At 44.4% G+C, this 71,333-nt stretch overlaps 1 protein-coding gene across 1 annotated transcript; it reads left to right on the top strand.

Annotated features, from left to right (window-relative positions):
• Positions 1-28,785: 28,785 nt before the first annotated feature.
• On the top strand, positions 28,786-69,318 carry slc1a1 (solute carrier family 1 member 1; the record flags this gene model as incomplete). Its single annotated transcript, XM_084335928.1, has 12 exons — positions 28,786-28,885; positions 41,152-41,292; positions 41,836-41,928; positions 56,576-56,690; positions 58,925-58,967; positions 60,067-60,162; positions 60,844-61,028; positions 61,546-61,653; positions 64,816-64,938; positions 65,645-65,839; positions 66,558-66,692; positions 69,078-69,318. 12 exons carry the CDS (start codon positions 28,786-28,788, stop codon positions 69,316-69,318), a joined length of 1,575 nt encoding a protein of 524 aa, XP_084192054.1.
• Between the last annotated feature and the right edge of the window lie 2,015 nt (positions 69,319-71,333).

Here is a 71,333-nt window from a genome sequence, read left to right as displayed (position 1 = left end):
TAGTCCCTCGCCAACACGATAGCAAGAGCCGTCAGTCCATAATTCCAGATCTGGACTGCTAAATGGAAACGCCTGCAAGTCTGCTCTGAGTTTAGAGTACCTCTCGACTTCGACTAAACAGTCGTGGGGTTCTCCATCCTCAGGCGTAGGGATGTCAGCTGCCGGGTTCGTTATGGAACACCTGACCAGCGTCACGTCTTCCTGTTCCAAAAGTCTGTAGTAGTGTTTAATGCGAGGCATCGTTAGTGCATATTTACCGGACTCCAACAGACTCTTTAAGTCATGCCTCACCATGATATCCACTGGATATCCCATCATAATACTTGCGGCTTTTTCGTACATCTTATACACTCCAGCCATTTCTCGGTAGCATGGAGCCATCCCCATCTCTACTTCCGAGTAGGCAATTGAGTAGTACGCCATCGGCTGCGGTCGCGCCCCCACCCCTGTGTTCTGGGCCAACACCGCACACGCCTGCTTCTGATCTGGAGAAGAAGAGACGTAGAGTATGAATTTCTTGGTATAGTTAGGCAAAGCCAGGGCCGGCGCCTCTAACAGTCGGGACTTGATTGTTTCGAATGCCCGTGAGCCATCTTCGGTCCATACCACTTTACTGCTCAGTTTATCAACGCCCGTTTCTTTCATCATCTCTCTCAATGGTTTCACTATTTCCGTATAGTTCTCGACCCAGGGAGAGCTGTACCCCATTATACCCAGAAATCCCATTAGCTGTCGTACCGTCACAGGCTTGGGCGCCGTCCTTATGGCCACCAAATGTTCTTCTGAAATAGCCCGATGGCCCTGTGAAATTGTTTGTCCTAAATAGATCACTTTAGGTTTACAATATTGCAACTTTTTCAACGACACTTTATGGCCGTTTTCCGCCAACAGTTGCAACAGTTTCACGGAATCGCGATGACATGTTTCCTGATCGTCCGCGCACAGTATCAGATCATCCATGTACTGAATGACCCTAGAGGTCACGACTTTATCCAACCCCTCTAAATCCTCCCTTAGGATTTTGTTGAATATGTGTGGCGAATGCTTTAGTCCCTGCGGGATCCTAGTATACTCATAATATTCATCCTTATAAGTAAAACCAAACAAATGCTGGCACTCCTCGCTCAAGGGCACACTAAAATATGCACTACACAAATCTATAACCGTAAAGTATTTAGCTTTCGACGGGATAAATGTCAATAGCACATGGGGGTCGGGGACATCTGATGGATAGTCAAGTAACACCTCGTTGATAGCTCTTAGATCATGCACCAGCCGGTAAGAGGTATCAGGCTTCTCCACGGGTAGCAACGGCGTGTTGCTCCGGGGATCAGTTGTTTTCCGTAAGACTCCTGCGGCTAAAAGTCCTTTAATTTGTGGCTCGATTCCAGCCACCGCTTTCTCCTTCAATGGATACTGGTTCTTCCAAGGCAGGGTGGCCCCAGGTCTAAGCTCCACCTTCACAGGTTGAGCGGACTTGATTAGTCCAATGTCAGTGCTGTTCTTTGCCCACAGCGTCTCAGGCACCGCCTCCATCATGTCCTCTTGGAGGCTTGATGCATTAGGATTAGGGAGTTCTCCCAGTGTCTCTTGGGATAATTGCACAGTTTGGGGACGACCCATCCCTGTGCCTTGAACCATGATCTTAATAAACCTTTTATCAGGGCTTATCCAGATCCGTTTGTTTTCTTTCATCTGTTCAAATTCTATCCCTTCAGCTTTTTTCATCATTTCGCCTATGTGTTGTTGATCACATGAGCTGATTACCTTCAAAGTCACATGGGGAACACTATCCATAATGCCGTGTTCTTTAAGCAGATAGTCGCTCCGTGCAATACGTAACGCTGCTCCCTGTGGCCCCAATATGATATTGGTAGCATTCAGCTGTACTTTGTCAGGTTGCACCCTCAGCCACTCCTTAGTCTGTGACGAGTTTGCATCTCTATGATACTGCAGAGTGCAATGATAGGGGGTCTTTGGATCCCTTGCTTCAGGCATATTGGCAGTGATACATTTCTCCCATTGTAAGGCGGGGCCAAGTAGCTCTTGGTCCAGTCCCCCTAAACAATAGATTGACTGTCAATTCGTTGTACCATCTGATAGTACTGGTCTTCTCGTTCGGCTATCACGCAACCCTCCGCAGTACATTTAATGTCCATCCCCAGTAACCCCAGCCCATCTCGGCCGAGTAAGTTAATAGGTGTGCTTTCCGAGACCAGCACAGGGAGAGTCGCTTCCCTGCCTTGATATCTCAGAGTCACAGGTTCGGTAACAGCCGTCAGCTGGTTTACTCCCTCAAATCCAATTGTCCGTACATATCGACCGGACATGGTTAGGTGCGTCGCGTCTTGGGGTTGTACTACCGTGTAGGCCGCGCCGGTGTCTGCCATCATCTTGACAGATTTGTCATTCACCGTTACGCACACAATAGGCTCCTCCCTTAAAGACGACACTGACAGCTGACACCTCCCCATTGGACTCTCTGGGCCTCTTCATAGTGGTTCATCTGGCCCTCTTGCTGGATTTACCGGGCCATTGTTCGCATTCTGGTCTTGGACTCGGGGTTGACCTTGGTCTTGCCAAGTTCTTTCCTGGTCTCCCCCTCTGGGTTGACAAGCCTGTCCACATTCCCGTGCGATATGACCAGACTCCCCACACGTCCAACACACCACCTTCCGCACCGGGAATCCATCCGGATTCCGGCCTCTGCCTCCACCTCTTCCTCGTGGTTGCCACCCGATTGCTCCTCTCGACCTCTGTTGTTGGTCTGGCGCATAACCCCCTTGTGTTCCCACTTGAGCCCGTCTCTGTCCCTGTGGTTCCCCTTCGTAGCCTGTCCCACCTCTTGGTTGTGGGGCCTGGACTAAGGCTTGAAGGTATTCCACTACCTTCACTGCATCGGTTGGCTGTTGATACATGATCTTACGTTGTTGCTCCGTATCCTTCTCCTTTGCTCTTTGCTCTTTTTTCCGATACAGTTCAACGTAATGCTCTACTTGATCAATATATAAGTCCAGCGCCATCCTTGACAATGACACCACCTCGGCCAATCTCTGTCTTACCTCTAGGGGGAGGCCGTTTTCAATCTTGGCTCTTAACGAGGCTTCATGCATAGGGTCAAGTCCCGCCTCCTGACCAGTTGTGTTCTTCCACGCGGCATAGGCTTGTCGTACGTACAGCCTGGGGTGCACTGTTGTCTCCAAAGTACCAATCTGAATTTGGTCTGCGTGCAGTCTCGTTGGATAGGCTTCTCGTAGGGCCGCCCACATTACTCCCCTGTACGCTGTGAACAGGTCCGCATCATGCGCTCCAGTCCCCACATGGCCATGCAGGCGAGCCATCTCCAGTATCCTTTCCATGCCGTCTTTTCCCATCATGTTTGTCAATATTTTCTTGACATCCCCCATTGCCATTTCTGTGCCGACCATCAACTCCTCCAGTTGGGCAATCCAAGGGTTGGCCCCATTCTGGAGGGGCGGCAATTTCTCAGTCACCTGTGTCATGTCCGACGCCTTCAGGGGGTGATATTCCAGGTCCTGTCCTCTTATTATTATAGGAGCCATGCGGATAGGGGTTTGCTTGTTTTTCGTCTGTGATCTGGTCTGCGTTCTCTCCCTTACAGGCTCTTGTACTTTCTGGAGGGCCTCTTGCTTCTCTCCTTTTTTGTCTTGCAGGGCAATTTGCTTTCCCTCAATGCCAGCCCGCACCCTCATGAACTCCTGATATTCCTCTCCCTCCTCTTCCATGCTTGTAGGGTCGGGAACTTGCCCTGCTAGGACCACGTGGTCCCTGTCCAAAGCCATGAGCGCCTGTTCTATCTCTGTCAGATCCTCTTGTATCCGTGTCATCTGCCCCCCAAGTGCGAGGTCGATAGCCTCCGGCTTCTCACCTACTGCATCTATCTTCGCCCACTGTGGTATCGTGAGACCAATCTTGTGACTGCCAGGGGCTACCCCCCTGCGGGGCTGGGGTTGGGGGGAAGCAAAATGCTGGGGGGGAATAAGATCTCGATATATAGAGTGGGGCGCCGGAGCTGGGGGGCTTTGGGGGTACTCCAGCTGGCGGACAGACTCTCTCTGGTGGTCATACTCTCTCTGGTGGTCATAAACTCTCTGAGGCTGGCCGTAGGTCTCCTTCACCCTTTCCCACTCTTTCTCTTTTAACATTGCCTCATAGCCTTCCTTTCCCTTTCTTTCAGCTGCTTGTATCACTCTAGTTCGCTCTGACGTCTCTTCTATCCTTTCCCTTGGTCGTGAGGTGGCCGCATACTCTCTGACTGACCCAGTCTGGGCTGACCTGTCTGGTAGCCGTGAGGCGGCCACACCCTCTCTGTCTGACCAAGTCCAGGCTGACCTATCTGGTTGCCTAGCTGTCAGCTGAATAGATGTCTTTGCTTGTCCCTTCTCTTTGTTCCCCAGATCATCTGTCAACTGGTAAGGGCTTATCATCTCTAATAAAGGTAGGATGGGGTATATTGTCTCCCCATTCCTACTGGCATATGGCGGGGGTGCTAAAGCTCCCTCAATTCTTTCCTGTTGGGCCATAAGATAGGAGGCTGGGGTGGGTGAGGCTAACTGCACTGCACTTTGGGCGGTGACAGGTGTTGTGTCAGGGGCCAGGGGAGTTATGGTGACCTGGACTACCCCCTCTACTGGTTTGTCTGCATCATTGCCATTTGCAATGGCCTTCTTTTCACTATCTCTCCTCTCAGCTTCCCGTGCATAAGCTGCTAAAAAGCTTGTTTCTTGCAACCTTTTCTTTGCTCTTTCCTCCTCGTTCCCTTGATATCTGTATGCCTTAATTAGTGTTCCCATAATAGCTATTAACTCCAAATCAAAAGAACCCTCGACTGGCCAACGTTTCTCAAGCTCCCATCTTTTATTCCATCTTTTTGATATATAAATTGCTTTTTTCAAATAATATCCATTACCTTTTGTCGTGTCGTGTTCATTGGCAATAATTTGTACTGGACTTTCTTCCATCCACCCAATTACGGTCGACTTACCTGCGTCGGTTGTGTCTTTTATTTTCTTATATGCGCTTTTTCGCCCCATTTTTTCTCTTGTCTTTTTTATCTTGTAACAATGGCAACAGGCAGAACAATAGCTTGTGTAATCCCTATCTAAGTGTAGGTGTCTATGCTTCTTGTGACTAACTCCTACTCGGACAGCCAATAGTGGCACTGTGGGCCCTTCCTATTCTCTTCTGTCCCTTGTTCAGTTGAAATTCCTATTCTTACCTGATTTGTGGTGTTCCGCGTGTCCAATCGAACTGCTGGAGATCAGAGCACACAATGACAACAGTTCTTGTTAATTTATCAACCGGACTTGTACTTTACTCTGTCTTTATAATCAAATTCCTGAGAGGTTCCTTTCATTCACTGTATGAGTATCTTTTTACTTTCCTCATACACTCTTAAACATGAGACAATTGTAATTGATACATGTGTGTGATACCACCCGTTTCTACTCCCTGTTTTTCTTCTCGTTCGATCTCTGTCAACACACTGGGTTCCTATTTTTTGTCGAATTTCCGCTCTCCTTTACTTCCGCTTGATCCTGCTCCAATTCTGATACTCCTCGGAAAACAAAAACATCTTGATTAATATAGTTACATTCATTTTTCACATTCTTTTTCATTATTCAGTACCACACCCCCCAAGGGACACCTGTCACCCAGACACGTGTCCCCCAGAGGTAATCTAAAGAATGCCACGGACGCCGCGCCACGCACGCCGTGAGGTGTCAACCCTGTTTACTGAAGAGACCCTGACAGCCCCTCCACAGCGGTCTAAACCCACCTCACCACAGGTACAAAGCAGTCAGCATCCCGGCAACTTCTCCCGTCCTCCAGGCCAGTATCCCCAGAGTCCAGTGCCCTGCCGGACGGCCATGCATAGCCGACCAGACCCAACACCGAACCCCGGGTACACCGCCCCACATCATACAGTCAATCCAAACGTACCTACTATGGGAAAAAAAAACAAATTGCATACACAACCCTATCTCGCCAACGGCAACGCACGGTCATCCAGGAACGTCCCCCGCCTCACACCCACACGCACGCCCCGGCCCTCCCACTCCCCAACCCTGAATGTCCACCACCCAGATCAGAGAATAGTTGCCAGCGCGGACGCCGGGCACCTCGGCTCTATTGGAACGCCCACACCTACCCTGCCACCCTCCGCGCCATCCCTTATCACCATCATCGCACACGCAGGCGCAACCGAGCGGTGTGGGTCCCCAGACGCAGAACCAACCACGCCGAGAGTCCTGAACACGTACGTCACACACACCCTGATAACATTCACACAAACCACTATAACCGCAAACATCACCACAGCACACAGCAAATACTTAGCAATCATCCATCCTATGTAGCCCATCCAACCTTGACCCCAGCCCTCCCACAAGTCCTCCCGTGCGGGCTGCATCTCCCTAGTAATATTCTTCAAATGTTCTATAACCTCTGGCATCCCTACTTCATCATTTTCGGGCACATACGTGCAGCACTCCTGGCCTATTAACGCACACGTACCCCCTGAAGCTGCCAACAAAAAATCCATAGCCGCCCTTGTCTGCATCTCCATTAACCTTAATGCCCGCATTTCCTCATTTTCTAGGCTAAATCCCTTTGTCGTTGTGATCGTCATCTCCTCAAACAATGCAGCTAAATGATCAATCTCCTGCTCATTAGCATATGTCCCATACGCAGGATATGCCATCTTAAAAAAAGTATCTGGTCTCACAGCTCGCGCCTTCCTAGCCCCACGGTGCGTCGGCAAAACATCAGTTATCCTCATTGCCGGCACCAGATACCCCAACGCACACCTTCCTTTCCAACCCGCCGGTAACGCCGCATACGCATTCACACCACAAATCCAATATGTACCTTGGGGAGCCCGTGCAGCCATCTTTGCAGCCCCCAGGCTCACCCCCCCTACACAATTCCCCAGCGTGCCCACATATACACCATTCTCGCCGTCCTCACATCTCGTAAATTCCTCTGGCCTAACTGCCACCGGAATAGGCGTAACATCCAACTTAGCCTGCTCCGCCACCGCCCCTAGCAAACCCTTTGTTTTATGATACACCTCTTGCCTCTCCTCACTCACTCCCTTACATAGGAAAGGCAGATTAAAACCCTTCAGCACAGAGTTATGACACTCAGTGACTGGGTGGGCTATAAGCGGTAAACCGGCTGCAGAAGATTCTGGCGCTAGGCCGCACACATAACAATCAGTCTTATTCGCACTTTTCGCCACCTCCCTCGCAATTTTTATAAACACATTCGTGTGAGGCTCACGCAATTCCCGCTTGTCCACATCTATATTTATAAGCTCCGGTGTCTGGTCCCAAAAATACCACATAACCCCTGCCGTACACAATATGACAGCTGTTACCAGAGCGCACGTCACCAAAGCGCACTCCGCATTTCTAGACAAACCCAACATCCTTGGACCGGCCTGCCCTACTCCTTGTTATCCCTGCTTCTCTCCTCCCGCTGCGCGTTTCCTACTCTCCCTGCAACGCCCCACAGACAACAACCAACAACATCCCTTATTACAAATTGTTCACCATACAACATATAACCCCGTTCTATTCCCCTCCTAACCAACCCTCCAATACATCCCTAATAGGAGAGTGGAAGAGAGGGGGTGGGAAGGCGCCCCCGGGCCGGGGAGGGGGACACACACTGGGAAAGGCCCGGGAGGGAGGGAGCACACCCAAATCCCCCAGAGGAGAGGAGACCAGGCAAGACCAGAGTACGTCATACTAGACAGGAAGGGAGGGAACGTCCCGCGAGGGAGTATACCACTAGGGAGGGAGCGACGTACCTAAGAAAGGAGCTAGGACAGGAGGGGAGGGAGCGTCCCGTGAGGGAGTACACCACTAGGGAAGGAGTGACGTACCTAGGAAAGGAGCTAGGACAGGAGGGGAGGGAGCATCCCGTGAGGGAGTACACCACTAGGGAAGGAGTGACGTACCTAGGAAAGGAGCTAGGACAGGAGGGGAGGGAGCGTCCCGTGAGGGAGTACACCACTAGGGAAGGAGTGACGTACCTAGGAAAGGAGCTAGGACAGGAGGGGAGGGAGCATCCCGTGAGGGAGTATACCACTAGGGAAGGAGTGACGTACCTAGGAAAGGAGCTAGGACAGGAGGGGAGGGAGGACTCGACGAGGGGGGGGGGGGCCGAAACAACAATACCACCTTACACCACAACACTACAACACAACCTATCCCTAACCGCCGGTTGGCGGTGTCTCCTAACCTTCCGATTTTGGTGGAGACCGCCAGCCAAATCTATCATGGGTCTTCACCAGTGTTTTAAAGGCCGCCTCCGCTTCTTTTTGACTCAAAGACACCCCCTCTGCTCCCTCTCCCCCCTTAACCATGCGACTCTGACCCATCACCAGGCTAGTAGCAAACTGCCTCACGACAGCCTCCATGGTGTACGCACTAGACCAACCACTTGGTGTCAACAATTCCATACATATAACCCCACCTTTACTCACATAACCACGTTCTAATGGCGGGGAGAGTACCCGCATGAACGGCGGAGAGAACGGGAAATCCTGAGGGAAGGAGACACCCAGCAATATAAACTCCGTCTTAGTCTCCTTCATATCCTGCCACAACAAGGAGTCCACATCCAACTGAAACAACCTAATCTCCCAGCTGAACAGATTATCCCCAACCAACTCCACTGTAATAAAACCGCCGCCCTGTCGTCTGATCTCCTGAAGTTCCCTCATAAGCCTTTTTGACCGGACCAGGGCACCCCGAGTCATTGGTGATGATGCAGATGGCGTACTGGTTCCCCTCATTCTTGCGATCGTCCTTGCGAACCAGCCCTGTGGTGCAGACTGCCGTTCCACCGTCTGGCCTTTCACCATCTTTCACTAGTCAGATTAGTCAAGCATTAGTCAACCTCAATTGCTCAATTAATCCCCACATACAACACCCATACCCGTTAGTACCCTAGACCCTGCCTACAATGTCTCAGACCCCAGACCGGATCTCCCAAAAGGGACCCAGAATTTAGGAAAGAAAGCCAGGGCAGAAATCAGCGCGTGGGGGGGGGGGGGGGGGGGGTTTCGAAGGAAAACCAGGAGAGGGGAGGGGGGGGCACACAGTCCCATACAGACCTGTTCCAAACCATAAAACACATTACACAATATGCCATACTTTGCAACTGCCCAAACGCCTCCTATGGAGGAGGAGGAAGAGAGAGAGAGAGAAAAGAAAGAAAGTTACAGAAGAGATAAAAAGAGAGAGGGGGAGAGAGAGAGAGAGAGAGGGGGCCAAAGAAAGAGGGGAAGAGAGAGAGAGAAGGAGAGAGGGAGGGAGGGAAAGAGAGAGAGAGAGAGGGAGGGGAGAGAGAGAGAGGGGAAAGAAGGAGTGCGGGAAGAGAGAAAGGGAGGGAGAGAGGGGAGAGAAAGGAGGGGAAGGAAGAAGTGCGGGAAGTTAGAAAGGGAGGGAGAGAGGGGAGAGAGAGGAGGGGAAGGAGAAAGAGGGGGAGAGAGAGAGAAAGGGAAAGGGGGAGAGAGAGAGAGAGGGAGAGAGAGAGAGAGGGAGAAAGAGAGAGAGGGAGAGCGGGAGAGGGGGAGAGAAGGGAGAGAGAGGAAGAGGGGGAGAAAGGGGAAGAGAGAGAGAGAGGGAGAGAGAACTCAGTGTGTGAAAGAGAGAGAGGGAGAGAGGAAGAGAGCGGGAGAAGGGGAGAGAAGGGAGAGAGAGGAAGAGGGGGAGAAAGGGGGAGAGAGAGAGAGAGGGAGAGAGAGAGAGAGGGAGAAAGAGAGAGAGGGAGAGAGGAAGAGAGCGGGAGAGGGGGAGGAAGAGAGCGAGAGGAAGAGGGGGAGAAAGGGGGAGAGGGAGGGAGAATAGAGAGAGGGAGAGAGGAAGAGAGCGGGAGAGGGGGAGAGAAGGGAGAGAGAGGAAGAGAGCGGGAGAGGGGGAGAGAAGGGAGAGAGAGGAAGAGGGGGAGAGAAGGGAGAGAGAGGAAGAGGGGAAGAAAGGGGGAGAGAGAGAGAGAGGGAGAGAGAGAGAGAGGGAGAACTCAGTGTGTGAGAGGAAGAGAGCGGGAGAGGGGGAGAGAAGGAAGAGAGAGGAAGAGGGGGAGAAAGGGGAAGAGAGAGAGAGAGGGAGAGAGAACTCAGTGTGTGAACGAGAGAGAGAGGGAGAGAGGAAGAGAGCGGGAGAAGGGGAGAGAAGGGAGAGAGAGGAAGAGGGGGAGAAAGGGGGAGAGAGAGAGAGAGGGAGAGAGAGAGAGAGGGAGAAAGAGAGAGAGGGAGAGAGGAAGAGAGCGGGAGAGGGGGAGAGAAGGGAGAGAGAGGAAGAGGGGGAGAAAGGGGGAGAGGGAGGGAGAATAGAGAGAGAGAGAGAGGGAGAACTCAGTGTGTGAAATAGAGAGAGGGAGAGAGGAAGAGAGCGGGAGAAGGGGAGAGAAGGGAGAGAGAGGAAGAGGGGAAGAAAGGGGGAGAGAGAGAGAGAGGGAGAGAGAGAGAGGGAGGGAGGGACATTACGTACACCTAACCATATACCACAACACTACCTCAGGACGGGAGTCAAAAATGCCTCTACCGCCCCCTAGCGTAGCACCAATACCCTCACAACGGTCACCTCCACACACCTCCAAAAACCGGTCTCGTGCCCCAGGTTGACTCTAACGCCACCCAGTGCACTTCCAACCACATCACAATCACTTAAAACGGCCGCGTTGCCCAGGTTGACTCTGGCGCCACCTAGTGCACTTTCAACCACATCATAATTAATTTCAGTCACTCCGCCTCACACACAATGTCTTTTCTCACAAGTGCGCGCACACTAAGGCGGCCCACTCATTCACCGTGCTTCCTGCACACGTTTAAACTTCCAGCCAATATTTTGTAAACATTAGCCCATTCCTCATAAAAGACAATACAGTTATACTGCAATCCCACCGCTTCCACAACATACAGTACTGAACATCCCATGCGAGCCACGACGAGCTATTTGTTCATAGCACATAGCTTTGAGCTAGCCGGTCATAGCATGTAGCTTTAGCCTAGCCTCGCGCCATGACACGCACGAGTCCTGACGAGAACGCGCTCTGTCCAGCACGAGCACCGACGAGCATGCACGCGCTGCACTTTTACCAACAGTTGGGTGGCTCAATGGACGAGGCGCTCGTCCCTATGTACCATATCCAATATTAAAAAAACGTTCTCAGTCATATTTTAAGTGCCAATTTACAGATTTAATCCATACTATATCACACAACGTACAACATAACCATAAGTCCTTCCACTCATACACAAATAATGCCTAACCATAGCTGCAACACCATTCATAACCAACCTATTCTAGTCCCTGACGCCCGCGGTAGATTCCCACATCCCGTCAACAACCACCGCGCAACTTCCTAAATGCAACATCAGGCATATTTACCCTCCGTACTATAGACAGTGTTTAAGTTTACTATATTGCTTTCTATAGCCTTTTAATCGACTTTTCATTAAGTACTTATTTTGTTACAGCCTAACGCAGTTAATTAACACGCCTGCTGCGCTCAAAGTCAAACAAGACCCTTGCAGTCTGCCCGGCATGGTCCTAACACGCACACGTACCTTCGTTTAACTCTGAGCACGAACCAGACCCCGCTTTTATTAAAAAGCCACGTATCTGGGTGTACTTCAGTTCCCCCGTAGAACTATTCCCCGTACTCTGTAACCTCACACGCCACTCCCCGGTCCCGAAGGTTCCCCTCATGCTTACCACACTTAACTCGCATGTTCTGAATGGTAACAGCGCTCTGTCCTCTTCCCATATTCTCTGTACTTCAGCTCCATTGTGGAACTATTCCCCGCACCCAATTACACAGAGCTTCCCCTTCCATTCAGAACACCCAAATCATTCCTTATTAACCGCGCTTCATGTCTCGAGTATTACCTCCTAGGGTTCTAGTAATCCCTCGAGAAGCGCACCCTATCGCACGCAAAACGGACCACCGTGGCTTCCTGGCCAGAAAAACCGTAGTCAGTCGCAATACGACGCTTATAACCTGTCTCGCAAACCAGTTCTGGCGGCGCACACTCATCTTTACCATATCTGACTTGCATGTTCTGAATAGTAACAGAGTTCTGTACACTTCCCCATATTCTCTGTACAACAGTTCTCCAGTGGAACTTCCCTGCACCCAATTACACAGCGCTTCTCCTCCCATTCAGAACACCCAACTCATCACTCATTACTTCATGTTTACATGAGGTTAAGTCTTTAGCAAACCCCCCCTTGGTTCGAATTGAACACCCGTACACTCCATAACACTCACCTTTGGTAACTCTCCGGCTACGCGAAGACGATTTGTTGTTGTTCTTGTTGATCGAGGTGAAGAAAGAGGGAAAAAAAATTCTCTTTTGTTCTCGTTCAAAACGGACGTTTCTATTCAAGGGCCACAGCACCAAAAATGTAGTAACTTCCTAGCTTAATCTTCGTACTCTGCGTTGTGTTTAAACCTTAAAAAGCTCTTTGAAGTACTACTGAGCTACAAATGCAGATAACCATGTATGTGATGGTTTCTGCTAGTCAATCTTCAGAGAACACGGCGCGGCGGTTGAAGAAATCGAGTTCCGAGCAGTTTGAAGAGAATCTGTTTTTAATGAAAAAGGATTTCAACAGATGTTACAAAAGAAATATGTGCAATGAACCTACGAGATGCATCCAATATGCCGGAGGATCGTAGAATTCAGACTAAATTCTCAATAAAAAAGCTTGTCTATAAACATTCTCGCGTCTCGGCTTCTTCAAGATGGTAGATTTTGCTGCCGTCTCTCTGCTGCGTGGTTTCCTCAGTCTCTAGTGGAGAAAAAGAGTGTGTATTCTGCTGTTGTTTCCTGGTCTGGTCTCGTGGGGGTTGTGTTCTCCTCTCCCATCGAGGAGTTTGTCATATTCAAATCTAGGCTCCGCCTCTAATGTTACGACAAGCGGGCGTATCCAAAAACCATCATCGAGCTTTCTAATTGGAGAAACACTTGTTTTAGCTCTCAATAGGCTAAGCCCTACAGTGACGTTTAGGACTGAATTTATTACTGGGCGTTTTCCCGCAGTTCAAGATACCCTATTAGGTCACAGAGTGGACTCAAACGGTCCCTCTTTGATCTCTGCTACATCTGCTGTCCTTTGTTTTAGAAGAGACAGCAGCCCCCCCCTTAGTGGGGCTTGTCTGGCGCCTTATAAGGCCGTTTCTTTAGTATCTTGTATATTCAATCTGTCTGACCAGATGGTTCTCTAGTCGCTTGGTTGATCTCAGAGCTGTAAAACCACACATTTGTTGACTTTCCCAGGAGATCAAACAGCCACTGTCTCTCACTTAATCAGCGCCTGCATATCTCATCTTCCCCCATGAGGAGATCTGAGACAGGCAGCTGCCTGTACCAAGTGAGAGGTGTGTGTCTATGCCTCTTGTGTTACAGAGAGAGGGGAGAGGGGGGGAGAAATTTGTGAATGTATATTACCTCTTCTTGTTGCCATTCTGTAATCGTTGGTTGTGTTGTACAAAATAATATATACACAGTTTGCTTTGACTGAAAACTACCACAGTATCCATAGCTATAATATAGAATATATAGCCCTGCAAACACCGCCACTTATTCCTATATTTTAGAGCGTTGGCATGGTAGGAACTAAGATGCTCTAGGCCTCCGGCGCTGAATGAGTTAACGGTGCTATAGACTAAAAAAATAGATATACATATATATATTATCTAATAATAATAATGATACAAAATAATAATACATCCACAGAGCTTTCAGAGGTGCAGAATAAAAGTATTGCCTTTCCCCACAATTATTTTTAAAATGTATTTAAAAAGATGTACAGTATCCCCTTCCTATACTTCCCATTTCCCAATGTGGAATGCACCTGAGTGGATAAATTATTTTATATTTTAATCACCTGTACATTGTATATTACTGTTGCACTTTACTGTTACATTTACACTCTGGTTGGATACCAAACTTATTTTTGTTGTACTGTACTTGTGCTGTATAATGACAATACATTTGAATCTAATCTAAAATGACATGCTGGTGCTCTAGTGTGACATCTAGTTGCTGAATGTTATCTATACCACCTTTAATGGTATTTTACAAACAGCTCACATGCTCTTATTTGCAGTTGAAGTTATTCATTTTACGGTGTAAAATTCTCCATAACAGTAAAGAAGATGTTGCTACAGTACTTGATCTCTAATGTAACTACATAAATATTACATTAAGATTCCATCCTTGTTTCTTTCACAAAAACAACAGCTATAATATCAATCTTGTATTTATACTGTCGATCATGGTGTCTTGTGCGTTGTGCCAGCGTTTAATGGACGTTGGTTTGTCAGACAATGCAGTTGGCTGGTTTACTAATTATCTCTCCAATCACAAGCAATGTGTTCAGTTCAATGGTCTCTCCTCTAGATTTCAGAATATCACAAATGGCGTGCCTCAAGGCTCTGTCCTAGGTCCTACCCTATTTACTATTCATATCAATGATGTGTCTCGTGATATAAATGCTTCAGTACATCTTTATGCTGATGACACTGTTTTATATTGTTGCGCACACACAGTTGTCTCCGCTTTTGAATGTCTGCAGTCTGCTTTCAATGCCATTCAGTCTAACCTGCTTCGTCTTAGACTGGTGTTGAATGCAGACAAAACCAAGGTCATGTTCTTTTCGAACAAAAAGAAGGTCTCAGCAGTTCTTCCTGGCATTTCATTGGACCAAGGGACTTCTATCGAAGTTGTGTCCACCTATATACATACTTAGGCCTTTTGATGACAACCTTTCTCTTAAGTCCCATATTGACCATATTGGGATTGCAATAAGAAGATTTTGGATCTGTTTACCGTGCACAGGACCTACCAAAATGAACTGATTAAGACACTTGGACACTATGGACTAATGCATTCAGTCATTTGGACGGAGTTGTTAAAACTCACTCCACTCAAATCAATAGAGTTAAAATTCACTCTACTCAAAATCAAATTTAAATCGACGTGACTGGGGAAGTCAGTCAGCCAAAACAAATTCCTGGACGACTCCAAGGTCGAACTGAGAGCTGCTGGAGTCGAAGGCCCTCTTGGAGATAAGAGTGGCATGCAGACCCCCACCCCCAGCCCCCTCCCCCCATCCCCCCTCCTACGTGTATGCCCTGCGCCTCACGTTGCCAAAGTGACTGTCTCATCGCCAAGACCACCCCCCTATGATGGCAACTGTAGTCATCTATTCCATCCCCACCCCCTCCGGTCCTGCAACTGTGATTCCGGAAAAGCTCTCTTCCCCCCCCCCCCCCCCCCCCCCCCCCACCGCCCCTCCCCTCAGGGTGCTCCGAGATACACAGACTCAAGGCTAGTTTAACCTGTTCCACCCGTGGAATATTTTCGCCTAAAATATATACCTAGGTAAATGGAATATTGCTCCACTTCTACAAGGTCGATTTGCATATTCTTGGTATCTAGGTACATCTATGGACCTCAGGGAATGTATTCACAGTGTCACAAATATTGTGTCTATTACTAGGCTTGCTTATATTGTGATGAAACAAAGGAGAATATGAATTATGATTTGTCTTTGAATCTTTGACAGTGAATAACACCATGATAATAATGACCAAAAAACTGCCACTGATCTTGTTCAGTACCTTCTTGAGATCATGTGTACAAAAATTATAAGGAAATTAATAAAGGGAAGATGATTAAACAGAAGGTTCTGTAGATACAGTACTGAATTCTCCCATCCGGACCAATGCAATTTGAAATATTATTATAGAATATAGATTATGATGCTTATAAATTACCTTATTATAGCCAATTCGCACATTTATATATATATATACATATATTATCTTTCAAATGCCCGAGTTCAATTCGGATTTAGTATCACCAGGCGTGCATAAGAACAGATAATGATATCTACTGTAATTTACTGTACCTTTTTATTTTCACCACAGTGCAACCATTTAAAAAAAATATATAAATAAAATTGTATCTCTCTTTCTCAGATTTTTCTCTGTTTTCTCCCCGTCCCAATTTAGTCATTGTGCCAATTTTATTTGTCAAAAACGTTACCTTTTGTGGCTTATCCACAATAATAACAGTTATTGAAATAATTCATTCAGAACGCTGAACTTTGAACCCCCACAGTATCTGCCAGGAAGTGTAGTTCAGAATAATTCCAACGCTGATCCACAGCTATGCATGCCCTCGACAAAATGGCCGCAAAAAACTACAATTCCCATGATTCAAATTTTCCAAAATGGTCGCCGTCTTGCAATAGACTTCAGCAAATCGAGAAGTTAAAACTATCTAATGGATGAATGAATGAATGAAAACTTTATTTAACAGATTGCAGAATGGGTACAATACAGTACGGCTCAATACACACAATTGTTAAGGGGATGCAGACCAGAGAAAGACGTTTGTCTTGTTTATATCAGGGTCCCCCATTTTCAATTCATAGTGACATTTATGACATACACAACATACATGACATTATGGCATAGGGACATATATGACATACAGGTATTTAGTACTGTTACATTTGTGACATATATGATATTCAAATATACTGTTACCCATAGATCCTGACAGAGTATATACATACGGTGGGGAGGAGACTGTACATTTGGAGGGGGTGGGTGGGTGGGTGAGGGGGAAATATACATACGGCGGGGAGAGAATATATACTGGGGAGGAGACTGCTATTAGGAGGGGGTGGGGGGGGGTTTGGACATTTACGGTGGCCAGTTTCGAATTGCAGCCTCCCGTAGGTGCTCTTTAAGAGCGGTTTTGAATGTGGGTAGGCATTCACATTCCTTTACAGCTTTGGGTAGGGCGTTCCACATTGATGTGGCATAATTGCGAAACGTGTTTAGTCCCTTGTTTGAGCCGAATCTGGGTTTAACATGATTTGTGGAGCTCCCTCTGGTGTTGTGATCGTGGTATTCACTGACCTTTGGGAAGTATTTTGACATGTACATGGGTACCTTAGTCTGACCAGTTTGTTTTGTGATGTTTGTAATCTTGTTTTTAGCGCCTTTGAGGTGCTTTGGTACCATGAGGTGCAAGCATAGTCGTAGTACCCTTGAATGAGTGCTCCTGCCAGAGTCTTCAGGGTATTCTTGTTTACCAGAGAGGAGATCCGGTACAAGAATCTAGTTTGTTGGTTGACTTTTTTTTATTACCTTGGATGCCATTTTGTCACAGGAAATATTTGCCTCTAGGATGGAACCTAGGTATGTAATTTCATCTTTTCTTGTGACAATATTGTCACCCACTGTAACTGAGAAGCCGTCGGTCTTGCTGAGTTTGTTATTTGACCCGAAGAGAATTGACTCTGTTTTACCCAGGTGTAATGATAGTTTGTTATCAGCGAGCCAGGTGCAGATTCTGCCAGGGTCAGAGCTGAGGGTTTTTTCAACCTGTAACTTGTTCTTGTCAGAGACCAGCAGGGCTGAGTCGTCCGCGAACAAGAACAAGTTGCAGTCACAAGCTGACGACATGTCATTTGCATAAATTAGGAACAGTAGCGGTCCTAGTATGCTTCCTTGTGGAACACCACAGCTCACTGTGAGGGGGGGGGGATAGAGTACCATTTACCTCCACCATCTGTTCTTTCCCCTCCAGGTAGGATTGCATCCAGCTCACTGATAAACTATCAAAACCAATTGCTATTAGATTCAGATTCAGATTCAGAGTATTTATTTGCCACATGGAATCATACATACATATTAGCTTGTCAATCAGAATGGAGTGATTGACAGTGGCGAACGCCTTTTGTAGGTCCAGCATGACCATGCCGCAGTATTTGCCCGCGTCCACCTCTTGTTTGATGTGGTCGTTCAAATAGAGAAGGCATGCGTCAGTGGAGTGGGATGTTCTGAAGCCTGATTGGAATTCGTAGATTCGATTTTCTTTCCGCCTGGTACTTTTCGACCTGTTCGTAGACTATTTTCTCTGTGACTTTCGAGATGGAGGTAAGAATAGAAACAGGGCGGTAGTTGCCTGGGTCTAATTTGCTGCCCTTTTTGTGCAGAGGGGTCACTCAGGCAATTTTGAAGTCCTTGGGGACGTGTTCCTGTTTTATGGAGATGTTTATTATGTGTGTGATGACTGGGGTGATGGCGGCTGCTGAGTCTCTGAGGAATTTGGAGGGGATGTTGTCATGGCCAGTGGCCTTGTTAGGTTGGAGGGCGCTCAGTTTTTTTAGTACCTCATCGGTTGTTACTGTAACGGGGAAGCCCGTGGGTATGTCCACAGTCACGGAAACAGGGGTGTTGACGAGTGACTGTGGCATTGCGGGCTGGTAAGTTAAACTCACTTCCTCATAACAGGGTTAACAGACGCATAGGTACGGTAGTTAGGAGTGAATTCACTTCTTAGTGCAGCGTTCTATGTCGTTGCCCGCGGAGCGGGAGCTCCCCTGTTCGACTCCCCCTCGGGACATCAGCATTTAACAACAATGCAGAGTGAACCAATACGATCCGTCACAGTGGTGCCCAGTGACCCAGATGTCCTGAGGGGCGTGAGTTTAGGAAGGTGAGTGTAACGGGGAAGCCTGTGGGTATGTCCACAGTCACGGAAACATGGGTGTTGACGAGTGACTGTGGCATTGCGGGCTGGTAAGTTAAACTCACTTCCTCATAACAGGGTTAACAGATGCATAGGTACGGTAGTTAGGAGTGAATTCACTTCTTAGTGCAGCGGCCTGTGTCGTCGCCCGCGGCGCGGGAGCCCCCTGTTCGACTCCCCCTCGGGACATTAACATTTAACATCAACACAACGCAGACCATATGATCCGTCACATTACCATTTCTAGTTTGAAGTCGTCTTTGCGGACCCCTAGGTTTTTGTAGTATGCTACTATATGTTCTACCCCATAATGCCCTAAGTGGGAGGGTAATTTGTTTACCAGTGTTGTGGGTTGTGGCTATGTTTGTGAAGAAGATGTTTAAGTAATTGGCTATATCCAGCTTGTCTGTGATGAGCGTGTTGTCCGTCTTTATGTTTATGTTTGAGAATCTGGTTTTAAGTTTTTTACTGCAGCCTAGTTGATTATTGAGTAATTTCCAAAGTTCACGTGGTTTGTTTTAGTTTTCCTCAGTTTTGTCATTGATGAATTTTCTTTTTGCGGTTTTGATCATGGTGTTTATGTCATTTCTTAGTCTGTTTCTTTGAATTTTTTGTTCAACCACATGGGCTTGGAGTTCACTGTTTGAGCTTTTGGAAAGCTTTGTCTGACTTTTATGAAGTTCAGAGCATTTTTTGTCTCTGGTTTTCATAGCGGCTAGTATTTCAGTGTGCATCCATGGCTTAGCGCGATTTTTAACCCTGGTGGTTCTTAGGGGTGCCATGTTGTTGAGTATTGTTGTGAATTCGGTTTTGAATCCAAGCCATGTTTCTTCAACCTGTGTACCACTGAGTTCATCTGACCAGTCCATGCTCTCCAGTTCTTGGTTAAAGGCCTCTCTAGAGTAGGTTTTGAGGTCCCTAGACCCGGCCTTTTGTTTTAGCTTTTTGCGGGTACAGAAAATCATATAATGATCACCCCTTTATTGGAGATCATGGACTTGTCAGAGGTCAAAATGAGGTCAATGGTGGTTTGTGTTGAATCACATACCCTTGTGGGTTGGGTGATTAGCTGGCTGAAACCGTGCAGATCAGAAAACCTACTGAAGGCCTTGAAGACGGGTGCTGCTTTACGTAGCATATCCGTGTTCCAGTCCCCAATAAGAATTTTTTCTACACCCTCCACCCCAGCTAAACACCCATCCAGTGTGTCATAGAAGCCACTCTGTTCTGGCGGTCTATAGATTGTGCCTACTAGTACTGATTTCGCCCTATCGAATAAGATTTCAATCCAAACAGTTTCAATTTCGTCATGGTTAAGGTCAGTACGGTTGATGAATTTGGTATCTTTGTGAATATACACACAGACGCCACCTACATATTGATTCCTATCCCTCCTGACTATTGAATAGTTTTCGATTTCAATCTCTGGATCCTGTACAGATGAGTCTAGCTTTGTTTCTGTGAAACACAATATGTTTGCCTTACCGTTTAAAAACAATTGTCAGCCAGTTTAGGTCTCAGGCTGTTAGTGTTAAGGTGGAATATGTGTAGTCCATTTGTGTTCGTTATTTGGTTTATGTCGTTGAGTTCAAGGTGTTGATTGTCTGTGGTGTCTGGTTGCCCGGGTGGCGGTAGGTGGGGAGGGGGGGATGGGGTCCTATGTCCATTGTTGTTAGCCCCGTTAGCTTTCTGGGTCCTTTGTCCATTGATGTTAGCCCCGTTAGCTCGCCGGCTAGCTCGCCGGCCATCGGGCGATGCCTCGCTGTTTTGGTCCCGCGACGTGCTGGGCGCCTCGATTGTGAACCCCGGTTCATTCCTTCTCGCTGTGGCCTCTCGTGGGTTATTTTGAAGAGGTGATAGTGGAGGAATGTTGCCGTTGATCGTGTCGCCAGCTGCCGCCCCCGTCTGTGTAGGTAGCAGTTGTCTTGTTGTGCTAGCGATGCTAGCCGCCGCTTCCTGGGTCAGCAGACCTAACTGTTGTCTCTGGTTCCGTGTCATTACGGGTCCCGGGTTCTGGTGTATGTCACCTGACACAAGCAAATATAATAGAAACATTGATTTCCTATCAAACTTGCCTGTCGGTGTGAGGGTTTGGTGTGGGTAGGTGAGGAGGCCCCAAATGCAGAACAAGATCAGAGAGAGTAGAGGCAGAGACGACGGAATGAAATGAAGGGCTTTTACTTTGACAGTTTGCAAGCAACAATGATACACGTTACAAACGGTAGCAAACAAAAACGAACTGTAAAAGCCGGAAAACAAAACTCAGCTGTGCTGGAAAATGTGGAATAAGGAACGGACTCACTGGGAATTAAGGACAAAGGTGAAACAGAGTACGTGACCGAACACAAGGGTAAACAAAGGCAATGACAAAGGCGCGACCGGGAATGTGAGAAACGGGCAGGTACAAATACTGCACGTGATTACTAATGAGTGCCAGCTGGTTTAAGGCTAGGCATGGCCAAGACTGGTGAACACAAAATATTAGTAAAAAGAAACCTCACACTATAAATAAAGGCATGTGTAAAGGGATAACTTACTGGAAACATATGTAAAGAAATGAACCCTTAAAGGAAACATATGTAAAGATATTAACACCTACGGAAAACATATGTAAAGAGACGAACCCTTAAAGGAAACATGTACAAATGTTTTTTATTTTCCCTTTTTTAACATGAAACTAGACAAACAATACAGTAACAGTAATAATCAATGATAAATCACAGGACAATGGCAGAAATAATAATTACAATAATGACAGTCCAGTAATTAAATCAAAATAAATGTAGATTAAAAGACATAAAAATAATAAATACAATACATGTGCTCTTGCTCGCTCTTCCTCGCTCTTTCCTTCCCCTCCCCCCCTCCCCCCCCCCCCCCCCCCCCCCCCCTCAGGACCCCCACTTGGACTATACATCCACTATTTCATTTAACATCAGAAAATTACAAGTTTATATGCTACCCTTTATCTTCTCCACCACAGCTACCCAGACTGCTATGCTGGCTTCATTAACACCTAAAATTCATGCAGTAGATATCTCTAGATAAATCACATCGAGATAGGTAAGAACCCATACCTTCCGGCACATTTTATACGGTTGAATCCAGCGTGACGCTATCAACTTTTTGGCAGCCGTAAGACCGGACAAAATGTGTCTCTTTACATGTACAGAGGTTGATAACTGAGAAACATCATTCAACAACAATACAGAAGGCAGTGTAGGTATGGTCAGAGATAAAAATTCTGATAATTGAGTGGTTAATTTTTCCCAGAAAATCTTAACAGGAGGGCATTCCCAATACATATGCATAAATGTACCATTTCGCTACGCTGCCTATGGACACGACAGTGGCAGACAGCTTCGGAGGTGATTGCATTGCACCATGGTGATCCACTCAACAGGTAGCGATTTCAAAATGAGATTCGATTCAAATGTATTGTCATTATACAGCACAACACATACATATACATACACACCATCCAACCAGAGTGGATAAATTAATTAAACGTAAAAAAATAAAAACTTGAACAAAGAGTGATTTGAACTTGTGACCATAGGATCCACAGCCAGCAGACAAACAAGGTGAGCTAAGTCAGATGTTAAAACTGAGTGACTAATCCAGAATTTACACTTGTGCCAATTGCGTTTGTCTCTAATCTTTAGTATTGGCATTAATAAATCAGATGTCATGCTAATATGTCATGTTCTACAGTAGGACTTACTACTGTGATACCCATTTTAAAGTGCGTGTGTGCGAGGCTCGCTCTCCACTAGGGATGTCCGATATTATCGGCCTACCGATATTATCTGCCGATATCGGCATTAAAATGTGATATCGGAAAATATCGGTATCGGTTTTCAAAAGAATAAATAAAAATCTTTTTTCTTTTACATTTCTATAACCTTTATTTACCCAGGCAAGCAAGTAAGAACAAATTCTGATTTAATTTATTGTCAAAAGTATGCATAATGTAGTGTTAATTCCACAACAAGAGATATGTAATGTTAATTACCTGAAATTATTCCGTTGATATCGGTTGATATCGGTATCGGAAATTAAGAGTTGGACAATATCGGTATAGGTAAAAAAGCCAATATCGAGCATCCCTACTCTCCACGCATAATTTCTACGCTCATACCGGGGGGGGCAAAACTAGCGTACGTCAGTGGCCAATCAGAGCGCAAAACGCGAATACGGAAGCAAACATTAGGATTCTAATAGACGCGTCTGGCACCTCAGTACCTCACCTCCTCCACCCCCTCACTCAGTCACGGTCCCTGCGAACCTCGGACACTGGTCAGCGCTCCATTTCCCGAACCAGACTACGGACCTTCGGGGACAGAGCTTTCAGTGTGGCAGCTCCCACCCTCTGGAACTCCCTCCCTGCAGAACTCTGCAACGCCCCAACTCTGGACTGCTTCAAAAAACTCCTCAAAACTCACCTATTTAACATGGCCTTTGACCCCTAGCTTCCTATATTTAATGTTGTGTCTCTGTCTACCATGTTTGTCTCTTGTTTGTTATTGTAAAGCGACCTTGGGTTTCATGAAAGACGCTATATAAAACTAAGTTATTATTATTAATATTATTATACAGTGCAATGACTAACACAACAGGTAATCCTGTCAGTTATTCTTGTCTTATGATCAGAGTAGGCTTGACCATATATAAAGACTATAGATGACTCACCCGCGCTGCTGGCCAGCGTCTCTACTTTCCGTAGCTCCATTCCTGCCGACCCCTCTCTGATTGGTTGAGCCCATTTCTGCAGACCCCTCTCTGATTGGTTGAGTGAAGCCCCTCTCTGATTGGTTGAGCGAAGCCCCTCTCTGATGGCAAAAGGCGGATGTAATGTTATCATATCAAGAAGATAAAAAGAAATGTACTACCAGATTCGCGTATAATGTTATTTCGCGTGACTTCGCGGTTTATTCATAACGTTATGCACATTTCACAACACAGCCAGCTGTCAGAGACTGTACATTGTAACGTTATATACAGTAACATAACGTTATGTTATTTCGTGGTTTATTCACATAACGTTATTTCACGTGACAAGTTCAACACAGCCCAGCTGTCAGAAACTGTACATTGAGGGGGTTTGAATCACTGTTTAGTGTTTAAGTTTAAGTTTAAGTTTATTTGGATCCCCATTAGCCACAGCAGTGCTGGGGCTATTCTTCCCGGGGTCCATAACACATAAAATACAGTTACAGACTTATACACTCACAACATTTACATGTCATACAGACAATTAAAACAACAATAAAAACCCTTATACACTCATAACATTTACATGTCATACAGACAATTAAAACAACAATAAAAACCCTTATACACTCACAACATTTACATGTCATACAGACAATTAAAACAACAATAAAAACCCTAATCAAATTCATAATACAATATAAAAATATATACTCCTTATGAATTAATTCATAATACAATACAATAATACCTACTCATAATTAATTCATAATACAATACAGCATAATATACTATTTAGCTTTTACATACATTATCTATGTTCATATCAGCCAATTATACAATATTTTAATAATATATCCCTATCAGACACATGCCTTTTCATCCATATATACCTATCTCTTTATCAGACACATACATTTTCATTTAAGTACACACTATCCATTAGGGAATGTCAATTTCTTTGGTTGAAAATGTTGTTTTACCACGATTTTGAAACGACATTTACTATTCTCCTGCTTAACATGTCTGGGAAGAGAGTTCCATTCCTGCATACCACGGAACATGACAGTTCGCTTCATTGCATTCGACCTCACTTTTGGAAGTGTAAAACCTTGTGCAGAAGCATGTGTGGTGGAATGGTTGTGTCTGTCAAGACTTATTGATAAATTGTTATATAAAATTGAGGGGATCTTTGTAACAAGAATATTCCTAGTGAATACAAGGAGTGAGCAGAGTAATTTATGTTTGACAAGTAACCAAGTTAAACAACTGTGCATCGCTGCAACATTAGTTCTGTACTCACAGCGAAGCGCTATACGTGCTGCTTTGTTTTGTACCATTTGTAATTTTTTCAGTTTATTCGTCGTTACATTCGACCATACTGCAGGACAATAGTCAAGATTTGACAAAACCAGAGCTTGAATGACCTGTTTGATAGAATTTAGTGGTAACAAATTAGCACATCTTTTAACAACAGAAATCCCTCTTCCCATTTTCACTACTATATTGTTTATATGGTGTGACCATGACAATTTACTGTCTAATGTTACCCCTAGGAGTTTAGTCTCCTGGACTTGATTAATTACCACATCACTTATCAAAAGTTTCAAGACTGGGTTCGTTCTTAGAGTATGGTTTGAACCGAAAATGATGCTACTTGTCTTTGATATGTTTAGAACTAGTTTGTTATTCTTTATCCATTCCATCACTGATTGCAACTCTGTTGCGGTATAACGGTATATTTTTTTAATGATTCGTTATGGCGTAATCAATACTTCCATGTGCATAAATTGCGCTCGCGACCTCCATGTTTTGGGGGTATTCATCAGAAAACTCGGATCCGGGATTCGGCTCCCATCCGTCAGGCAAGAACTGTGGGTTTTCAGCCTCTCTCTCTGGAGCTTAACGGAGTTTCGATTCCTGGCTAGAGGCGCTTGTCGCGGCTCATGCGCATGCGTGGGTTTTCAGCCTCTCTCTCTGGAGCTTAACGGAGTTTCGATTCCTGGCTAGAGGCGCTTGTCGCGGCTCATGCGCGCGCTCGGCCAATCAGAGAGGGGTCTGCAGAAATGGGCTCAACCAATCAGAGAGGGGTCTGCAGAAATGGAGCTACGGAAAGTAGAGACGCTGCTGGCCAACGAAGACCGACTTTGCCACATGGCGGCCATCTTGCGTAGGTGGAGCACGCCCACTCATAACATGCATGTCTATGGTGCAATCATGTACTATTGAAATAACCATAGCTTGCACAATTTTCAACCATTTGATTTGTTAAAAACGTCTTCCAAGCAAGAATCATATAGCCATGTTAATAACATTTGTAATAAACCAAACCGTTTGTAAATCCGTCAAGATTTCAGCGAGTTAAGAGTATTTTTGTTTGTGCAAAACACTCACCTTACAGCAGCTAATACGTACCAGAATAGTCCACGCAAGATGGCTGCCTGTGAACTACGTGGGAGACTCCGCCTTACGCCATCTAGTCTTTATATTTATCTATGGGCTTGACGAGTACATTCATGTTGAAAAATGGTGGTTGACTCCGTGCATGTGCTCGTTGCAGACCGCACTCTGTTTTGCTCAGAAATGGGGTCTCCTATTTGGCTGTGATTTTCACCTCCAAGTGCAGAGAGAGATAAGAAGATAGATACCAGTTTCCTCTCTGTGCGTTCAGTAGAAAGCTGGCTACACATTAGCCTAGCTTAGCACAATGAATGGAAGCGGACAGTGACAGGTAGCCTTCGGGAGAGGTGTTAGTTGGACAATGCCTATAGGCGTCACTGTCCGCTTCCATTCATTGTGCTAAGCTAGGCTAACATGCAGCCAGATAGATTCTACTGAACACACAGAGAGGAAACTGGTATCTATCTTTTTGTCTCTCTCTAAAGAAGACGATACGCTAATTTCCCAAAATGTTGGCGTGTTCTTTTAAATAATGGTCATGTACGTGTACTCCTGTGTAGTTCAGTGCAGGGTAGAACTATAAGGCCAGGGTTTGTGAGTCACTCATGCTAAACATGTACACTAGTGTTTCTATTAAGCGGTTCGGACAAAGGTGTCCATCAAATCTCAGCTCTGCCCAAAAAATACCTCTAGTTTTCAAGTTTAAGTTTCAAGTTTGCTTTTATTTGTCACGTATAAAGTACATGTACATTACAGTGAAATGCTTGGTTCGGTATGTGCTTCATACAGTAATTTTTATTTTTTTTAAAGTAAGTAAAAGAGGAATAAAGTCCCAACATTATACAAATATACAATATACAAAGTAAAGTACAACCTAAATACAATGAAGTAAAAATGCAGACAATGAGGTACAAAAATGGTAAAAAATAAAAAGGCTAAATGCTCTACGGGGAATGGACACTGTTATGGGGCTCAAACCTGTGAATCAGTTTTAATGCTTCAGTCCTCAATCAAAATTTTAAGAAAGGGGTAGGGCCCCACCACCTGACATCGAAAGCTGGTATTGGAGGAATTATTTATTCGTACATTTATTGACTGAGGTCTTGATAGAAGGACTGACCATACAGTATATGACATACATGACAGGTAATCCTGAAATGTTACAGCCGTTTATAGCTTTTAACACTCTGTTTACATGTTCAATGTAAAATAAGACCTATCTTTTGTTTTCTGATGAGTTAAGATAAGAAAGTACAAAAAGCATGTTAGATTAGATTAGATTATGGCGGTCGGGTGGCGTAGCGGAGATTGCGCTCGTCACCAATGCAAGAGGCTGCGGTCTCGACTCCCGGAATCAGCATTGCCCTGCGGCTTGGGCCGGTCGTCATACTAACTCGTTTGGCTGAGTTAGGGGGAGGGAAGTCGTTGGTGGTAATCTGGCGTTGTGGACAGCGACGCCTACAGGTCAGGTCTGGGCGCCTGCTCAGCGAAAGGCAGGAAATGGTGAAGGCAGCGTGACCTCCCACGCGTTACGCTTCACCAATCAAAGTCCTCACTGCCAGGTGAAAAATTAGCCACTGGCTGTCTCCACATGTGTCGGAGGAAGCATGTGGTGGACTTCAGGGTTCCCTTGTACCGACCAGTAGGAGGAACATGCGCACAACAACCAGGTAGGGGAGGGGGGGAATTGGCATAACGACAAAAAATTGGGATGGGGAGAAAAAGTAGAAAATCAGGCGGAGAAAAAGAGGATACAAAAAATATTAGATTAAAATAAGTGCTGTCAATTGATTCAAATATTTAATCTGATTAATCGCATGATTGTCCATAGTAATACAGCAAATTAATCACTTTTTTTTTTCTTTTTTAAATCTACCATAAACGGATTTGGTCTCCCAATATCTTCAACCAGAGCAACTTTCTATGCTCTAATGCTTCTGTAATGACTTAAATTGTTACTATTATCTTTTTAAATCCATTAAAACTGATTTGTCATATTTACTAATGTCAGTGATACTTTTCTTTTTTTGCAGAGGTTTCAATGGTACAGCAGGTGGCAGCACAGTCAGATAAGAGATCCCACTGCACATCAACAAAATATACCTGAAAAGAGAATAGCATGCAGAGTGATATTCTGTAGTAAAAAAAAAAAAAAAAAAAAAAAAAACAACGTAAAGACGTACAGGGGTTTGGTGGGTCCAAGGAAAGGCCATGAGTAAATAGTGCCTTTACCATACACACAATGACTACAGGATTTTATCATCTGTCTGTCAGAGGGAGCTTTCTATTCTGAGTTGCACCCCACATTTTCACAATCCCATGTCTTGTCTCAAGGCTTACAAAATGTATTGTTTCCTTTTTACATCGTCTACATCTCCCCTGCATGTACGGCATGCTGGTGTAGTGGTTAACACTGTCGCCTCACAGTCACAGACGGTTATGGGTTCTAACTTCTATTCCCACTTGAGGACCAGGTTGCCGCGTTGCCAGGTTATACCCAGGTGGGGGGTACTAACTACCGGACCTTTCTGGGTTTGTATGTTCTCCCTGTGCTTGCAAGGGTTTCCCCTACAAATCCCATGTAAGATAAACCCAATGGAAAGATTCTAGACATGTTTGACTGAAGACAAGGACTATGCAGTACAGTGTGTCACAGACACCTTGTCCTTGTGTGGGTGTGGGAGGGTGGTGGATAAGGGTGGCTGCTAGGGTTGAGAGGTTGTTTCCACGGTTGTTTCCCCCTCCCTCTCTTTTCCCCTCCTCCCTCTCTTTTCCCCTCCTCCCTCTCTCCTTCACGCACACACACACTCACCGCTCCCTCAGTATCACACAAACGCTCCCTACCCACTACCACACACCAGAAGCGGCTGGCAGCGGCATCCCCTGGTCTGAGGACGGAGGACGTATAGCCCAAGAGCCTCCTCCGCTCGCGCCTGCATCTTCCCGAACACCGGCTGCACACGCGGCCCGGGCTCCTTTGTGTCCTCCTCCTCCAGAGCCCCCCCTCCCTCCCTCCACACATTGTGCGCGTGTCGTCGTGAGCCGAGGGGCGAAAAGAGGAAAAGCAACACACCATGGACATGATGGGTAAAAAGGAGCGACGAGGCGTGAATCTCAAAGGCTTGCTGAAGAAGAACTGGCTTCTTATCGCCACCGTCCTATCGGTGCTGCTAGGTACGTGTCATGCTCATGCACCCCCCCCCCTCCACATTGTCTGCTAAGGATGTGATTCTCCATCTCTCCATGTACGATGATGCCACACATGGGGAAGCAGTCTCCCTCCTTTCATTGGTTTGCATTCTACCATCATCTCTCTCTGTATAATAATCTCTCTCTCTCTCTCTCTCTCTCTCTCTCTCTCTCTCTCTCTCTGACCCCCCCCTGTATTTGATTATAGCCTTCAGCAGATGTCATTCAATTCAATTAATCAATCTCTCGCTCTTTTGGTATTTAAACAAGGGTATCGGTCGCGGAGTGTAGCCGCAGATATGCGTTCAATGATTGGTATGCGCTGTGTGTACGTGCACCGTGGAAGGGCTGCTGCTGACGCGAGCGGTGATGCTGTGGTGGGAGTCAGGCGAAGACCCTGCTGGTCTCTCTCTCTCTCTCTCTCTCTCTCTCTCTCTCTCTCTCTCTCTCTCTCTCTCTCTCTCTCTCTCTCTCTCTCTCTCTCTCTCTCTCTCTCTCTCTCTCCCTCTCTCCTCCTCTCTCCTTCACACCTTCATGTCTGTGCCTCCTCTGTATGGAAAGCACCTCTGAGCTGAGCCTCTGTCTCAGTCAGACGTGACTAGACTGAGGCGACAGCTGCTCTATCTGACAGGCAGCCGTGTACTATACTGAGCAGTCTCTCGCTTAAAATATGTAAATAAAGCTCTATCAACCACAGGAAAAATGTACATCATGTGCGGTATATGTTATAGCCATAAGTGGTACAGTTCCAATCAATCAATCAATCAATCAATCAATCAATCAATCAATCAATCAATCAATCAATCAATCAATCAATCAATCAAGACTATAGGCAAGGCAACGTGCAGCACAGTGTAACTATGGATTTGCACAACCCTTTAGTCAGTCTCGTGATCTGGCCAGTTGACATTCTCAGCTATTATCCCCCAGTGAGTTGTCACCATTTGACCATTTTGAACATACAAATTAATTGAAATGCAACCAAGGCCGCCTCTGTTTTTTTTTTTTTAACAATATGTTTTTTTTTTTTTTTTTTTTTGTTTTGTTTTACAGCATCAGTTTAACAACCATACAAAGGGAAATGCTGCCAACTGCCCCCCCTCCCCGAGTTACAGAAAAATAGATACAAAATAACCCCCCCCCTGAAAGAAAAATAATAAATCAATATAAACAAAAACAAAAAAAAACTCTAGGCCAGACCCCCCCCCCCCAGACTAGGACCTCAACAAATTCAGTTTTCTCTTTTTTTTACACATTTTGAGAATTTAGTAAACCCAGTTACACCCGTCTAACAGGTGCCCCTACTTCTACACCAAACAAATAAATATCTAACGTTACATCTTTTCTCTTCAAAGAGCAACTAATAACATTTACAGTATCATTCATTGCAATATATACCCATCAGAAAGACAAAAGGGAGCTTCAATAATAGCCTACATCGTCAACCTACTATGTAATCTGTTCTAAGTATTGCCTAAACCCAGCCCAGCATTTATCAAAGAGATGTGGTTTTTTCTTAAGATTGAACATTATTTTCTCTGATGCCATGTACGAAGAGATTTCACTAAGCCACATAGACATGGGGGGGGATTCAGCACTTTTCCACAGCATGGCAATACACTTGTTCCCTGCAATCATGGCCAATTTAATGATCCGCACCTTGCCTCTCTTATCTGGAGAAATGTCAGACATGTCTCCTAATAATGCTAATTTAGGTGTACATGGGATCTCAAACCCTGTGACCTCTTCGAGAATCTCCCAAATTGAGCCCCAGTAAGGTCTCAGTTTGTTACATTCCCAGAACATGTGAAGCAGGCTACCTGTTTCCGTTGAGCACCTAGGGCAAAGGTCAGAGATAGCATCATTCATCCTGTGAAGTCTTTCCGGCGTAAAATAGGTTCTATGGAGAATGTTAAATTGCATAAGTTTATGTCGAGTGTTATATGAAAAAGATAGTGCAGACTCACATAGTGATTCCCATTCATCTTCATCAAAGGTACATTCCAGGTCCCGCTCCCATTTGTTCTTGGCGTTTAGGGGTATAATTTCTGTACTGGTCAGAATTCCATCATATGTTAATGATAGGATGCCTCTAGTGTGAATAACTCCTTTTAGAATATCATCTATGAGGAGGTGTTTTGGAAGAGTGGAGTCTCCTCCCTGACCTGTACCTATGAAGTGTCTGACCTGTAGGTATTTGAAGAAATTAGTAGTTGGAAGGTTGAAGGCGGCGCGTGACTGTTCAAAGGACATAAGTATGTTATTATCATATAGATCCCCAAAAGTTTTAATTCCCTGAGTGTACCACTTCTTGGTGATGCCATCTCTAAGTGATTCTGGCAAAGCTGGATTGTTGTGGAAGGGAGTCTTCCTGTGAAATGCAATAAAGCTACCAAGATGTGTCTGAATCTCAAACCATGTTTTTGCTGTGTGTTTAATAAATGGGTTATCTGAACTATTCTTCAGGGTGTGGTACTTCCTGATAAAAGGAATTCCGGCCAGCGGTACGTCCATCGTATGGCATTGTTCTATTTGTCTCCAGGCAGGGGAATTAATCGACTCATTCTGCCAAATCCACAGAGCCCTTGTCTGTGCAGCCCAGTAATAGCGTTGGAAGTCCGGGAGTTTCAGTCCACCACACTGGGGGGAATTATATAGGGTTTTAATTTTAATTCTAGGGACCTTCCTTCTCCATATGAATGCAGATATTATCCTTTGTAATTTCTTGAAGAAGTTCTTATGTATATGTAACGGAGGTACCGCAGTATATCCACAGTCACGGGTACAAGTAGTGACGTGGCTGTGGATGGTAGTTTCAACTAAGTTTCTTTAATAGTTGTCATACAGAAGTACAGAATACTTTAAGCGGTAAGCGGTACTGCAAGTAAACTCACTCCCCAGAGGCATCCAGACCCGGAAGCAAGAAGTGAATTCGAAAGCTGGTAAAGCGGGCGTCCGGGGTTCAACTCCCACTCAGGGCGATCCCTTAACAGGGGTCGAATCGACTAAAACACAACGCAGACAAGATCACACCGGCTACATATAGATATAGGGAGGATTTGAAAAAGATAGAGAAATTTAGGTAGGATGTTCATCTTAATGCAGTTCACACGTCCGATTAGCGAGAGAGGCAGCTGCATCCATCTATCTAGGTCCTTCTCCACCTTTTTAAGTAGTGGGTCATGATTTAGTAAGAAAATTGCATCTATTTGGTTCGGGATTTTTAGACCCAAATATGTTACAAATTGTGAGTTCCACTGGAAGGGGAAATTGGACCTTGGTATTTTTTCGGCTGCCTCTGGTTTTTATTGAATGTTCAACTTGTATACCATGCAGGCAGTGGCTTGTAAGATTACGCATATAGCTGACATTTGGACGTGGTTGTATCGTGTAACATATAGACCTAATGGAATATGCAGCGTGTTTTAATATATTTCCAAACATTATAGTCGCCGAGCTTTCGTTAAAATTAAAACAAAGAACATGACTTGAATTTCATCATTGGAAATCTGCAGTGACACAATGCCTGTGATTGATAATTGATTGATGTTATTCATAACAATGAATGAATAACGTAATTAATCAATATTGTTTGCTTATATTATTGCTTGTGCCGATCATTCATCAAGACAAAAACGGTGGTAGTTGAAAAGCAGCAGTGAATATGGGACCTGAATAGAGCCATATGAAATCCGCGTTCACGGAATCGCGGACGGAATCGCGGAATTAACCAATAAAAATGGAATCAACTGCAAAACGTGGAATATTGCAGAATTTGGCCTAATCTGGACTGAAATTTCGTTTTTGGGTGGAACGTTTGGTGCACACGCGACCGGGGAGGCGGGGACGCTACAGCGTGTTACACACAACACAGCGGTGCTCAAGCGTCTGGCTGCTTCAGTGTTAACATCGTCAAGAACAGTAGCGGCTGCTGGTTCTCTCTCCACTAGGGGCGCTATACCAAAACATTTTGCAAACATGTACAGTACCACGCAACCGACTCATGGCAAGACGTGAGCGATTCGACTCACGCTCACGGCAATGAATCGGCTCTTATGAACGAGTCGCTCAGCTGTTACTACAACAACACACAACCAGTCAAATAAAGTATAGTCTAATTCACAACTTGAAACACAATATATAAATAGAAAAGTTAGAAACAAAACTCACTCCGTCTCCAAACACACGCAGATCTCTCCCTCTCTCTCCTTCTCTCTCTCACACACAGCGCGACGTGGAATCGATTCGTTACACAATCAGACCTAGTATATGTAGTATTATATACCAAGAATAACTTCAGTATGAGTACAGGGCTGTACACATATTTTGCATATTGTTAAACGAGCCAAGGCTAGCTATTAAACTATCGATATGAATCGAAAATCTGGGACCCTGATGTAAACAAGACAAACGGCTTTCTCAGGTCTGCATCCCCTTAACAATTGTGTGTATTGAGCCGTACTGTATTGTACCCATTCTGCAATCTGTTAATAAAGTTTTCATTCATTCATTCATTCAAACATAGACGATATTGAACAAGCCATAATCCACGTATTTTCAATCCAAAAGAAAGAGAGAGAGAGAGAGAGAGAGAGAGAGAGAGAGAGAGAGAGAGAGAGAGAGAGAGAGAGAGAGAGAGAGAGAGAGAGAGAGAGAAGCCAGCGTTAGCTGAGTGGCTGAGAGAGAGAGAGAGAGAGAGAGAAGCGTTATCTGAGTGGCTGAGAGAGAGAGAGAGAGAGAGAGAGAGAGAGAGAGAGAGTGAGAGAGAGAGAGAGAAAGATCGCTAATCTACCTTGTTGTTGGCAGAAGGGCTTGTTGATAAAGTATATCCACTCCATGGCATTGTCCATCCAGCCTGTGTTGATGTCCATCCATTGTCCATGCATGTCCCTCCACACTGCATCCATAATATAGCTTGTTAATAGCCAACAAGTACTGTGAGTGCCTTTGTCCATGTCCGCCTCGAACAGCCTGCAAACTACCTGGTGTTCTATCGCCATGCTCTAAGACAAACTCTAACCTTAACCAACTTTGATAGAGTGCCTAAGCCTAACCGTTGAAAGAACTTGCCATCACGCTCCAAGACAAATATCTGCATCACACAACACAACAACAGCATAAACTCACTTTGTTGAACTCATGTTGCAAACTGCGGTTACGGAAAGTACTGCGTCGGCCAATCAGAGAGCTTTTAGACGCTCGGCTGCTTGCTAGGTCGCTTCAAACCAGCGCCCGAGTTCCATCATAATACATCATATTCAACGCACAGCGCGTGGCTGCGACGGATACAGCGATGAACCAGTGCACGGCGGGCACGCGCACTCCAGGCGCAATTGCGCCTAGCCCAGAGAGAAATACGGCGAGGAGAAATGCCTGCGGCTACGGTAATGAAAAGGTCTATATCAGACAGAATCGTCACTTCCTGTTCAGGAAAACTATTATTAATCTTTGTAAAATTAAGTTATATTGTGCATTGGAAACACAAACATACTTAAAATGAGTAAATATTATTCATTTTAAACATGTTTATATTATTTATAGGGCTATAAAACAAAAAACAAAAAGATAATTTTTCTTGTTCTACTCTCATATAACCAGGGGCCTGAAGGGGGGGGCGGCGCCCGTGCGCCCCTAGTGGCGAGCCGCCACTGGTCAAGAAGCTAAGAAATTCCACAATAAGCCCTCAATTCAGAGCAGAACAGTATCCTAATGACTTTTATGCCTCCGTGATAAGGTGTTTTGCTAATTCTGTCAACGTTCCGTGGACTGGACCCGCAAAAACACTTGCGACACTATTGTGATTAAATAGCTATAACGTTAGGACATGATAGCTTCTAGCTAAATCTAGTGCACCCATCCATTTGTTTAATGCAAACGATTGTCATTACACACTGTCCTTTATAAACTAAATACACTTAAATAGCTATGTAACGTTATAGGACTATAGATGGAAATGATAGCTTCTAGAAGTTCTAGCTAAATCTGGTGCACCCATCCATTTGTTTAATGCAAACGATTGTCATTATACACTGCCCTTTATAATCTAAATAAACTTAAATAGCTATGAAACGTTACAGTACATAGGACTATAGATGGAAATGATAGCTTCTTGCTAAATCTGGTGCACTCATCCATTTGTTTAATGCAAACGATTGTCATTATACACTGCCCTTTATAATCTAAATAAACTTAAATAGCTATGAAACGTTACAGTACATAGGACTATAGATGGAAATGATAGCTTCTTGCTAAATCTAGTGCACCCATCCATTTGTTTAATGCAAACGATTGTCATTATACATTGTCCTTTATAAACGAAATAAACTAAACTAAAGGTGCCCAAATTATGCATTACTATATTTCATCACAATATAATAGATATAGCTAGGTTACTGACATTGTGATAATGTCAGTAGTAGCTAGCTGTATCTATTGTTTACACTTGAAATATGTATTTTTATTTTGTCACAATATTAATTGAAAAATATTGTGTAAAATTGAACTGTATTTCTGAGTTGCAGCACTTAAAAACATTAAATGGACTGTTATATCTTATTCAATTGTGGACATTTATTCATTCCCACTTATTAGACACTATTTCTGATGGTAAAATGAGCATAAAAAGCAAAATACAGAATTCTGAAATATTAAAACGGAAAAAATGGAATTTGGGGAAAAATTTAATGGAATTTGGAAAATAATAAAACGGATTTCATATGGCTCTAGACCTGAACATTAAACGGTAAACCCAAGTCACTGCACAGTGTCCTAGCAAAATGTTGAATTACCATACTTATATATTCTTTCGTGTTGGTGCTGAATATGTATTGTGGCTGTTGACAGAGTCACCTGGGGAGCGACAATAACTTGGCCATGATGACAAGGTTCCTCTCTTTAGCCTTTGGCGTGGTTTATTATTCACACATCATTATGCACATGAGACCTTCTCTCGTGAGAGGCGACGGAGGAGGAGATCGAGGGGGAGGTAACAACTCCTTTTATACCTCTTACCTGACGTCAGCATCAATGGCTACGTCTCCTTGCGCCTACAGCGCCCTCTTGTGGAAACAGTTAAGCAGTTACATGCAATCGTATATAACACATAACCTCAACACTCCCACTCACGGCTGTCGTGTATACTGTACAACTTTTTCAAAAACATCTTTTAAAGAAAAGAATACAGTTCAGAAAAAGAATATGGCAGTCAATATTACATAACAGGCAATATTTACACACCAAACATGACCTGTGCAAATCTTCTCAATTTCAGTTTGGAGACAGGCTTTGTCATAGCATCTGCTACCATGTCGTCTGTAGGACAATAAACAAGTGTCATCCTTTCTTCTCTGATGACAGATCTGATGAAGTGATATTTTATATCCACATGTTTACACCTCTGTCGGCACACAGGGTTTCTAGCAATTGCAATGGTTCCCTGGTTGTCTTCATAAACAACAGTTTTCTTATATACATAATTAGGTATCCATTCCTTCGAGCAGTTGTTCTAGATAAATACATTTCTGTATTGTCATATAGGGCTGCAACTAATGACTAATTTGGTAGTCGACTAATCTGCCGATTATTTTTTCGATTAGTCGACTAATCGAAAACCAATGTAAACAACAAAAACAAAACAAAAAATGATTTTTTTTTTTTTATTACCTATCTTTGTGAAAGTGGCTTCTCAGCTCTGGTCCAGCTGAAGACAGAGCAGAGGAACAGATTGGACATTGAGCATGACCTCAGAGTTGCTTGTCTACCATCACCCCAGACTTTGAGACTCTTGTCAGGACCAAACAACAACATCATAACATGATGATCCCATAGCAAATTAAAATAATGACTCATGAAACATTTGAATTTGGATCTTTAAGCCACTTTAAATGAAAATGTATTTGAAGAACAATACAGCAATCACTCATAACAAGATAAATAAATTAAGGAAATATATTAATTTTGAGATAAATTACGGTCGCCCCAAATGACTTTTATTAAGGCCATGTCCTATTAATTCAACTTTAAAAACACTAAAATCTCTTAATTTGGTTTTCTTTCATAAATGCATGTATACACTACATTCCAAATGTTTGAAAAATGGCCAAATATATCCTTATTTTTTGTATTTTAAAATTGGCCTATTGAAAAGTCTTATCCGTCAATGACCCAAATACAATTAATTTCAAGTGGAGTGGACTCAACCTCGATTACTCTGACTCGGACTAGGCTAATGGGGACTCGACTCGGACACGACTCAGGCTCTTCTTTGGTGACTCGGACTTGGACTCGAACACTGGGGACTTGAGACTCGACTCAGACTCGAGATCTAGTGACTCGACTACAACACCATTGTTCAGTTCTCAAAAGTCTGGTAGTGAAAGGTTAACCTTCTGTAGTGTGGTAGTGAAAGGGTTAACCTTCTGTAGTGTGGTAGTGAAAGGGTTAACCTTCTGTAGTGTGGTAGTGAAAGTGTTAACCGTCTGTATCGTGGTAGTGAAAGGGTTAACCAGGCAATTCAACACTGGCCCCTGTAAATATCCTAACCCAACCCCCTCCAATGTACAGTAATTTACCTAGTATGGTTTTGTCAATAGTCCAATGTACAATTTTGTTTGTTTGTACAGTGTCTCCCCCCCCCCTCAATGTACAGTTTTGCTTGTTTATACAGTGTGCCCCCCCCCCCCCCCCCCAACCACCTCCAATGTAGATTACCCAGTATGGTTGTCAATATCCCAGTGTACCCAACCCCCCCCACCCAACCTCCTCCAATGTACAGTTTCTACGTCAAATGTATATACTCCCTTTTCCTGACTCCTTCTGTATCACAAACAGTACTGTATTTGCAAATCTGGTATGTCATAAATGTATAGATGTAGCAGTACTGACTATCTGTATGTCATGTATGTCATATATGTCCTGATGAATTGAAAATGGGGGACCCTGATGTAAACAAGACGAAAGTCTTTCTCTGGTCTGCATCCCCTTAACAATTGTGTGTATTGAGCTGTACTGTATTGTACCCATTCTGCAATCTGTTAATAAAGTTTTCAATCAATCAATCAATCAATCAACCTTCTGTAGCGTCACAGTGAAAAGGTTATCCCTTTGGTAGTGTGGTAGTGTGGTAGTGAGAGGGTTAAACAGCAGTCCGTGACACACTTGGATGTTTTGGTGTCGGCAGAGGAACGCTGAGTAAGATACGGCTTGGCGTTTATGGGAAGAAAAATGTACGGCGATGTGCAATAAGTCTCGTAAACTCCAGGGAAAGGAAACTATATTGACCTGTAAAAAGGTTGATGGTCTTCGTGAGCTTCGTTTGCTGCTCACACTGATCTCTTTTTCCATTTTACCATTTTAAAGGTATAATCCTCCAGTCAAAATGGGAGCAAAATGGTAGCTTATACCAATGACAAAACAAAATAAGAGGAGGTGGGAGAGCTCTTGATACAAGTACGACTGACGTTAGTTACCACAAACAAAGAAGTATCATCGTATACATTTCCCAAAAAGTATCATGGTATTTCCATAAATAACTTTTTATGCTATTACCATCACTATTATCGTTTAAAGATAACACCTGGTTGTTGCACTAGAGCAGGGGTGGCCAACCAGTCAGAGACTAAGAGCCACAAAAATTACTTTGGTACCACAAAGAGCCAGCGTTTCTCAACCTTTTTTTTCAGTCACGGCACCCTTCATGTGTTTATAGGTCTCACCCTCTGGCCTCTGAAGTTGCTAATGTCTTTTTTATTTGGGCCTCACATGGTTAAAAGTACCCTGTGAGACCCACGGTTGCAAAATTACAAAATCACTTTTAGCCATTTAAAAAGAAAAATGTTTATTTAAAAAATGTTAAGCACATGTATAGTCAATTGGTCCTGTTGTTCAGCCTCACAATGCTATTTGATAGTAAATGTGTTTATATGTCCCACCATCTGGCCTCTGAAGTTGCTAATGTCTTTTTAATTTGGGCCTCTTAAGCCCGAGATATACAGTAAAAGTGTATATTTTCAGCATTACGTTTGTTTACCAATGATTTTAACTGTTATTAGTGAAATATAAGATTATAGAAATCTCAGGGCATTGAGTCGGAAACCGGCGCATATTGACAGGAGGAAGTGGCACAGCCAAAAGTGAGTGTAGTCTTTTGAAGGAAGAGACTCAGGGCTTTCGAATTTAGAAAAACTACCCTACCCAGCTCATGCCAGCCCCTATCAATCATCTGACTTCTGGATTAACTTTTTTATTTCTCTTATTATTTGGGATTATCTTCCACAAACCTGAACGTTATTGCCATAAATAAGAACGCAGTTAGTTTCTCTACCTTTCTGTGAATGTCTTGCAAAAAACGGTGTTGCAATACGATGAAAAATGGTGGAGAAATTTACATTATAAAAAAGATGGCAGAATTCAGTACTGTATCTACAAAACCTTCTGTTTAATCATCTTCCCTTTATTCATTTGCTTAGATTTTTCAGGTCTGGTAAATTTTAGCATGGTGTTTTTTTTTTTAAATAGAATTGATATTCTCCTTTGGTTCATTACAATTTACTCAAGCCTAGTAACAGACACACAATTTCTGACACTGATCCATAGATGTCCCTAGATTCAGATACCAAGAACATGCAAATGGACCATTTAAAAAAAAATCTGTAAATGTTTATTCTACGTCCTTATGGAATGAGTGACATAAAAAAATAAAAATAAAATAGTATTTTTTTTTTTTTTTTGGATGGAAGAGCCACACATTGACGGGCAAAGAGCCACATGTGGCTCGCAAGCCGCGGGTTGGCCACCCCTGTAATCTGGACGTTGTGGACAGCGACTCCTACAGGTCGGTTGGGGCGCCTGCACAGCAGAGACAGGAAAATGGCGGGGGTAGTGTGAGCCTCCCAGATGTTACACCTCGCCAAATGAGAGTCCGCGCTGGCAGGTGAAAAGATGTGACAGGCTGCCTCCACATGTATCGGAGGGGACATGTGATGCAAGGCTTCTATCCTCCCTACAACCGGCCAGTGGGCGGCACATGCGAGAAACGTTCAAGACAGGGGAGGGGAGAATTGGCACGGCAAATTGGGATCGGAGAAAAATGGAAAAAGAGGAGAAAAAAGTGGATAAAAAAAATGTATTAATTAATTTATAAAAAAAAAAATTGGGTGGAAAGCAATACTTGAATTTTTTGTTCTGTACCTTTCTAAAAGCTCTGTAGATGTATTATTTAAAAAACATAAACATTTTATCTATAGCACCTTTAAATTGTAGTATACTGTGGTATTATTTAAATGCAAAAGTGGTACAGTACCACAGCGAAACATGACTTTCACCATGGCAGCACCGTGGTAATTGATTTATATATGGCCGATACAATGGTAAAACTGAAACTACCGTGACACTTTATTTGTAAGGGACAACTTGACATAAGACAACTGATCCTGAAATGTTATTGCATTATTTCTTCTTATGCATAGTAAGTGTGAAATGAACCATTGGGGTTTTCAAATGACACATATCATGACACAATGAGATGAGATACAATTGTTAATCCCCATGGGAAAATTGCTATTTGAATGTTTGAAATCGAAATGAGTAGTAGCCTAGTCGTTTTATATGGTCATCACACACAATACAATATGCACATCATTCCAGACTGTCAACGGTCTTTGATTCTGGCAGTGACTGAAAAAGTACAGGCTGAAGCATAATGCATAATCGTGCCCACTATATCTGCCAAAGTGTCCTTGAGCAAGGCACTAACCCCTCCAAACTGCTCTAAGGGCGCTGCACTGCAACCCTGTGCCCTGTCCTATCTGAAGACATGCGTACGGGACCGTGTGTATGTCTTACTTGGAGGGATATATGGAAAGACATAATTCAACATATAATGTATATCGTGCCAATTAGGGTACCTTGTGTATACTGCACCTTGTGTATACTGTTTACTTTTACTCTTTATTGTAACGTATAATATAACCGATAGGGCATACCCTTTTGTTTACACCGTACATTTTTCTCATCTTTTTATATCCATCGTTAATTACATTGTTTACACTGTTTATTTTTCTCATCTTTTTATATTCAGATCAAATTTTATTGCCTATATTAATGTACTGTATTTCTACTATTACCCTGCCAATACCTGTACCCCCCCCCCCCCCATGTTGCTATTTCCCCAAGGGGATCAATAAAGGAATATCTTATCTTATCAATTGCCTTGACAATTTAATTGAAGTCATCTTCTTCCTTCTTCCTCTCAGGGATCGGGCTGGGCGTCGTGGTCAGAGAGTATGCGTCCCTCTCCAGCCTCGAAAAGCAGTACTTTGGCTTCCCTGGAGAGATCCTGATGAGGATGCTCAAGTTAGTCATCCTGCCTCTCATCATCTCCAGCATGATAACAGGTAACTTGAAACGTGTCTCAAGTCATAAGATAAGATAATAGGAGACAAGATCAAGTATGATGACACAAGATACGATAAGATAAGATACGATAAGATAAGATAATATCAAATTAAATAAGATAAAGTAAGATACGATTAGATCAAATTAAATTAAATTAAATAGGATAAGATTAAATAAAGTCAAATGAAATAAGGTCAGATAAAGTGAGATAGGGTAAGATCAATACTGATTTGCACACACTACACTTTGTGCACAAATTGTTCTTTTTTGTTATTGTATGCTGCTAAACTTTAATATGCTGCTAATTCTTAAATCCTACACTGTTCTTATTGATTAATTTGTGTACTACTGTTGTACTAGGAGCAAGGATCCAAGAAACAAAAGAAATCCTCTATACTGCAAAAGTTTAAAATGATTAACATTATTTTCGTGACCTGCCCAAAATCATATTGTAACCTTCCTGGGGTTCCCGACCCCCAGGTTGAGAACCACTGTTCTAGAGCAATTGTAGTGTATGATATTAAAGAGTTGTGTGTCCACAGGGGTTGCTGCATTGGATTCAGAGGTTTCAGGAAAAATAGGCCTGCGAGCAGTAATCTATTACTTCACCACAACCATCATCGCCGTCATACTGGGTGAGTTGATATGTATACTGATAATATAGATTAGATTAGATTAGATTCAAATGTTTTGTCATTATACAGCACAAGTACAGTACAACAAAAATAACTTGGATACTGGCCAGAAAATACTTGTTGACTAATTAAGTAAAGGAACATTTAAGATTGAGATTAAGATTGATATTGACATAGCTGTTATATAGCCTACTGGCCTCGCGTCTCGCTCTTCGCCATACCGAGATATATCCTTATCTCCAGTACCTACTGTACTTCATTAACGAAAACAATGCACTCATGCACTTGACCAGGCCCCGCCCCAGTGTCCCCCTATAAGACACCGGACATGGTCATACTCGCCCTTCCTCTTTTTTTCGTTTCCATCATGGACGCTGCAGTGCACTCCATGAACTAGCAGAAGGAAATTGAACAATGTTGGGTTTTCGCCGGAGATTTGTCAGCCCCTGGAATCTTCTTGGCACATTCTAACAGCGCATTGGGCCTGTCCTGGGGTTTCCTCGCTCTTCTGACAGCGGATCGAGAGACGTCGCGCGGCGGCTAGCTGTCGTGGCTAGGTCGCGCTCAGGTAGGGCCTGTGCCACCAGGCGTCAATGCTGGCATTTGTGATACTGCTCGTTGTCCCGTGAGACAACCGAGTTGTGTATTGGTGCAAGGGGCAGGATATCTGGGTAAACGTTGTCGTTTTCCCGGCTATCCTGGAGCGCGCGGCTAATGCTATGCTACGATGCTGGGTTACTGTTCCGTTGATCCCCCGCCGAGGGCTGTCTTTTTAAAAAGGTCTTCCCTCCTCTTAAACATTCATGCTGACGGTCAATCGGTGTCTACTGTTGGGAGTTTTGACGGGGGCTTGTTTACCTTTTCATGGGTGAATGGGCTGAGGCCTAGGGCTGGTGTGTTTTTTGTGAATCTATGAATTGTGTGCGGGACTGGTGTTTCTCTGGCCCGCATAACCTTAACATTGTGTGTATGGGCTAGCCCATTCTGCAGTGTGTTGGTGGAGTTTTAGTTCATTTATTCATTTACCCCTTCATGGGTGCACACCACAGTGGAGGTTTCTGGTTGCAACCACCACTGGTGCTCCGTGCTTGTGAAGCAGGTGGCATCAGTCCTTTGCCTCTGGCATGTTGGAACAGTGCCCCGCCCGGCCGACGCCATGAGGTGAGTCGGCCCGGCAGGTGGCTGGTGGGCTGTTAAGCCTATACCGCCACGGTATAGAATTAGCAGCGACTAGTAACATTGTTCGAATTGCTGTTTTTTCTGTCAAAAATGGTCTTGGGTGGTGGGGACTTGAAGGCCAGCCAACGTCAAAACATCGCGCAAGGTTTTGACGTTATTAGCTTTGACCTAGCCGCAAGCTATAACCGCAGGGAGGGCTAGGATGCTGTCAACGCTTGTTTACAGACATCTTGGTTGGGTCAGTCTCCCTTTGAGGGGGAGCGACGTTTTTTTCCCTCCTCAGGGCTCCCCTCTCCACAGAGGGACTTTGGTCTTTCCGCAGGAGTGCGGGCGGTATTTGACCTAGGCCCCACACCGCCTCAGACCGCGCAGCCAGAGGTGAGAGCACGGCCTCGCCCAACACCAGCGGGATAAGGGCTCTGATTTGTTTCCTTTGGTTGCGGGTCGCGTGTCTTCAATGAAGCGCAAGCGGCCCCACGTTTCGCTTCTCATGGGGACAGGGGCTGACACCCAGTTGATGGCTGAAACTGGGTCTGTCCGTGAGAATGTTGTGCTGTCAAGCGGTTCCCACGCCACACGTTCTGCGTCTGTGTTTGGTTGAGCCTGGTGTTACGTCTGTCAACTACAAAGGTTGTCAGCAGGGGGGCTCGAGACCTCTTGAGGCAAACAGTGCGGGTTCCCCCGACCTCGCCTTCGCCAGGCCGGGTATCACGTTAGTGCCTCCCACTCCCGGAAGACCGGCAGTGGTCTGGCAGGCGCGCGTGATTTGGGTGGTAGTAATATCACTGCAGGGCTACGGTGTGTAGGAACCCACCCTATCTGGCAGTGTGGGGGCCTCACACCTTGCATGTCCAGCTGTAGAACAATTCCTCAGCAGTCCATGCTGGAGGGGTGTTCAGTGGGGGAGCTTTTGTCACCTAGTATGATGTCAGCTTCTCCCGTATCAAACCGGCCCTTTCTGTCGGGGTCCCCCCTTGGGTGCGATTGCCTCGTGGGTAGTGTCAGGGTCCGATGTCCCGACTCCACGGAACGCTCTGCTCGCGCGGTTAGCGGGTCGAGGGTTGGCTACGCACAGCGGGCGGGACCGGGCCGCCTATCTACGGTATCTGGTGGACCAGCGCCAAGTGGCGGCGGGTGCGCTTGGGATTATCATCACATATGGCTACAGCAGTGCCATATGTCGAGGTGGATGGAGAGAACGCTGAGGCAGGGACTTGTGTTTACACAACCCCACCCATTTTCAGGTTTGGTACAGACCCTATTGTCAGGGTCACCAGCAGTGACAGCTCTGGCCAATGAGATCCAATCTCTGTGGGCGAAGCAAGCCATCGTCGTAGTCCCAAAGGAGGACACAATGCGTGGCGTTTCCTCCCGGTATTCTCTGGTGCCCGAGAAATCGGGAGGGGGGGTGTCAGACCCATGCTGGACCTGTCCCATGGGAGGTTCAGCATTTTGACCATCTCCCACCTGTTGAACGCTGTCAGGTGGGGGCCTGGTTCTCCTCCATAGACCTGTAGGATGCGTATTCGCATCCCCGATCTTCCATCCTAGGGCTTACCTATGCTTCCTTTGCAGGGTTTAGCGTATGAGTACCAGAGGCTGCCGTTCGGCTATTCTCTGGCTCCCCGCATCTTCACCAAGTGCGTGGAGACCGCACTGGGGCCTCTGCGTCGTCGGGGGTTACGAAGTGTATTCTGCCCTGGATGACGTTCTGGTCCTTGGCGGTCAGGGTAGATCGTCAGGTCTCATACCAGGCAGGTGGTGGAATTCCTCACCAGCCTGGGTTTTGCTGTAGACTGGAAGTAGAGTACTCCTCTTCCCAGTCAACGGGTGGAGTACTTGGGCTTATTCTAAGCTCAAGGTCTATATGGGCATCCCTCTCGGAATGGCGGCGAGTGGGTGTTCTCGGCACGCTCGGGAGGTTCCGTCCTAGGACGGTTACCGCGCTGTCCGTGATGCGCCTGCTCGGTATGATGGCATCTGCTCATTCCATGGTCCCTCTTGGCCTCCTCTTCCCCCCGTGAGGAGGATACAGAGGTGGTTTTCCAGTATGGAAATAGACCCGGTGAGAGGCAAGTGGAAGCGGCTAAGGTTCCCATGTCAGCCTGGGGCCCTCACCAGCGGGGTCCCCATGGGTAGCAGGCTGTCACACATCACGGTCTTCACCGACGCCTCCCTCACTGGGGGGGGGACGTGTCGGGCCAACGGAGTAGGGGGCAGCTGGCAAGACCATGCTGCCCGGTCTGCGCTACATTCAATGTGTTGGAATTGAAGGCAGTCCTTCTGGTCCTCAAACAGTGTTTTGATCAGGATGGACAACACGACGTCAGCGTCGTATATCGACAGACAGGGAGGAGTACGCTCCCCCCGTCTGCACCGGGCGGCGGTCGGCTGGCTATGGGCGTTTCTCCATCTGCGCAGCCTGAGGGCTCTCCACATCCCCGGCAGGGTGAATGTGGGTGCAGGTGTGATGTCGCGGGGCGGTCCTCACCCTGACGAGTGGGGATTACGTCCAGACATAGTCGGGCAGGTCTGGGACCGATTCCGTGGCCGTCCGGGATTCTGTACGCTTTCCCCCCCCTTACACCTGATAGCTCAGCTGTTGGGGCGGGTACGTCGGGAGCGCGGGACTTGGTCCTGGTCGTGCCGGGCCGGGGCTCAGCTGTTTGGTCCCCGGCCCTGATTCAGCTCTGTGTGGCCCCGCCGTGGCTTGTTCCGTGGTCACCAAGGGCCCTCTCTCAGGCACGCGGAACTCTGTTCTGCCTTCCTGTTCTGGCGCAGCCTCTAGGCTTGGCTGCTGTTAGTGTGAATCTGGTGGGGATGCGTCTTGGCTATTCTGTGGTTAACACTATCCGGCACGCGCGTGCTCCGTCCTCTACCATGGCTTACGCGGGTAGGTGGCGTATTTCCAAGAGTGGTGTAGAGTGGGGGGCTTGGACCCGGTGTCCTGCCCCCTGGACGCTGTCCTTTCCTTCCTTCAGTCTATTTTGGGTAGACTGTCGGCTTCGACGGTGAGGGTATATGTCGCGGCTATATCCTCTTGTCATGTGGGGTTTGAGGGCGTTACGTTGTTCTAGGGCTGGGCGATAAAACGATAACGATAACTATCGTGATGAATTATTTCCTCGAAATAAACATGAAACGTGGTCGTAAAGTTTCGATATATCGATTTTCCAAGCTTGGATATGAGCACACGCACTAACAACCAATCAGTGAAGGAGATGGCCGACAGCGGAAGGAGACGTAGAGCTCAAGTAGCAAACGAGGCTGGCTAGGATAATTAGCTTGCACAGCGCTATTTTATAGTTTACCTGCCGAGTTGATGTGTGTTTTGAATTCTGAGGGTAACTGTTATAGTAGTGTGGGGTATACAGTGGACGTTGTTGCAATGTATTGGGGCGGAACAGAGTATTTTATGGTCATATTTAGTACATTGTCATGGAATACACCGCTTGGAAACAAGGCTGGCTAGGATAATTAGCTTGCACGGCGCTATTTTACAGTTTACCTGCCGAGTTGGTGTGTGTTTTGAATTCTGAAGGTAACTGTTATAGTAGTGTGGGGTATACGGTGGATGTCGTTGCAATGTATTGGGGCGGAACAGAGTATTTTAGGGTCATATTTAGTACATTGTCATGAATGAATGAATGAATGAATGAATGAATGAATGAATGAATGAAAACTTTATTTAACAGATTGCAGAATGGGTACAATACAGTACGGCTCAATACATACAATTGTTAAGGGGATGCAGACCTGAGAAAGACGTTTGTCTTGTTTCCATCAGGGTCCCCCATTTTCAATTCATATAGACATTTATGACATACACAACATACATGACATTTATGGCATAGGGACATATAGGTATTTAGTACTGATACATTTGTGACATAGGCGGTATTCAAATATACAGTACTGTTACCCCTAGATCCTGACAGAGTATATACATATGATGGGGAGGGGACTGTACATTAGGAGGGGGTGGGTGGGTGGGAGGGAAATATACATACGGCGGGGAGGGAATATATACATGCGGTGGGGAGGAGACTGTCTATTAGGAGGTGGTGGGGGTTTTGGGCATTTACGGTGGCCAGTTTCGAATTGCAGCCTCCCGTAGGTGCTCTTTAAGAGCGGTTTTGAATGTGGGCAGGGATTCACATTCCTTTACAGCTTTGGGTAGGGCGTTCCACATTGTTGTGGCATAATTGCGAAACGTGTTTAGTCCCTTGTTTGAGCCGAATCTGGGTTTCACATGATTTGTTGAGCTTCCTCTGGTGTAGTGGTTGTGGTATTCACTGACCTTTGGGAAGTATTTTGACATGTACATGGGCACCCCGGTCGTATAGTGTATCTTGTAGACCAGGCCCATTGCAAGTTGCTGTACTCTGTCGTCTACTCTAAGCCATCCTAGGTTGGCAAAGTGGGCAGGGGTGAGGTGGGTTCTGGGGTTCAGGTCAAGCAGTAGTCTGACCAGTTTGTTTTGTGATGTTTGTAATTTTGTTTTAAGCGCCTTTGAGGTGCTTTGGTACCTTGAGGTGCACGCATAGTCATAGTACCCTTGAACGAGTGCTCCTGCCAGAGTCTTCAGGGTATTCTTGTTTACCAGAGAGGAGATCCGGTACAAGAATCTAGTTCGTTGGTTGACTTTTTTTATTACATTGGATGCCATTTTGTCACAGGAAAGATTTGCCTCTAGGATGGAACCCAGGTAGGTAATTTCGTCTTTCCTTGTGACAATATTGTCACCCACTGTAACTGAGAATCCGTCGGTCTTGCTGAGTTTGTTATTTGAACCGAAGAGAATGGACTCTGTTTTGCCCATGTGTAATGATAGTTTGTTATCAGCGAGCCATATGCAGATTTTGCCTAGTTCCGTGCTGAGGGTTTTTTCAACCTGCAATTTGTTCTTGTCAGAGACCAGCAGGGCTGAGTCGTCCGCAAACAGGAACAAATTGCAGTCACAGGCTGACGACATGTCATTTGCATAAATTAGGAAGAGTAGCGGTCCTAGTATGCTTCCTTGTGGAACACCACAGCTCACTGTGAGGGGGGGGGATAGAGTACCGTTTACCTCTACCATCTGTTCTCTCCCCTCTAGGTAGGATTGCATCCAGCTCACTGATAGGCTATCAAAACCAATTGCTTTTAGCTTGTCCATTAGAATGGAGTGATTGACAGTGTCGAAGGCCTTTTGTAGGTCCAGCATGACCATGCCGCAGTATTTGCCCGCGTCCACCTCTTGTTTGATGTGGTCGTTCAAATAGAGGAGGCATGTGTCAGTGGAGTGGGACGTTCTGAAGCCAGATTGGAATTCGTAGATTAGGTTTTTTTCCGCCAGGTACTTTTCGACCTGTTCGTAGACTATTTTCTCCATGATTTTCGAGATGGAGGTAAGAATAGAAACAGGGCGGTAGTTGCCTGGGTGTAATTTGCTGCCCTTTTTGTGTAGAGGGGTCACTCTCGCAATTTTGAAGTCCTTGGGGACGTGCCCCTGTCTTATAGAGAGGTTTATTATGTGTGTGATGACTGGGGTGATGGCGGCTGCTGCGTCTCTGAGGAATTTGGAGGGGATGTTGTCATGGCCAGTGGCCTTGTTAGGTTGGAGGGCGCTCAATTTTTTGAGTACCTCATCGGTTGTTACCATTTCAAGTTTGAAGTCGTCATGAGATACTCCGCTTGCTCTGGCTAACTGCTAACGTGCGCGGACTGATGACGACATCAACTCGACTCTCGAGACATTCGCAGCAGCAAAAACAAGTCTATTAATAGCCCGTCCATCGGCGCCGGGCATAAGAAGTTAATTAAACTTGACAGACATTATATCTGTCTATAGCTCCGGGAGGGTCATCAAAGAGAAGTCGCCTATTCTCAGTCCTTGCCCCACAATGGTGGAATGAACTACCCACCCCAGTTACGACAGCCGAATCACGTCCAATCTTTCGCCGTCGACTAAAGACGCACTTCTTCAACCATTATCTGAATTAAAAAAAAAAAAAAATAAAATAAAAATCTAACCCTAACTAACCGTACTGTCATGCACTTGTCCTAATAAACTAACCTACACTGTAGCACTCAACACTTTGATGAACATTGTTGCTCAGCTGATAGAGTTGTGCCCTTCCTGATGGCTTGTCGTACAGAACTTGTAAGTCGCTTTTTGGATAAAAGCGTCAGCTAAATGACTAAATGTAAATGTAAATGTATATCGACGATAATTATCGATATCGAGTTATATGAAAATAATTTTATAATTTTATCGCGATAACGTTTTTGGCCATATCGCCCAGCCCTACGTTGTTCAGCCACCCTCTTGTGAAGCGTTTCCTGCTTGGCGCTCGGCGTCTTAAGCCGTTGGAACGTTCTCTGTCTCCGAGTTGGGACCTCCAACTGGTCCTCGGCCGGTTGTCTGAGGCGTCTTTGGAACAGCTGTCTTCAAGACTGCATTCCTGCCGGCCATCACCTCCTCTAAGCGCGTGGGTGAGCTGTGTGCTCTCTCTGTGCAGCCTGAGTGCTTGTCTATTCGTGTCAATAGCGGTGCGACTCTGAGGCCTAATCCAGTCTTCGTGCCAAAAAATATCCGGAGCTCTTTTCGCTCCAGGGATATTGTGGTTCAGGCGTTTCATCCGCCTCCTCACGCTGGTGAGTTAGAGGCGAGCCTTCACTTGTCGTGTCCCGTCCGGGCTTTGGGGGTTTACCTTAGTCAGACTCAGGACTTCAGGGCTACCGATCAGCTTTGTTTGTTACGGTGGCTCTCGCGCTGGTAAGGCACTGTCCAAACAGCGCCTGTCACATTGGTTGTGCGAGGGCATTGCCCTTTGCTACACGTTGGCTGGACTGGCCCCCCCTGGGGGTGTCAGGGCGCACTCCACTCGTGGAGTGGCGACCTCTGCCGCCTTGTTAGGGGGGGCCTCGGTGGAGGACTCCTGGTCCTCCCCGGGTCCCTTCGTTAGGTTTTACCTCATGGACATGACTGGGGGTTCTGTCTCCCAGGCGGTTCTGAGGTCTGGGACCTCCCCTGCGTCCCGCCTTTCGGTGGGTTAGCTGGGGTGTGTGGGTGTGTGCCACGGGTGATGTGTCACACGTGGTCCCGCCTGTGCTGTGCGTTTTTAGGGGTCTCTAGTTCCCTCTTTTTTCGCACTTTGGTGGAGTTGACTGCCGCCCCCTCTTCACTAGGAAGCGCGGGTGGACGGGACTCCCCTCCCCCCTGGTAGTAGGGCTTGCGGGTCCTCAGGGGGTACATTTGTCGGGCCACGCGTCTGCTCTGTCCCATATCTCGGTATGGCGAAGAGCGAGACGGGAGGCCAGTAGGCTATATAATGAAAGGTTATGACTATAACCTAGTTATATGAGTACTGGCTGAGCGTCTCGCTCTTAGCGCGCCCTGAGGTCCCTTGGTTGGGTTTTCTATGATGGAAACTTTTTCCGAGGAAGGGCGAGTATGACCATGTCCGGTGTCTTATAGGTGGACACTGGGGCGGGGCCTGGTCAAGTGCATGGGTATAAGGATATATCTCTGTATGGCGAAGAGCGAGACGCGAGGTGACTAGGTTATAGTCATAACCTTTCGTTGTTTTGTGAAAGAAACAAGGATGGACTCTTAATGTAACATGTATGTAGTTACATTAGAGATCACAGACTGTAGCAACATCTTCTGTACTGATATGGAGAATTTTACACTGTAAAATTTATAACTTCAAGGTCAAAGAAGAGCATGTGAGCTGTTTGTAAAAAAGGTGGTATAGATAACATTCAGCAACTAGATGTCACACTAGAGCACCAGCATATGATTTTAGATTCGATTTAAATGTATTGTCATTATACAGCACAAGTACAGTACAAAGAAAATAAGTTTGGTTTTCAACCAGAGTGCAAATGTAACAGTAAAATGCAATAGTACTATACAATGTACAGGTGATTAAACTGGGTATAACATATATATAAATTAGTACTACTGAGTAATAGTGCTAATCAGATGTATGTACAGAGTGGTAGTATTAATATGTACAGTGATACAGGTATAAAGACACTATGGTAGTAAGTCATGCTAGTACCATTGTACCATACAGAAGCATAACTAGTAAGAGTAGGTAAGTTGTAGTGTAGTATCTACAGATATGTATACAATTAGTCAGGGAAATATAAAACAATCTTGGAATAAATTCCTTACCAAGACATTTCTTCACCAATGTGTTTGTAAATGTGTCTAATAACACATATAAAAATATTTGTATTCAACTCCCATAGGAAAACCTGTGACAGCTGCTGAAAGTTGGAGTACCCGGAACCTTATCTGTGAAGAATTTTAAACGTTTATTTTTGCCTTAACACTTTGAGCGCCACGCCGGGTTTTCCTTTTTACCCGCTGAATGCCACCATCAGCGCCAATGTTAACGTTAATATCGCCTAATCTATGTTTTAAATTATGGCTATGTGTCTAATCTGCCCATCGCATTATCAAAGACTATTTTCCAGTCAGTGCTGTCAAGGCAGATTGTTTTTTTATCGCGTCATTTCCGTTTCAGAGCATTTAGAAAAGCACCCGTTTTCAGATAAAAAACAGCCCATTCTGGACCATTCTATGAAAATCGTCCTTTACTGGAATATTCCACAACGTTGATATTCGTTGGCCTTTTTATGAATCGTTTTCAAATAAACGCTAGATGATCAATATTATACGTGCACGCAAGCACATTCGGGCCGCGCACGGATAATCGCCGCGTTGATTTCCTCTCTGACTTTTACAGTGAAACCGAAAGAGTCCATTTCACAAAACAGCCTATAACTTCATCAAAATTAGTCTGATTATCCTAACACTGATAACATAGAGTCCTTACCTGACATCAGATGGTATCCAACTGGTATATTCCAATTCCTGATCACCATTCGAAAAAATCGATAAGTGTATGGATCCAACGCGATACAGTAGAACTCCATGATCAGCGGGGCTCAGACGCTCCAGAATGAACTGTGGTAACCCCGGCTGGATCAGTGGACTGGAAAATGTGGAGTACCGGATTTTTTTCCCCATCCATTTTCATTGAGTCCATTCCAAAATCCCTTATGTCATCTGAAAGACGATAGGGGGCGCTTTTTTCCACATATAATCTCCGGCGGAGCTCGTGTATACTCGGGTAGGCTTGCGTGATGCAATATTATTTCAGATTGCTAAAAAAATTTAAAATAAAAATTCCGAGAAATCTCGTGAGTGGCTTTCAACCACATAAAAATAAACCCGAGATATCTCGTGTGTGGCAGTTAAAGTGTTAAGCACCTTGTGAGGTGTCAAACTAGTTTTTTTTTTCATGTTTCTTAATCGATTGCGAACATGTATTTTGTACTGAAACCACTCCTTGGTGGAAAAACGGCCACGCCCAATTTTACATGTAAATTAAAAAGTTGCTTTATTTGTTTATTTCAATATCTCGAATATTAATTTAGAAAACAACACTGATCCACAATGTCAAATGCTTCATGAGTCAAGGTCTGAGTCTTCTCCAGACTCTACACCATCAGGAATACAATTATTGCATTACAGTAATGCCTTTACAATTTCCACATGCTGAGATACACTTGACACCATTCTTCTTGCAGATACACCACCGGTTGCTGCAATCTCCATTTCAATTACAGCTTGTGAACCGGAGTAGCTCCTCAGGAGCCATGGGGTCTAGTGGCTCATAACCATGAACATCTACCATCAATCCATAGTCACTGGGGACCAAAGACATGCTCTGCAGCAGCATCCAGTCCCGGGTTTGGAGATAGGCACGGAGAGAGTGCTGTGCAGCTGCACCTGTCTGTTGTAGGTAGAGTCTCCGATTTGATCAGCCCGGCCTCCGTCCGTGAGAACATTTTGTATCATATTTCACCCAAAGTAGTACCTGGTGTGTGGTAAATGTGCTGGAAATTGCAATCCCAGCCCTGGTCACCGCGTCCTTAGTAGCATGTATGTCGAGGAAGATGTCGATGTGTTCAAGATCCCCTGCACAAAACCTGTCAAAGAGCGTTGTTTTCCCATGGCCTCCGATTGCAGAAACCGTATCACAACCAGTGAAGGCGTGACAAAAGAGCAGGTAGTGCCTCTGTCTTTCAGAGAGAGCCACTTGGATTCTCATGACATCGTAAGAGCCCTTCAACGTGGTTAAGAAGAGTGGATGGTGCACCAGCATTACCAGCTGAACTTTGCCCTTGGTGTGAAATGTATCATATCCGGGCAAATCTGTAGATCACAGCAATGATCTTCTGAGTGCAACGGCCAAGACACCGCATGTAGCTCAGGTAACTGTCAATCTCCTGCCAAGTCTGACTTTGTTCCCACTTCACCATGTAGCGAAGACATCCGCCATCAACTACCGGGCTGGACCAGGGCTGGTTAGTGAGGTCAAGTGGATCGGTCAACTGCCTCAGGCTGGTCTTGGAAAAGCCTGCCTTGTTTGCCTTGTTCATTTTCTGGTCTTTGTTACTGAACAAGGGGAAGGGAGTCTCAAGTTGAGCAACTTGAGTGAGTTTAGGTTAATCTGATCTCTGCAAACGACGAGAGGGCCTACCTGGAGGAGGTTAAGGTTCTAGCGGGATGGTGTCAAGAGAACTGCCTCTCCCTGAACGTCAGCAAAACAAAGGAGATGATTGTGGACTTTAGGAGGTCGGGGGTCAGGGACTACAGCCCCCTCAGCATCGATGGGGCACCGGTTGAGAGAGTGAACAGTTTTAAGTACCTCGGAGTCCACATATCCGAGGACTTGACATGGACCACACACATTGACAGTGTTGTGAAGAAGGCACGACAACGCCTCTACTTCCTTAGGTGCTTAAGGAAGTTCAACGTGAGTCAGAAGATCCTTAAGAACTTCAACTCATGCACAATAGAGAGCATCCTGACTGGCAATATCACCTCCTGGTTTGGGAATAGCACTGCACAAGACCGTAGCAGACTACAGAGAGTGGCCGTTCAGCCAAACGCACAATTGGAGGGGGGCTTCCCACTCGCCAAGGCATTTACAACAAGCGGTGCATGGGCCAGGCGAAGAGAATAATCAAATAATCACTCCAGCCACCCAAACAACTGCCTCTTTGAACTGCTGCGGTCAGGCAAGCGATACCGGAGTCTCATGGCAAGCACAGAGAGACTCAGAAGGAGCTTCTATCCCCAGGCCATCAGGATGCTCAATGAACAATGATTGCTCAATGAACAAGGGTTGAACAATGAACAATCGTAACAACCATCAAATGCACTCACAGCACACACATCCACACGCACACACTCACTTTAAACAAACAACTCACTGCTGCATCCACTTTACCCACTTTAGAACACCTAAACACACTTTATATTTATTGGCAAAGAATTTGCACTACAACCCATACCTCATTACACCTTACTCTAAATTGTACCTCATCCCATTTCTGCATTGTACTGTATAGTAGTATATAGTATATTGTATTGTAACTCAGTTACTTTTCTACTCTGCATTGTACATTGTATATATGTATATATTGAAAACTTTTTGTCTACGTACTTGACTTCTATTTTATACTTACTATACTTTTTATACTTATCTATTTTTATCTAGCACAATCTCTGGAGCAAAAGAGAAAGAAGCATTTTATACAAAAGTATTCTGTACTTCTGTATGACAACTAATAAAGAAACTTGAACTTGAAACTCTTCTCATTGACCATGTGAATCTTTCTGAGTGATAACAGGGCCTGTACCTCATGGTCGATGTTACTGTCCATCCAGCTTTATCTGCATCTCCCTCCCTACTTCAGCCGCTCTTTCAGCTCTTTCGACTGCGTCGTCTGCAGTGCTTATGAATCCTGTTGACTGCTTGTCTCGGTTGTGGTCGAAGGGGTTGTTCTCCTCGAACCATTTGAGGGCAAGTTCAATCGCTTCAGTATCTCACTTCATCCGTGTTTTGGCAAGGTCTTTGTGGAGTGGACCATGTTTCTTGACACCTTCCTCCATGCATTTGTTGACATCAGAGAAGTGGCTGAGAGTCTGCATCCAGCACTTGTGGCCAGCTAGCTAACAACTAAGATCATTTGATGATAGTACACACACACACACCCTATATATTATTTAATATATGCATATGATCAATGTAGTGACATGAAATTTTCCAGTTATAAATATACATTTTTGATAATACTTACAAATCAGATGTAAAATCTTCTTGTAGTATCTTGCTGACTGGTCAATATTGTTATTTGATATGTGTGGAGTCTATTGCGTCTGTCCATGATCCACACAAGAGAGGGTTGCAAATGGCTTGAGCATGGCTGACACTTACCACTCACTTGCTGCAAATGCCAACCAACTACAACAGTTACCAGTAAACAATGAGTAGTTACCATGGCAAGTATGTGAATAAACAAATAAAGCTACTTTTTAATTTACATGCACCCAGCCATATTTATTTTCACAAAAAAAAGGGGTTGGCGATGAGCGGGAAAGGTGGGTTTGGCCGTTTTCCCACCAAGGAGTGCTTTTAGTGTAAAGTAAATGTTTACACCTTTACAAACACATTGGTGAAGACATTTCTTGGTAAGGAATTTATTCCAAGATTGGCTAAATATCTGATAATATTCCCTGACTAAATATACAAGATATGTATACAATATATATACAGTATATATAGCGTTACAGCCACCACTGATATAGAGTGTTTGGTCAGTAACATGGGTCTCCCCAGTTCAGTTCAGTAATCAGTTCCCACTTTATCCAATCAGGAGAGAGAACTCCACACTGCAAAAATGGTCTGACAAAAATAAGAAATAAAAACTAGTTTTAGAAGCAAATATGTGATTGAAACAAGTAAAATAATCTGCCAATGCAGTAAGCTAATTTGTCTTGGCAGGATTTCTTGAAATAAGTAAAAGATATCTAGAGTTCTCTCTCCTGATTGGATAAAATGTGAACAGGATACCAGGCCAGGAGCGGAGGGACTGGGAGACCCATGTTACTGACCAAACACTCTATATCAGTGATGGCTGTCGGAATGTAGAGCTATTTAACACTTATTTTAACAAAGAAAAGACCACTTACAGCACCATTAAGTGTCTTGCTCAAGGTTGATGACTTGTAAAAGCATTTTCTAATGACGAGGTATATTCATTTGCCATTAAAGCTTCACTATCTATAGATATCTTTTTGCTGGGAATCTTTTCAGGAAGCCAGCAGCACCATTCAAATATTATTTTTCTTTTTACAACAGTGCCAGCTGGTCACAACAATACCTCTGTCACCATCACCAGAGATAACATTAGCCATTAGCCTTTAGTCATTAGCTGTCGGCCTGACATCCTGACCTGGTAACTTTCCTTTTACACTTTAAAGGGAAATTTGAAACATTCAGCTGAGGCTTTAGTTAAAGTTTAACGTGCAGTTAAAGTGACAAGTTTAAACATTAACTTCCAGTCATGCTCAGCCAAGCCGAGAACACAGAGTGACAGCCGTTTTCTTCTCCAGGCATCATCTTGGTGATGACCATCAAACCAGGGGTCTCTCAGACGGCCGACCACATCGACAGGGAAGGGACCACGCCCAACGTGACGACGGTTGACACCCTCCTGGACCTCATCAGGTGGCAGAGGGCGTGGGGAACGTTATAAACATGGTGTTGTGGTGTGTCTGTCTGTTGAGGGTTTGGAGGGCGCCGTGTAGCTAAATTGTCCTGTGGCACATTTTTCTAAATTCTGGCTATGCTAGCAGGACATATCTAAGATAAGATAAGAGATAAGATGATCCTTTATTAATCCCCTTGGGGAAATTCGGGTGTCAAAGCAGCATGGGGGGGGTACAGGGGGGGGATACAGAGCTTCACAGTCCTATGCAGTCCAGTATCTATATATACACTATAGATACAATATGAAATATAAATACAAATACAATATAAAAAAAAATATAAAACAAAAATACAAAAAAGTACAATGAGTGCATGTGGATATGAGTTCTCACGTCCCGAGTTCTGACAGCGATAGTCTGGCAGCAGGGCTGGTCGTCCGAGCCCTTTGTTGTAGAGCCTGGTGGCTGCCGGTATAATGGACCGGCCCAGGTGATTTGTGGTGTGTCGGGGGGGATGAGTCTTTGGCTGAACGTGCTCTTCATTCTGGCTAGCTCCTCATAGAGGGGGTGAGAGGGGTTCTCCAGAATGGCTTCTACTGTAGCTTTTTCCTCATCCTCCTCTCAGCCACCACCTCTAGATTAGCCAGCTCACCACCCACTACGGAGCTAGCCTTCTTCACCAGCTTGTTCAGCTTGCTGGATGGAGTCCCTCGAACTGACGTTGCCCCCCCAGCACACCACAGCAAAAAAGAGGATGCTGGCTACAACCGACTGGTAGAAAGATAGCAGTAGTCGGTTGCACATGTCGAACGACCTGAGTCTCCTCAGGAAGAACAGCCTGCTCTGTCCCTTCCTGTAGAGGGCCTCAGTGTTGTCCGACCAGTCCAGTTTTTTGTTAAGGTGTACTCCAAGGAACTTGTAGGACTCCACCATCTCTACCTCCTCCCCTCCGGGGATTATGGGAGATGGGGGACCCTTCCTGCCTCTCCGGTAGTCCACGACCAGCTCCTTTATCTTGTTGATGTTGAGTTGGAGGTGGTTACTGTCGGACCACCCTACGAAGCTCTCCACCAGAGCCCTGTACTCAGCCTCATCGTCATCCACGATGTAGCTGATGATGGAGGAGTCATCGGAGAACTTTATACTTTTACTCCATTACATTTCAAAGGAAATATTGTACTTTTTACTCCACTACATTTATCTGAACCCATCAGTTACTAGTTACTTTGAAGAAAAAGATTTTGCATAGAAAACGTGGAAAATGTATGAAGATTATATACTTTCACATTTGAAGCCTGTCAACTTCAAGAGGACGTAACCAGAGCAGCATAACTGGACCACATACCACTTTATCATAACTGTAGAAGCCAAAACCGACAAGAAGTTGTATTATGTTTGAATGGTGTATTTATGTTTGGACACTAGGGGGCACACCACCTCTATTATAAGAGGCTCTGTAATCAGAGCCTAGGCATGCACCTGCTAGGATTCACTCTCAAACCTGCTTTCACTGTTGGAACCGCTTCTATAACAAACAATTGACAACTGTTCTGTTCAACTTCATCATCATACATCTTTCCTTTGGACAATAAAACCCTGCAAACTACATCGGCTGCAGCTTGGACATTCATCTTTATCAACATCCACAACTTTGATTGCTGAGTTAGGAAATAACTAAGTGGGTGCATCGTGACGCTTGTTGATTCATTGGGGAGCGACAAGCGGCCACTACAATAACTTTATTATAATAAATAATAATAAGAGCAGCATAACTGGATCACATACCACTTTAACATAACCTTTAGAGGTCAATGGATCGAGGTTTGAATGCTCCCAAGCACTTAACATAAATAAAAATTAAATTAAATGAATACACAAGCGTCATGTAGAATGCATACTTTTACTTTAGATACTTAAGTACATTCAATAGCAAATACTTTGAAATACTCAATACAAATACAAATACTCAACTTTTACTTAAGTAGAATTTGAATGGAGGACTTTTACCAGAGTACTCATTTATCTGGGTATTTCTACTTTTACTTAAGTAAAGGAACTGTGTACTTCTTCCACCACTGAAAATATGTCAGGAAACTATTTTGGGGTGACATTTGGGACTGTGATGATTCACTGATTCTGCCTTTAGAAATCTATTCGAAAATGAGTCATGAGAATGTTGTTTGTTGTTCACCGCCTTTTACCCACGTGGCCTTACTCTGCGCCATCTCAACATGTGTCTTATCCCGTCAACAGAAACATGTTCCCTGAAAATCTGGTGCAGGCTTGCTTTCAACAGGTAAGTGGCTTCACACATCCATTTGACATATGACATATTATGGGATGTCCATATGTTTCCACAAGTTGTCTTGGTGATTCGTTGGATGCTACTCGACAACAAGCAAACATCTGTGCTCTTGGGATACCTTCATCACCAGTAGGCTATACCTTCACCTAGAAGCACCATAGAAGGAGATGTCAAGCTAGCATCATAATACGGGAAGCTCTCAAATGTAAACGAATTCACGGGACCAGTCATTATCCTACGCAGAGAGTTGTGCAACATTCCACTTGCATTCCACTGTCAAACATCTCCAAGGCTGTTTTTTTACAAAGAGATTCCCTCCAAACAGTAAGTGAACTAACCGGTGCTACATTTACTCTTATTATTTCCCTTTAACATATTGAATAAAATGACATTATATTATTTTTTTGTCCATTTAGTAAATAAGAACTAAATAATTTCACAGAGTCTTGTTTATTCACTGTGTCCATGGAAACAACGATGAACGCAGCCATAAAGGTGCGGTTTCCTTGCGCAGAAAAGACCAGTGTGATCGGTTGCTACCGTATGTGAGATTAACATGGCTAACATGGGTTTAATCTGTGCTATGTGAGATTAACATGGCTAACATGGGTTTAACCTGTGCTATGTGAGATTAACATGGCTAACATGGGTTTAACCTGTGCTATGTGAGATTAACATGGCTAACATGGGTTTAACCTGTGCTATGTGAGATTAACATGGCTAACATGGGCTTAATCTGTGCTAGCACATAATAAATCAATTGTCAAAGTTGCTCTGGATGTTTTCGAACCACAATAACATATTGAATTATAATTATATAAAGTTTCATTACTCATTTGTCGACTAGTAGCTGATATTCATTATGGATGCTGAGATTTTACATCTCACGTCCGGCTCATTGACTCCCCGTCATTCCAGCTGCAATCCTCGTCCCATGTAGTGGAATACTTCCTCATAAATGCAAAGAACTGTGGGATACATAGCAACCATTGCCATCTCCTTCCATGCCGCTTCTAGACCTTCGCCAGGTGCGAGGTTCAAGAGCAGCCATGTAGCTAACTGTGGAAAACATCTGACCGCTTCCCTCCAGTACAAGACCAAGCGCAGAGAGCTGGAGCCGCCCAGAGTCACAGTCAACGCCACGACCATCCCGCCGCTCACAACGACTCTCATGGCTGTCGTAGAGGTTGGTGTCAACACCATCTCGTCTTACAATGTGTTTTGCGTTTTGCCAGGGAGGGCTTTTCAGTTGATTAGGACATTATTAGCAGACCTATCCATGCGTTTTCACTTGACACCAAAACTCCCAACATTGAAATAATACTGAAGACTTGCATGGATCCAAGTGTGTCTTCAGTAGAGACAGAGGTCAGGTTTTGACAACAATGTGTCTTTGTTGACCCACCTGGATCCCCAGGCCACCAACATCTGATCTGAATACACCGTCCAGAACACATGATAGTGAAGTAGGCACGGCTCGGTGTGCCGTGATCCCACACTAAGCTCATCAATGGGTCTTTATGGCTCATTAAAGGCCCAGTATGTGATCCAAATGTAACAAACGGGTATGCCCACTGCAAAAAATAAGAAAGAGGACTGGAGTTGTTTGACCGAGCTCTTGGTACCAACAGAGACAGGTATGAGTTTTTAATTGTATCGTTGGAGTTTTACGTCTGTAAAAAGGTTAAACACTGGTGTAAAACAGACAGATTTGCAACGAGTTAAGAAACGCATTTTCCATCTAGAGCCCGAACTCTTCCAACAGCGTGAGGACAGACCCCACATTGATCACATTGATGGGGCTTTACGGACTCCCGGGCCTGGACCCGCCTAACCAGAAACAACTGCCTCTTTGTTCTCTCTGCAGAATATAACCAAGGAGTATAAAATCGTTGGGTCGTATTCGGACGGAATCAACGTCCTGGGCCTCATCGTGTTCTGCGTGGCGTTCGGCCTCGTCATAGGGAAGATGGGGGAAAGGGGCCGCATTCTTCTGGAGTTCTTCGATGCCTTGAATGAAGCGACCATGAAACTGGTCCAGATAATCATGTGGTATGTATAACCAGGAAAATAGAGGCTCTTACACACGTCTTTACTTGTGTATTAAAAGGGTAAGTTCGGAATTTGTATATTATTATGTTTTCTATGCACAATCCTTTTCTTCAATATAACTAGTAACTGAAGGGTTCAGATAAATGTAGTGGAGTAAAAAGTACAATATTTCCCTTGAAATGTAGTGGAGTAAAAGTATGAAGTTCCCTAAAATGAAAATACTCACATAAAGTACTAGTAGCTAGAAATTGTACTTAAGTACAGTACTTGAGTGAGAAATACTTAGTTACTTTCCAACCACTGCAAACCACGACTAGCATTTACTTTCCCAACCACAAAACTGTGAAGCAAAATTAAAGAGGAACTGATTTTTTCCTTTCAAATCTTTTTTTAGTGAAGCTCAACATGTGCTTCCTGTAACCTCCTCATAGGCCTAGATTAGCGACTAATACTATTGACCTATACGAATTAGTTTGTTGTATTCCAATCGATGCTCGATTTCACTTTGTCTTTTCAGTTACATGCCAGTGGGGATCCTGTTCCTCATCGCCGCCAAGATCATTGAGGTGGAGGACTGGGAGATCTTCAGGAAGATGGGCCTCTACATGGTGACTGTGCTGAGCGGGTGAGGCGGGCCTCTTGTTGCTTTCTATCCCCCCCCCCCCAGGCATGCGTTGTTCATGGGACGGGGTTGCACTCCGTGCAAGCCCACATAAGTACTCGCTATTTGCATATCAATAGCGCCGGTCGTCAGGTGTGTTAAATACGTTCTCAGATACATTCACACCTAACTTTTTGTGAATGACATGTGTTACATTCCATTCGTAGAGGCAATTAGGAACTGTCTGTAGTCTGCTGCTCAAGCAAGGGGACATTTATGGGCATTCGCGGGAGCGCGTGCACGCCCCGGGAGCGTGCGTGCACGTGGCACCATTAGGTGCGTGCAATCCCAGTTGATTTCAATAACGCACCACTGCCCCCCCCCCCCCACCCCCACCCCCACCCCCCCCCCCCCCCCCCACCCCCACCCCCCCCCCCCCCCCCCCCCCCGGATACGCCCACAGGGATTTACGGCTGACATTTGGGCCAATATTCTGTCTAAAGCTACTGTAAAAACTCAGCTCTGTCCACACGCTGATAAGGGTCAAGCACATATAAAACTGCTCAACCTGCAGATGCGGTAATGAGAGCTGTGGTCAACACTCGTTCACTGCCTCTAAATCTAACTGACAGACCGAGGCTGTACAGTAAATTCCTTCAGGTTAAGCTCTGGTACATTTGTGCGCCCGCCGCCTATGGATGCGTTGTGGAAATCTGCATACAGCTTTGGCGTTCACTCTAAATGTGTTGAAATATCCTTAACACACAACACATTACAGATGTGTTACACATGACACAACCAGGCTTAATATGGTGTTGCTATTAACAGGTTATTGTTTTTCAACACACCTGTATGTCTGTACATGTGTGCGCCTATGGAATACAGCTTTGTCATTCACTCTTATTTTTTTTTTTACAAAAAACACAATACAGACATGTTAAAAAAGTACACAACCAGGCTTAATATTGTGCTGCTTAGCTATACTGAATTATTACTAGTATAATTAGAAAGAAAAGAAACGCATTATCACTCTTTGAAGATAGGCAAATGTCAGATGATGGGTTGATGATAACCCTTTGATATCCATCTATACTACTAACGTGATATTATTTGTGAACACAGCCTTTGTTTAGTTTGCTTTGCAATATGGCTTCAGGAACTCAAACACAGATTCATCACTATGATAGATACAACACTCATCACTGTGTCCTTTATGAGATCATGTGCTCTCTGACGAAGAGGTGCAACAAACACTGGTATTTGTTCATTTTTAAGGCCCTTATTGGTAAGCTACCTCCTTATACTACATCATTATTGGTATGCTACCTCCTTATACTACATCATTATTGGTAAGCTACCTCCTATACTACATCATTATTGGTAAGCTACCTCCTTATACTGCATCATTATTGGAATGGAATTTTGGTACCTATGGAACCCGTTCTAGTGACTGGCTGGTCCTTAAGGTCCCCTCGGTTAAGGTTTGCTCAGAACAGGGTAAATCTGCATTTTGCTATGATGCCCTTAGCTCATGGAATGAACTTCAGCAGTCCTTAAAGCTTGATATTAACCCTTCTGTTGCGGAGTTTAAAACCTGGATCTCCAACAATCAAGTTGTACGTATTTGAATTGATTTGCTTTTTGCCTCGTCTTGTTGTCTTATCGTTATGATTTTATGTGCTTTTTTGTGTGCTTATTTCTGTATGTACACTCAACGTGATTGTAAATGAGGGAAACCTCAGTTGCCTTTTTGAGTTTAAATAAAGGTTTGAAGTGAAGTGAAACACATCAATCGCATCGGCCAGAGGAGACACCGGTCAACTGAACTACAACCAATGGTACTTTACTTTATGTGTTTATTTAGACGGGACAGAGCATTTAATGGACACTACAAATAAATGCATAAATGCACCGGATTTAGCAAGGATGCTAGTTTTCATCCACAGTCCCCACACAAAACATAAAACAAAACCTAAACAGGCAGGCAGTGAAGCATATCATACTACGAGACAAAGCATAAAAACATACATACAAGAAACAAAGTACAAGGTATAAAGTGCATCTATATGGTTTAGCAGCGTTTTTACAGGGCAATACAGAATTGTATTAAAGTGCTTTCAAGTAATATAGGATTTGTTGTCAAGGTGCACTACTAGACTATTAGACTATACATGGTCACAGGTTTGGTTGTCAAGTAACAATTTTTTTTTATTGAATTTAAAGGATGGAAATTATGTACAATCCCTAATGTCAAAGGTAGATCTTTCCAGATTAAACAGCCCTGAACTGAGAGGATGTTTTTACCGAAGGCGGTTTGCCGGCCGGGCACTTCGCAATCCCCTCTAGTGGTTGCCCTAGTGCTGATTCCTCTATCGGGCTTGCTTTCTATGAATTCCATCAGAGGGGGCGGGCACAGACCATGTAGGGTCTCGTATATAACAATAGCATGTTTAAAAACTAAAAAAAATAAAAAAAACGTTACCTCTGAAGAATGTGACAGTGGTGATATGAGTGAGGTTTCTTATCAAACACTTTAAGCACACTCTTGTATAGCTGTTCTATGGGTTTGACAATCGTCACACCTGTGCAAGACCAGTTTGTGAAGCAGTACTCAATGTGTGATCTGGCAGCACTGACTGTCAGGAAGGGTCTAATATGTTTAAAGTTTTGAAGGTTGAATTTGATTGTGTTTCTTACTTTCTTCAAATGTTTTTAGAATGTTAAGGTTGAGTCTAGCATGACCCAGAGGTACTTGAACTCTGACACAAGTTCAAGTTCCTTCCCACCCAGAAACACATTTGATGACTCTAACACAACTGATCTTTTGGAAAAAGCAGTCTTTTTTGCGTTCAAGAGCAGACATGAGTCTATGAGCCAGTCTTGAACACTGGTCAAGACAGAAGTTAAGACCGTTGACACCTTTGTATAGCTTTTGCCAGGGGTAAATATAACAGCATCATCTGCATACATCTGGACATGTACATTGTTACACACATCAGGTAGATCGTTTATAAACAGAGAGAACAGAATTGGTGGTAGGTGTGGTAAGGAGACTTGATACCGTTAACACTTACACACACTTAAATATGAGCTAAACCACTGGATAGCCTCTGGGGAAAAATGTAAATGTAAAATGTGTGGACAGCAGGACCTATTAGTCTTTAACCAGTCTGTGTTTCTCTTTAGTCTAGCTATCCACGCCACGATTTGCCTTCCGTTGATCTTCTTCGTCATTGTGAGGAAGAACCCCTTCACCTTCACCCTGGGAATGGCACAGGCCCTGGTGACGGCACTCATGATATCCTCCAGGTAAATGCTTCCTCTTCCCCTACGATTGACCTCATGTCAGAACACCTCTCCTTCTGTGGTTGCACCTGCTGTCTGCGTCAGAAAGTCAACTGAAACTGAATTCATGCCGTTTTATTCATCATTTATTTTTTTGAATTAGAATTTTAGGCACTTGATTGATTTTAATGACAAATCTATGAAATTGTGTTTCCCACGCACGCAATCACAGAGAAGGACCTCTTTAAAGTGAATGTTTATCAGAGATGCGTTTCTAATTTCTCAGGACATAACTCATTCACCATAAAAACAAGACAAAATCTTGGTTGACCAAATCGACAGATTAATCGACTTGGAGTTAGTTAAATCTTCCGTTGTCATTGTGTATGAAAGATTAAATGGATCGTTCTTGGTTATGTACTGTACTACTGTATGTACAGTATATATATTATAGCATTAGAGCATATATTTAGCATTTTTTTGCATTTAGCATTTTTTTTTAATATATTAGATTATATATATTGAACTATATTTATTGTAGGGTAAATATAAATATTACTTCTCCACTGTACTATACTTCTTCTACTACCTGTACCCCCCCCCCCCCTCCCCCATGCTGCTATGGTGCCTGAATTTCCCCAAGGGGATCAATAAAGGAATATCTTATCTTATCTTATTTGCGTGCGTGTGCACATGTGGGTTTAATGTCTTGATCATCGTGTTGATCTAGCTCTGCCACCCTGCCTGTCACCTTCCGTTGTGCCGAGGAGAACAACCGGGTGGACAAGCGCATCACGCGCTTCGTGCTGCCAGTGGGCGCCACCATCAACATGGACGGCACGGCGCTGTACGAGGCGGTGGCCGCCATATTCATCGCCCAGTTGAACGACTATGAACTGGATGTGGGCCAGATTGTCACCATTAGGCAAGTGATCAAGTTCAAGTTTGCTTTTATTTGTTACGTATAAAGTACATTACAGTGAAATGCTTGGTTCTGTATGAGCCCTGAGAATGTGCTTCATACAGTAAGAAAAGTAAGTAAAAGAGGAATAAAGTCCCAACATTATACAAATATACAATACAAAATAAAATGTAAAAATGCAGACAATGTGGTATGTATGTAGTGCAAATCTCTTTAATAAAATTGATACAATATGGTGTAGTTGTCTAAAGTGAGTGTTAAGGTGAGTGTTTGTTTAAAGTGCATGTGGATGTGTGCAATGAGTGGAGATGGATGAGTTAGTGTTACATAGAGTCATTGAGCATCCTGATGGCCTGGGGATAGGCTTGCCTGACCGCAGCAGTGCAAAGAGGCAGTTGTTCTTGTGGAGTACTAATTCACAAGTAAGATTTTTCAACTGTTCTACAGAATCATTTGAGCACTGTAAAGAAAAAATGCATTTCCTTTGTTGGTCAGTCTTCCAATATGGCAGCGCGTAATCAGGGACTAATCATAGCAAAATATCCCGAGAGAGGCGTCTATTCGAATTCTAGGGAGTCCTAATTGTGAACTTCAAGATGTTTTTGACATTTTAAATCATTAAATGTCATCGTTATCTTTATAGGAAGAACAGCACCCGAATGGTACATTTCTTTCTGTCACTACGATCATTTGAAACCTTTGTTTGTTTTGTTAATTTCAGCATAACGGCAACAGTTGCTAGTATAGGGGCTGCAGGGGTCCCTAATGCTGGTCTCGTCACCATGGTGATCGTGTTAACAGCTGTTGGACTACCAGCGAATGATGTCACGTTGATTGTTGCCGTGGACTGGCTGCTGTAAGTACTTCATCCATAGTAAGCCTGCCGTTGTAACCAGTGTTGTAGTCGAGTCACTAAATCTCGAGTCTGAGTCGAGTCTCGAGTCCCCAGTGTCCGAGTCTGAGTCCAAGTCCGAGTCACCAAAAAAAAGCCAGAGTCGAGTTCCCATTACCCGGCCTAATCTGAGTCCGAGTCCAAGTCATCAAGGTTGAGTCACCTCCATTCAGTCAAAGAGCTGCCATATAAATAAAAAGGGTCTACATTTAACATAAATGACACAGCGGTCACTGTTTCAAAGGAAGTTTATTTACTTTGTGACACAATAGCCAAACAAATGCACTAGCCATCAATATCTTATGCCAAATGATTAGGGCCTATTACAATTTATTTAAAAAATAAACAACTGTATTTATCAATTAACAATTCAGAGTCCTCGGCTGCACCTTCCGAGTCCAAATACAGTCAATGCTCGAGTCCAAGTCAGAGTCATCAGTGCTCAAGTCCAAGTCGAGTCACAAGTCCTGAAAATCAGTCCAGGACTCGGATTCGAGTCTGAGTCCTGGACTCGAGTACTACAACACTGGTTGTAACTTGTAACTCTATCGGGTATATCATGCACTCTTCCTACTATACTAATATGTCTTTACTACTATGCACTCATCACTGCAGCACCCAAGTTTCAGCACTGTTTGATGAACATTGTTACTCAGCTGAAAGAGTTGTACCCTTCCTGCTGACTTGTCGTACAAAACTTGTAAGTCGCTGTTACGCACCCCAGTGGAGGGGTGCAACACAAGGCAACAGACATAGTAGGTGAGGGTGCAGCGACACAAAATCAGGAAACAGTTTGCAAAATAATTATATTTATTTACAAACACAGCAACACAGAGAGCAAGGAGGACTACCAGTGGCACCAAATCAAACACAAAAAGGAAAAGAAAACCCACGCCCCTTTACAGGCGCCAAGCGCCCAAAAGTACAGCGGGCGGTGCTCAAACAAATATACAAAGGTTAGGATTAAACAGAAATGTGCAACAGGCAGGAACACAAAAGATACAATTACTACAGCAAAATAGTGCAAAGAACCAGAGCTTTGACCAGCTCTACCAAAAAGACCTTGAACCGAGCTTTTGACTAGCTCTCGCACAAAAATACCTTAAACCGAGCTTTTACCAGCTCTCACACAAAAATTATTATGGGATAGGAAATATGCGCGCACGATTGATTTATTTGTGCATGTGAAGAACGCATGTGCGTGAATCTCAAATCATACCTATGACGATTTCCATTTAACGGTTACATTTTAACCCATCCTTTTTTTCATTAGCCATACTCCTCTCGACATGTCGTTGCACATGTTTGAGAGTGTATGCAGTATTTCTTGTCGTTTTTGTTTATATAATGTTAGTTTTCGGACTGTAAAAAGTGAGGGGGACAAAACTAAGATTTTGAAAAGTGAGGGGGACATGTCCCCCCTGTCCCCAGTGGAAATGTCACCCCTGCTTGTAGCTATTTTCTGTGGGAAAGGATACTTTACATTTACATTTAGTCATTTAGCTGAACGCTTTTATCCATGTTCTGTCAGCAGGAAGGGTACTCTTTCAGCTGAGTAACAATGTTCATCAAACAGTGCTGAAACTTGGGTGCTGCAGTGTTGAGTGTATAGACATAAGACATATAGTATAGTAGGAGGAGTGCATGGTAGTATAAGACAGTTAGTGTTTTCCGTGTTTAAATCTTTTTAATTTCAGATATTGATTGAAGAAGTGTGTTTTTAGTCGATGGAGGAAAGATTGGTCAGGATTCGGCTGTCCTACTTTAAAACGTTAGAGAATACGCACACTTGATTTTATTTTTTTTTTATCCACTTTTTCTCCCATTTTCTATATTTTTCTCCCATCCCAATTTCGTATCATCCAATTCAACCCTCCCCTGTCACGGACGCTGTTTCTTGCCTCCCACAAGCCGGCTGCAATGTGGACTAAGTCATACATAGCACAAGTCCCCTCCGGTACTTGAGGTAACAGCAGTCGCATCTTTTCACCCGCGCAGCTCGATCTCTCAGTGGCGAGGAGTAACGCGTGGGAGGCTCACGCTGCCCCCGACACTTCCTGATTCTACTGCGCAGGCGCACCAACCGACCTGTAGGAGTCGCTGTCCACAACGCCCGATCCCCACCCATCAGTTTCCCACCCTCTAATACGGCCAATGTGTATTAGTACGGACGACCAGCTAAACTGAAAGCAAATGTGGAGCGCTGGGCTCGAACTGACGAGCCCAGCGTCTCCAGCATTTTGTGGCGAGCGCCTTGCCCACTACGCCACGTAGCCGCCCCGCACACTTGATATTTCTATTGATATTTTTATTTTATTTAATGGCCGTTGCCCTGTGGATGTTTTCCAGGGACCGGTTCCGTACCATGATCAACGTGCTTGGCGACGCCTACGGAGCGGCGATCGTCCAAAAGCTGTCCAAGCGCGAGCTGGAGAGGATGGACCTGACGTCGGACATGGACGTGGCCAACCCCTTCGCCCTGGAGACCACCCTGGACGACGAGGAGTGCGAAAAGAAGTCGTACGTCAACGGTGGCTTCACCGTCGACAAGACGGACGCCATCTCCTTCACCGAGACCTCCCAGTTCTAGCCTCCCTCTGGGGCAGGGAGGAGAGAAAGTCCCACACTGCTGCTGCTATATATGTAAGAAGGGGAAACCGTCCATTATATATCAGTGCCATTGAGAGAGAGGGAGAAACCATTACACGAGACCCTTCCCCCGCTCAGCGACAGCAGCCTTCGCTCTCTCTCTCTCTCACGCTTCGTCCCGAGACGACTGCCCTTTGTAACCGCGCGGTGGAGAAGATCTATGCCGTGATTATAGGCTACAACCGGTAGGCCACAACAAGCGCTTCCTTCCTCCGCTGACATTGTGCCAAGAACATACAAAGTCACTTTTCTTTCGAATGAAGACGTTCTTCTCTTCTTCTTCTTCTTCTTCTTCTTCTTCTTCTTCTTCTTCTTCTTCTTCTTCTTCTTCTTCTTCTTCTTCTTCTTCTTCTTCTTCTTCTTCTTCTTCTTCTTCTTCTTCTTCTTCTTCTTCTTCTTCTTCTTCTTCTTCTTCTTCTTCTTCTTCTTCTTCTTCTTCTTCTTCTTCTTCTTTTGCATAGACGCAACAACATTAGGAGCTTGTGTGTGTGTGTGTGTGTGTGAGCATGTGAGGAATGGAATTCTTTTTAGATATTTGACTGCTGTTACACTCGTTTCAATGTGACTTTTTATTTTATTAAAAAAATTAATTAAATCCGTTTTTTTTAATTATAATTTTCTTTTAATCAGTCGATCGCGACAGGACAACTCGCAGACGTCTAGACGGAGGAAGAGTGGGGGAAAAGTACCGCCGACTCGGATTTTAAATGAACGCAGCCATGTGGGACGCATAAAGAAAAATTATGGGCAAAGTGTGAACACACAGCAATGAGATCCTTTCTGAAAAGTTGCCATGAAACGCCAAGTGTAACAGTGGCCCCGGAGGAGAGCGCTGGCTGATGTATCTTCAACACGGTCTCATGAGAAAATAAATAAAGTACTTCATCAACCACAAGGAAAAAAGCGACATAATGTACGTTATGTATATATATATATATTAGGGATGTCCGATATTATCGGCCGACCGATATTATCGGCCGATATCGGCCGTAAAATGTGATATCGGAAAATATCGGTATCGGTTGAAAAAAAATAAAAACAATAACAATATTTGTTATATATATATCCAGTGAAATTATTAGTTACCTGAAATTATTCCGTTTTTTGGGGGGGGGGGGGAAACCCTGCATATATCGGTATCGATTGATATCGGTTCATATCGGTATCGGAAATTAAGAGTTGGACAATATCGGAATATCGGTATCGGTAAAAAAGCCAATATCGAGCATCCCTAATATATATATATATATACACGTATATATAAATATATAAGTAATATATTTACGTTTCTTATCTGTGAAAGCACAATCAGGAGTGAAACTAACAATGCTTGTGAGGGACATGTTCACTCACCACTAGACCAAGCCACCCACCCTGATACAAACACAGCAATACTATAATGATAGAAAGTTAGGGTTAAGGTTATAATAAATAATACACTTTATTATTTATTATTTTTAGAGAATTTGAATTAAAACCTCTGGATTTTTTTTCTATAGATTTATCAATCAAATCTATATAATCAAAGATTTCTGACAACGTGAAAAGTGCACTTTCGCCTTTCCACACTTTAGCTATGGTTAGTTTAAGGTAACACTGTGGTTAATGTTAGGGTTATGGTTCGTTTAAGGTAACAGTGTGGTTAAGGTTAGGGTTATGGTTAATTTAAGGTAACAGTGTGGTTAAGGTTATGGTTAGTTTAAGGTAACAGTGTGGTTAGGGTTAGGGCAAGGCTATTATATACCATCATCCAACCATCATCAGTGTTGCTGTGTTTATGTCAGGGTGGGTGACTTAATCTAGAGGTGAGCACACTTGCCCCCCCCTCCCCAAGTATTGTTAGTTTGACTCCTGATTGTGCTGTTTTTTTATTTTTATTTTTGGTTATACAAAATGTAAATATATTACTTATACAATCATAAATATATTACTTATGGCTATATAATATAACATACA

The sequence above is a fragment of the Notolepis coatsorum genome (assembly GCF_963971535.1).
Source record: "Notolepis coatsorum genome assembly, chromosome: 1".
NCBI lineage: Eukaryota > Metazoa > Chordata > Actinopteri > Aulopiformes > Paralepididae > Notolepis > Notolepis coatsorum.
This window is presented reverse-complemented; position numbering and strand designations above follow the sequence as displayed.